Source organism: Bos mutus, chromosome 4 (genome assembly GCF_027580195.1).
Source record: "Bos mutus isolate GX-2022 chromosome 4, NWIPB_WYAK_1.1, whole genome shotgun sequence".
In the NCBI taxonomy this organism is placed as follows: domain Eukaryota; kingdom Metazoa; phylum Chordata; class Mammalia; order Artiodactyla; family Bovidae; genus Bos; species Bos mutus.
In genome coordinates this window covers 29,779,469-29,851,557 of record NC_091620.1, presented here as the reverse complement: position 1 = coordinate 29,851,557, position 72,089 = coordinate 29,779,469, and the positions used below count along the sequence as shown (strand labels likewise).

The following is a 72,089-nucleotide window of genomic DNA, read 5'->3' as shown; positions in this document are numbered from 1 at the left end:
CCAATCCCTCCCAGCATCAGAGTCTTTTCCAATGAGTCAACTCTTTGCATTAGGTGGCCAAAGTACTGAAGTTTCAGCTTTAGCATCATTCCTTCCAAAGAGATCCCAGGGCTGATCTCCTTCAGAATGGACTGGTTGGATCTCCTTGCAATCCAAGGGACTCTCAAGAGTCTTCTCCAACATCACAGGTCAAAAGCATCAATTCTTCGGCACTCAGCCTTCTTCACAGTCCAACTCTCACATCCACACATGAAGAGTTGAAATAATAGGCAGAATTCACTAAGAAAGTGTTTATATGAGATGTCCAGAAGTGGCAAATTTATAGAAACTAAAAGTAAGTTAGTGGTTACCAGGGCCTAGGGGAAGCAGGAAATGGTGAGTGACTATTAGCAAATGAAACAAATGATTTCCTTTTGGAGTGACAAAATGTTTTGGAATTGGATAATGGTAATGGTTGCATAATTTTCTGACTATACTAAAATCCAGGCTTCCCAGGTGGTGCTAGAATCCGCCTGCAATGCAGGAGATGTGGGTTTGATCCCTGGGTAAGAAAGATTCCCCGGGATTGGAAATGGCAACCCTCTCCAGTATTCTTGCCTGGAAAATTCCATGGGCAGAGGAGCCTGGTGGACTCTAGTCCATGGGGCTGCAAAGAGTCAGACACAACTGAGAAACTGAGCACATACTAAAATCCACTAAATTTTATACTTTAAAAAGATGAATTTAATGGTAAGTAAATTATATCTCAGTAAAACTCTAAAAAGGCACTTATGTTTAAGAAACTGGGAATAGAAGAAAAACTTACGAAAAACAGAAGGAAATTGAACATAGTAAAGGATTTTTATCTTGCACATGTAACCAGGTGAAAGTTTCATTGCATTCTTATTAACTCATGCGTTAAAAAAATGGAAAAAAATAATAGAAGTAAAATAGAAGTATATTATATCTATTATTATGAAGCCTTGTTCTAGATATTATAACCAAGATGTATATTGTAAATATTCTGACATGATATATATCATATTTAAATGCTGTGAAAGAGAAGGACATATTATATTCAGTGAAGATGGTTTGATTGTCTAGTGAAAGTGTTCATCTCTCAGTCATATCTGACTCTTTGTGACCCCATGGACTTTATAGCTCAGCAGTATCTTCATCCATGGAATTCTCCAGGCAAGAATACTGGAGTGGGTGGCCATTCCCCTCTCCTCCCTAACCAGGGAATGAACCTGGGTCTCCTGCACTGCAGCAGATTCTTTACCATCTGAGCCACCAGGGAAGCCTATATAGAATACATAAAAATTTTATGAAACAAATAGACTTGAAAGAATTCAAAAAAGAATTCTGGATGAAAAGGATTAACAAAGTCAACAGCTTTCTTATATGTTATCAACAAACAAATATAATGAAATGAAATGCAAAAGAGAACTCAATCAAAATAACAGTCTAAAAAATAAAAATATTTAGAGTTAAATTCATGTGATATTGGCAAAGATGAAGACACCTTATATGGATGTCAGAGATGGGTAATTGTAGGAAATTGAATGAAAACAATTTTGTGTATGCATATATGTACATTTCTCTAAGTAGAGAATCTAAACAGTCCATCAAATTCTCAAATGAGCTAAAGAAACAAAAAAGTTTATATATCATTGTCCATAAAGCAGCAGTATATAGAATAGTGTAGTAAAAATTCATTGATAAATGGGTGGTATAGCTTGATATAAATTGGAAATGACAGATAAATGGAATCATAAAGAAAATTTAAAAAATATATATTTGGTGTATGATAAATAATACATAAATAATTGATAGATGATTAATTTTTAAACAGCATTTGAGAAAAGAGATAATTATTTAGAAAAAAATGTAGTCTTCTTCTTCCCATAAACCAAAATTTCATATTAAGGACTTTATATAAAAATTAAATCTTAAAATATTAGAAGAAAATATAGGTTAATTTTTATGTAGGTGTAGGTCTTTAAGAGAGGCTTACCTGGTGGGTAAGTGGTAAAGAAGACTTGTCATAGAAGACTCGGGTTTGATCTCTGGGTCGGAAAGATCCCCTGGAGAAGGGAATGGCAACCCACTCTAGTATTCTTGCCTGGAGAATTCCATGGACAGAGGAGCCTGGCTGGCTACAGTCCATGGTGTCGCTAAAGAGTTGGACACGACTTAGCAACTAAGCAGCAATGACATAATTGCTTTACTATGTTGTGTTAGTTTCTGCTGTACAATGAAGTGAGTCAGCTATATGTATACATATAGCTGAGTATTCTTTTGCAAACAGGAAAGTTTAAGAACTTTACATAGAGTGAAATAGGCAAATAACAAATCAGGAAAAGCATTGCAATATATTTGACAAGGTTTAATGTTAATACATAAAATTCTCTAACACAAACTTCAAAGAGAGAGATCAAAAGAAAAGTGATCAAAGGGCAAGAAAAAAGCAATTTCTAAGAAGAAATACAAATAACCAGTAGACATATAAAATGTTCAAATGTAATCAAAGAAACTCAAATTTAAATAACAATAATACAGAACTGGCTACTATTGTGAAATTTGATAATTCCCAGGGTTTAAGCTTGAGTTAAGAAATGGGCTTTTCCTTTAATACACTAATAATTAAGGTCTAAATTGCCATTCATGTTCCTGAGTCGCATTTTGCCAATATCTATCAAAAGCCTTAAAAAATGTGCTTAAACTTTGTAAGCACTGGTCTCAGAATATCTTAGGGATATAATTGTAAAAATACTCACAAATGTCTATTTGAGAATTGTTTTGCAGCAGTTTTTATATTGGTGAAAATTTTAAATAGTATTAAATAGGTTAAATGAATTATGGCTGTGGAAATACTGATTTCCAAAGATAGTTACAACAGTATTTTCAGTCCCACATGTTCTTCCTTAACCTTGTCACTCCCCAGTTACCATTTTCCTTCCCCTTGAACCTAGGCAATATTTTATGGCTCCTTCACTGAGTAACAGATGATGAAAGTGAAACTGGATGACTTTTAAAGGCAAAAGACTTTCCACCTGATTCTCTCCTTTGGGATTTTTCTCCCTTGAAACTCAGCTTGGGATGAAGCCCAGACCTCATGGCAAGGTCACCTGTAGGTGTTCCAGGAGAAAGCCCTAGGTAAGATTGCTGCCAACAGCCAGTATCTACTAATCATCTAAGTGAATGAGATTTCAGATGATGCTAGCCTCCAGCCTTTGAGTCACTACAGCTGATTCTAACTAGAGCAGACAAATTGTTGAATACTTCCAAATTGCAGATTTGTGAACAAAATGAATACTGTTGTTTTAAGTCACTACAGTTTGAGGTGGTTTATTATTATACATAGCCGTAGTACCTGGAACAACATTACCTCCAAAACTGAAATATTGTGAGGGCATTTTTAAAGAAAAACGTAGGTGGAAAATATGTATCTTTAAAATTTTACAGACATTTACAAAGTGCAATTGAAAAAAAAGGGTAGATCAAAAGAGTATATATTATTATATAAAGTATATATAGTAATACTATAATAATCTTATTGGAGAAGGACATGGCAACCCACTCCAGTGTTCTTGCCTGGGAAATCCCATAGACAGAGGAGCCTGGCAGGCTACAGTCCATGGGTCACAAAGAATCAAACATGACTGAGCGACTGAACAATAATAATACTATATATCATAGAGTATACATTATATATAATAATTACATTTTGTGTGTGTATACAAAAATTCACATAAATACCCAACAGTCAGCATGTGTATGTATACAAAAAGGCACTTGGGAAAGTATTTAAAAATGTAGACAGCAGTTTTCTTCAAACGTTTGGAGTAAAGTGATGCTTTATACTTAATTTATGTTCTTGCTCATCTTGCTGATTTTCTAATTTTTCAACAAGTGTACATTGATCACTTGTTCAATAAATATTAAACAAATTTGAACTTAAATTAATAAACAGCTGGTAGAGTATGAAATACAGAGGAACCTGGCTCAATAGCTGGTCATAAGAAAAAAACAGGTGTTTTAGCTGATTACAAGTTCAAAATCAGTGAACAGTGTGTTGTAACTACCAAAATGTTAATGCAAACTTGGGTAGCAATTACAAAATTCTAGAATCCAGAGGGGAGAAGGCAATGGCAACCCACTCCAGTACTCTTGCCTGGAAAATCCCATGGACAGAGGAGCCTGGTAGGCTGCAGTCCATGGGGTCGCGAAGAGTCAGACACGACTGAGAGACTTCATTTTCACTTTTCACTTTCGTGCATTGGAGAAGGAAATGGCAACCCACTCCAGTGTTCTTGCCTGGAGAATCCCAGGGACGGGGGAGCCTGGTAGGCTGCCGACTATGGGGTCGCACAGAGTCGGACACGACTGAAGCGACTTAGCAGCAGCAGCAGCAGCAGAATCCAGAGGACTGGAGACACACTGAACAGATTACACTTCGAGGTACCACAGTTTTAAGAAAAACAGCAACTGATCTTTTTCAGAAGAGACTGACCCAGATGGTGGTAAGGTCTGAAGTGGGATTATGTGAGGGACAGTAGAAACAGCAGGGAATCCTATTGTGTTAGGAAAGAGAAAACAGATTTTTGTATGAGAAATGGGGTTAGACTTCATCTGGATAATTTCAGAGAGTAAGAATTAAGCAATAAATGAAAACCCTAAGGAGACAGATGTAGCTCAATTGAAGACACTATTTTCAATTAAATTGAGCTATTCAAAAATTTAAAGGATAGCCAAAGAATGTAATGAGACCAAAACCTTGGTCTCTGGTTTTGAGGTTCCCAGGTATCAGGTTGTTTATAGAACTCTGCTCTTCGTGGAAAGGTCTGGTCGAGTATCATTTGAAGACCTGTCCCTTTCCACATCTGCAGGTTTCTGTTGTAGGATCAGAACCCCGACAATATACTCTGTGGCCAATACTCTATAGTCACTCTTTAGCATACCTTTTTCTAACAGCCTGATTTTCTGAATTCCCAGTCTTTGCTAATTAGCACAGCTGAACTGAGTTTGGCAGTGATTTTTCTCAGAATTAAAGACTCATGTTTTCGTAAGATGATGTGTGTCTTAATTAAGTCTCCTCATTAAAACTCCCTAGCTTTGATTGTTAGTGTCTGTCTCCACACAGCACAAAACAGACATTTGGCTATTTCTTATGTAATTTGATTGGTATAACAACTCGTTGTATTATTCAGCTCCACAAAGCAAAGTTTTAGGTATTTTTTTTTTCCCCGTCTAGATGGGCTGTGTAGCTCTGCTTCTTGTCTACTTCTTTTAAGTGGAGTTCCTGACACACCTGCACACTCTGCTTACCTACAGATTAAAGATTTTATCAAGTTGTTTGAAGAGTAAAGATTATTTCCTGCTTTTTCTACAGCGGTTATGAGGAACTAATTTAAACTGAGCATTTTAAAAGAAAGATAATGTCCTCTTACAAGTTTGTTAAGACCGTGTAGTTTTCCTGTCACCTTGGCCCTGCCATCTCTGATTTTGCAGCATTGATGTATTTCAGGACTTCTGTGTTTACGGTAAAACATCACCCTTCTTTACTTTCTAAAACGTAGGTACAGGTCTCTACACATCTGATATTTGGGTCAAATGCTCTTACACCTCCCTTCGTGCCTCTTCTTTGTTCTTAAAAATAGGAGGAGATTGGAGGGCTTATAAAATTGAGAACATACTCCCAGAAAATATATGGTTTTATTTTCTTGACTCACATCTAGATACAGTCAAATAATTGAACCCAGCATGCAGCTCTGAGTCATAAGGGAATTTTATGATATCTGCAAAACATTTAAATTTGACTTATTAAATTGTACCTAAAATGAATTTAGGCAGTTATTAATAATTCTTAATAATGATAGCACAGAAAATAAACATACAATATCCAGGAGAAAATAAAGATATGTGATAGATAAGTGAGTGAGTGAAGTGAAGTCGCTCAGTCATGTCCGACTCTTAGCAACCCCATGGACTGCAGCCTACCAGGCTTCTCCGTCCATAGGATTTTCCAGGCAAGAGCACTGGAGTGGGGTGCCATTGCCTTCTCCAATGTGACTGAAACCACAAATGTAATATTAAATACACCATTTGGGTTTCTCAGGTGGTGCTAGAGGTAAAGGACCCAGCTGCCAATGCAAGTAGATGTAAGAAATGTGGTTTCAATTGTAGGGTTGGGAAAATCCCTGGAAAGAGGGCATGGCAACCCACTCCAGTATTCTTGTCTGGAGAACCCCATGTCAGGCTGAAGACCATAGGATTGCACAGAGGCAGTCCATAGGATTGCACAGAGTCAGACAGGTCTGAAGCGACTTAGCACGCAGACACATTCCATTTACTGGAAACAATGTCTCTATGGAATACATCTAATAAAACAACTTAAAGTATTTGCTGTGTGAATTTTCACAAGACAAATTCCCAATCAGAAGATATAATAACAGAAGCAAAAAAATAGAGCTATATATATTTAAAAGTCTTTACTAATGATTTGAAAAGCTTTTCAGCAAAAATTTACAGTGCAAGCTATATTCAGATGATCTGCACTGACTGTTTATTGCTAGGTGAGACATAAATCACTTTCAAACAAAATTATTCCTAAGAATAATCCATATATGGCTAAGTTTTACTTGAGTAGTTGTGAAAATTCATGCCCTACTTGGCAAATTGGTGAAATGTCCTTTTTCTTGTATATGAAGACACATTCATATAGTGGTATGTGTTAGAAGATGACTTGCATTGCTTTCTGTTTGCCCGTTTGTATGGAACCCATTCAGTTGGACTTAACAAATAATTTTTACCAATGACTTTTGTTCACTTGGTGGGAAGCCCTTGAATGCCATTATTTTTTATTGATTAAGCACAAAATAAATTTTCTCTTACTGGCAGTTATGGATATGGTAAAAGAAACAATGCTGCTAAGTCGCTTCAGTCGTGTCTGACTCTGTGCGACCCCGTGGACTACAGCCCACCAGGCTCCTCCATCCATGGGATTTTCCAGGCAAGAGTACTGGAGTGGGGTGTCATTGCCTTCTCCCAAAAGAAACAATACTCCCCCTCAAAAAGGGAAACCCCCCCCCACATTTTAGCTTAATAATATTCTCTTAAGTGCAAAGGACTAGAAGATGAGCATAATAATAGAAAATAATGCTGTGTTCATTTTCCTCTGGGAGTAGTTCATATTTACCTGAATTGTGGGTTGGGAGAAGCTCAAGTTTGGAAGCCAAATTTGTAGTTATTTCTGAGTGTATATTGAGAAATCATGACCACGTTTTCAGCTTTCTTGTCACTTCTCTGCTTTTGCTGTGCTCCTCCATCTCACTCCGTGGCAGGTTAAAGTAATGGGTGAATTTTGGGGTTTTGAAATAGGATGACCTTGGTCTCATCCCAGCTCTATCAGCAGCTGTGTGACTTGGATAAGTTACTTAACAGTCTTGCATTCTGGATTCTCTATCTCTGAAGGAGGGATAATATTCCTATCTCATGATTTTGTGAAGATTAAATAGACTAATGCAAGTACAGTGCTTAGTGAGAAGCATTGTGGGGGCTATAGTGTAGGACTCAGTGGTTATAGCATTACTGCTATTATTACTTTAACAATGTTTGGTGTACACAAAAGGAAGAAATGGCAAACCTTACTCTTTGCACTGATTCTGTTCTCCATTAGTTTAGGTGTGATTGAGCAGAATTTTTTTTTTTTTTTTTTTTTTTTTTTTTTATTAATTTTAAAAAATCACATGCTCCCCATCCTGAACCCTCCTCCCTCCCAACCTCCCATACCATCCCCTGGGCCTTCCCAGCGCACCAGCCCCAAGCATCCAGCATCGTGCACTGAACCTGGACTGGCATCTCGTTTCATACATGACATTTCACATGTTTCAATGACATTCTCCCAAATCTTCCCACCCTCTCCCACAGAGTCCATAAGACTGTTCTATACATCAGTGTCTCCTTTGCTGTCTCGTACACAGGGTTATCGTTACCATCTTTCTAAATTCCATATACATGCGTTAGTATACTGTATTTATGTCTTTCCTTCTGGCTTACTTCACTCTGTATAATAGTCTCCAGTTTCATCCACCTCATTAGAACTGATTCAAATGTATTCTTTTTAATGGCTGAGTAATACTCCATTGTGTATATGTACCACAGCTTTCTTATCCATTCATCTGCTGATGGACATCTAGGTTGCTTCCATGTCCTGGCTATTATAAACAGTGCTGCGATGAACATTGGGGTACACGTGTCTCTTTCCCTTCTGGTTTCCTCAGTGTGTATGCCCAGCAGTGGGATTGCTGGATCATAAGGCAGTTCTATTTCCAGTTTTTAAGGAATCTCACACTGTTCTCCATAGTGGCTGTACTAATTTGCATTCCCACCAACAGTGTAAGAGGGTTCCCTTTTCTCCACACCCTCTCCAGCATTTATTATTTGTAGACTTTTGGATCGCAGCCATTCTGACTGGTGTGAAATGGTACCTCATAGTGGTTTTGATTTGCATTTCTCTGATAAAGAGTGATGTTGAACATCTTTTCAAGTGTTTGTTAGCCATCTGTATGTCTTCTTTGGAGAAATGTCTATTTAGATCTTTGGCCCATTTTTTGATTGGGTCATTTATTTTTCTGGAGTTGAGCTGTAGGAGTTGCTTGTATATTTTTGAGATTAGTTGTTTGTCGGTTGCTTCATTTGCTATTATTTTCTCCCATTCTGAAGGCTGTCTTTTCACCTTGCTAATAGTTTCCTTTGATGTGCAGAAGCTTTTAAGTTTAATTAGGTCCCATTTGTTTATTTTTACTTTTATTTCCAATATTCTGGGAGGTGGGTCATAGAGGATCCTGCTGTGATGTATGTCAGAGAGTGTTTTGCCTATGTTCTCCTCTAGGAGTTTTATAGTTTCTGGTCTTATGTTGAGATCTTTAATCCATTTTGAGTTTATTTTTGTATATGGTGTTAGAAAGTGTTCTAGTTTCATTCTTTTACAAGTGGTTGACCAGATTTCCCAGCACCACTTGTTAAAGAGATTGTCTTTAATCCACTGTATATTCTTGCCTCCTTTGTCAAAGATAAGGTGTCCATATGTGCGTGGATTCATCTCTGGGCTTTCTATTTTGTTCCATTGATCTATATTTCTGTCTTTGTGCCAGTACCATACTGTCTTGATAACTGTGGCTTTGTAGTAGAGCCTGAAGTCAGGTAGGTTGATTCCTCCAGTTCCATTTTTCTTTCTCAAGATCGCTTTGGCTATTCGAGGTTTTTTGTATTTCCATACAAATTGTGAAATTATTTGTTCTAGCTCTGTGAAGAATACTGTTGGTAGCTTGATAGGGATTGCATTGAATCTATAAATTGCTTTGGGTAGTATACTCATTTTCACTATATTGATTCTTCCAATCCATGAACATGGTATATTTCTCCATCTATTAGTGTCCTCTTTGATTTCTTTCACCAGTGTTTTATAGTTTTCTATATATAGGTCTTTAGTTTCTTTAGGTAGATATATTCCTAAGTATTTTATTCTTTCCGTTGCAATGGTGAATGGAATTGTTTCCTTAATTTCTCTTTCTGTTTTCTCATTATTAGTGTATAGGAATGCAAGGGATTTCTGTGTGTTGATTTTATATCCTGCAACTTTACTATAATCATTGATTAGTTCTAGTAATTTTCTGGTGGAGTCTTTAGGGTTTTCTATGTAGAGGATCATGTCATCTGCAAATAGTGAGAGTTTTACTTCTTCTTTTCCAATTTGGATTCCTTTTATTTCTTTTTCTGCTCTGATTGCTGTAGCCAAAACTTCCAAAACTATGTTGAATAGTAATGGTGAAAGTGGGCACCCTTGTTTTGTTCCTGACTTTAGAGGAAATGCTTTCAATTTTTCACCATTGAGGATAATGTTTGCTGTGGGTTTGTCATATATAGCTTTTATTATGTTGAGGTATGTTCCTTCTATTCCTGCTTTCTGGAGAGTTTTTATCATAAATGGGTGTTGAATTTTGTCAAAGGCTTTCTCTGCATCTATTGAGATAATCATATGGTTTTGTTTTCAATTTGTTAATGTGGTGTATTACATTGATTGATTTGCGGATATTGAAGAATCCTTGCATCCCTGGGATAAAGCCCACTTGGTCATGGTGTATGATCTTTTAATGTGTTGTTGGATTCTGATTGCTAGAATTTTGTTTAGGATTTTTGCATCTATGTTCATCAGTGATATTGGCCTATAGTTTTTTTTTTTGTGGCATCTTTGTCAGGTTTTGGTATTAGGGTGATGGTGGCCTCATAAAATGAGTTTGGAAGTTTACCTTCCTCTGCAATTTTCTGGAAGAGTTTGAGCAGGATAGGTGTCAGCTCTTCTCTAAATTTTTGGTAGAATTCAGCTGTGAAGCCGTCTGGACCTGGGCTTTTGTTTGCTGGAAGATTTTTGATTACAGTTTCAATTTCCGTGCTTGTGATGGGTCTGTTAAGGTTTTCTATTTCTTCCTGGTCGAGTTTTGGAAAGTTGTACTTTTCTAAGAATTTGTCCATTTCTTCCTCGTTGTCCATTTTATTGGCATATAATTGTTGATAATAGTCTCTTATGATCCTTTGTATTTCTATATTGTCTGTTGTGATCTCTCCACTGTCATTTCTAATTTTATTGATTTGATTTTTCTCCCTTTGTTTCTTGATGAGTCTGGCTAAATTTTCTTTTCTATGTGCTCTGTGGTTGTTATCATTCATTTTTATACATTTCAGTATTCTTTTCAGGAGAGTACTGTACCAGTCTTGACGATTCACTCCATAAAAGTGGCATCTGCCAGCCATATCCCTGAGAAACTATTATAATTTATAGGAACCAGGTGTCTGAAATTTGAGATATATTGTGCTTAAGAAGGATTTCTTAGTGATGCAAAATTTTCTTTTTCTAGTGAAAGTATTTCACAGAAATTGAAATGATATTTTGTCTTGTCTTAGAAAATAACTTATACATTATGATTTCTTTAGTTCCAAGAAAACACAAATGAGTAAGAGTTAAGTGAGAATCTAGGTTCAACTATAAATTTGTCCATAACATCAGCGTTTCTCAAACCTGGTGGCCCATTAAGATATTCTAGGAAGCTTTTCAAAATGAAGACTTCTGGGGACTTCCTTGATAGTCCAGGGGTTCAGACTCTTTGTTTCTAATGCAGGCATGCTGGTTTGATCCCTGGTTGACCCCATGCCACACAGCATGGCTGAAAAAAAAATAAATAAATAAAAACTTTTGTAAAATCTTGGTCCACTGGGAGTTGACTTGGAGGAGGAGGAGGGGATCTGGTTATACTGTGGGCTAGTGGTGATCTTGCACCATAGCCACAAGACATGAGTATACCAGAAGAGGCGTAAAGCTAATAACATGTCAGGTTGTGAGACCTGCACTTCCTTCCTATTGCTCTTAAGTTTTACCATGAGTCCTTCGAATTTCCTTAGATAATATGGCAAGTTCAGTTCAGTTCAGTTCATTTCAGTCGCTCTGTCATATCCGACTTTGCAACCCCATGAATCGCAGCATGCCAGGCCTCCCTGTCCATCACCGACTCCCGGAGTTCACTCAGACTCACGTCCATCGAGTTGGTGATGCCATCCAGCCATCTCATCCTCTGTCGTCCCCTTCTCCTCCTCCCCCTACAGGCAATTAATTATCCTGTTGCAGTCACTAGTGTTTCAGCTACCATCAAAACGTCTGCTCAAGGGTGAGAATCCTTGAGCTGTAAGAGTATTTTGCCTCAGAGGCAATTTGAGTGACCAGGAGACATAGGAGCATGAATGGGCAAATATCTTCTATGTGTGACCTGTATTTTCGGAGATTATGTCTGATTTAAGTGTCTACTTTAAAGATGTCTACTTTATTCTGAGAATATGGGTGGTTAATGGAGGGTTTAAAGGATTATTCTAACACAGAACATCCATCTTATACAACGTCCCAAACTGTCAACATAAGAGTTGACAAATGTGCAAAATGGCCACAATATTTTATAGTAACTGTCACCAAAAGGTGGAGTCTGGTTCCCCACCCATTAAACCTGGGGCTTGTCTTGTGGCCTTCTTTGACACACTGAATGTAGTACAAATGATGAAGTAAGTACAAGTTATAATGGGTTATGAGCCAAGACCTCAAGAGGCCTTGTACCCTCAGCCTTTGTTGCTTGTAGAACCCTGTTGTTAGCATGTGGGTGAGTCAACCTGGTGGATAAGCAGAGATCAGTGGCACATTTGCGTCCGTACCCGGATGAAAAACAGCCAGATATGTGAGTCTAGAGTGATCCAGAGGCCATCTTAGGTCACTGGGCCACCAACTAGCCTTCTTCATTCTGCTTGAATCGAGGGATTAAGCTAAGCAGATCCAGATCACAGAATGAGTCTGACTATAGAATCTTGCTTATTTAACTTATATGCAGAGTACATCATGAGAAACGCTGGACTGGAAGAAACACAAGCTGGAATCAAGATTTCCAGGAGAAATATCAATAACCTCAGATATGCAGATGACACCACCCTTATGGCAGAAAGTGAAGAGGAACTAAAAAGCCTCTTGATGAAAGTGAAAGTGGACAGTGAAAAAGTTGGCTTACAGCTCAACGTTCAGAAAATGAAGATCATGGCATCCGGTCCCATCACTTCATGGGAAATAGATGGGGAAACAATGGAAACAGTGTCAGACTTTATTTTTGGGGGCTCCAAAATCACTTCAGATGGTGACTGCAGCCATGAAATTAAAAGATTCTTACTCCTTGGAAGGAAAGTTATGACCAACCTAGATAGCATATTGAAAAGCAGAAACATTACTTTGCCAACAAAGGTCCATCTAGTCAAGGCTATGGTTTTTCCTGTGGTCATGTATGGATGTGAGAGTTGGACTGTGAAGAAGGCTGAGTGCCGAAGAATTGATGCCTTTGAACTGTGGTGTTGGAGAAGACTCTTGAGAGTCCCTTGGGCTGCAAGGAAATCCAACCAGTCCATTCTGAAGGAGATCAGCCCTGGGATTTCTTTGGAAGGAATGATGCTGAAGCTGAAGCTCCAGTACATTGGCCACCTCATGCGAAGAGTTGACTCACTGGAAAAGACTCTGATACTGGGAGGGATTGGGGGCAGGAGAAGGGGACGACAAAGGATGAGATGGCTGGATGGCATCACTGACTTGATGGACGTGAGTCTGGGTGAACTCCGGGAGTTGGTGATGGACAGGGAGGCCTGGCGTGCTGTGATTCATGGGGTCGCAAAGAGTCGGACACGACTGAGCAACTGAACTGAACTGAACTGATAGAATCATGGGCTAAGTAAATGTTGCTTATATCCAATGGGTATAATGTTATGTAGCAAAACCCAACTAATATACCTGGAACAGTCCTAGTTTAGATCTGTTGTTGTGGTGTAATTATTAGTAAGGCCTTCTCTCATTCTCAAAACTATAGTTGTTCAAGTAGAGGTTGTACAATTAAGTCAAAAGTACTACTGTTGATTTTCCAAACAAATTTTATATTTAAAAATGTATTTTAAAATTAGTTATTTTCTGTTTTAAACTCCTTAAATGAATTTCTGTTGTACTTAGAATAAAATTCAAATTCCTTTCCTGATATATAAAGTCTTAATAATCTGGCCCCACTCCCTTTTCTGTAGACTTATCTCTCTGGTTCCGCAGTCCAGAAAACTGGCCTCCTTCCTGTTCCATAAACAGGTTAAGTTTTTTCTTTGAACCTTTAACTTTATTTTTCCTTCTTTTTCTAATGTCCTCTCTCCTTCTCTATACAAGCAGCTTCTTCTGATCATTAGAGCCCAGCTCAGTGCCACAACCTCTGAGAAGGTGTTCAGAGGTCCCCACTGAAAGAGGCCTCATTTCAGTCTTAAGCACAGCTCACTCTTCATTTCCATTATATATTTTATCATAAAATATAACTTTAAAAATGTTAGTTAACTTGATATTATTAATCTTCCCCATTAACAAGTATACTCCTTCAGATGATTGAATCCTGAAGTTTTAACAGAGTACCTAGCAGAAAGGAGTGAGATAAATATCTGGTGAATAAATGCTGGGTGCCCAACTCAGGACTTGGAATTGACAGTCCTGGATTTGAGTTTCTCCTCTTCTGTTTCTAGGGTGTTTCATTTTGAGTAAGTCACTTACCCTTGTGGCACTTGTTTCACCATTTTGAACATATAGAAACTGGGATATTAAATGTGACAATGAATGTAGAGTGCAGGGTTGACTGGAATGTGTTATTAAATGTCAGCCGTCATTGCTAGCTGTTCTCTCTTCAAATGATATGATCCTTTTTACAGCAAATAGGTATTTATTTAAAATGTATTTTTCAATAGAGATTAAGTGCTTTTCTTAAGGTTCAAGGTCTTTGCTTACCTGTATTTATCTCAAAAGTGAAGAAAGCTCTGCCAACCGCATCCCATTCTATCCTGTGTCCTGTGAATTATTATTTTTTTGTTGACTGATTGAGCTGAAGGCAAAATAAGGGTAGTGGCTCATCGTACTATCAGTCTTGTCTTCTGTCATTTATTTCTCGTCTTTCAGATTACAGCTTTTTTTAAAGCTCATTTTGAAACAGACAAATAGACTAGTTCTCCTTACAAGTGTTTTTCCTGACAACTGAAACAATATTTTAGACCAATATCTCATCATACCACCTCAGCATAGCTTTGAGAATTATGAGATTTGTTACTGATTTGATATTGAATGATTACAAAGCTGGAATTGTGGGGCTAAAAAAGCCAGTGCTGTTTTCAAAGAAATGCCTCTGCATCTCAGAACATGTAGCTAGTGAAATCATTCTATTAATAAAGTGCTAATGCATGGATATATTACATATATTTCACAATAACCTTTTAAAATGAATTAAGTATAAAACAATTCAAATAAGGATAAACAAACTATATTTGTATATTTTTCCCTAAAGATTTATTTGTATCATATATAAAATACATATTTTTTACATCTATAAAGTATCCTAAATACTCTCTGTGAAACAGGACAGACCATGAGCAAGACACTGAAAATTTAGGCCTTGTCTTTCCTCCCTTCATTTGACATCTCTTGCCAAATGGAGTGTAAGTAACTCAAACTGAACATATGTAGTATTTTCCCTCTTTTTATTTTTAAACTGAAAGTGTAACATATGCACATAGCAAACCTTTCAGGTTGTACAAATGTGTTTATGGTAAAACATCAATTCTCCTCTCACTGTAGATCCTTATTCCTCCAGTGCCCCTGAAACTAACCTCTGCTGAATTTCTTCTGCACATCTGTTCTATGCATACATATTTTACATACATGTAGATGATGTTTATCTTAAGCATCTAGAAGAATCTCTTCATGCCCAAATGGTCCTTTCCTTTGGACAACATCCTTAACCTTTGTTATCTCAGATGCCTCACCTGTATAATTAACCCACCTTCAGAGAGTTAATTTGGGATAAATGTTTTTTTTTTTTTTTTATGGAAACCTTGAAAGAGTATCTGGTACAAGGCGAGTACTCTGTATTAGTTATTAATGTCTTCACATTTTTGCCCAAGATCTTGCATTACTGATTGACATAATTGCATTTTAATAAAGGTATGGTATTTAAATGTTGAATCCAAATAGTTTCAACTAAAAATGGTCCTATGCTACAGACTATAAAAATCTCACACAGAGATATATTTTTACCAAATTCAAAGGAGGATTTAAAAGTCCTGTAAACATGAACTTAGAACATACAGCTTATTTTCTACAGAGCACAGCTTGCCGTTCCTTAGATATCTTTTCTCAAATGGTAAATGCTAGAAGAAAATGAAGTAATAGAGATAGGGGCTTTCTGTATTTCTTTGCATTACTCATTTGCTCATTTATTAATTTAAAATGTATTTATTTTACACTTAATTCTATATCAGATACAAACTTAGGTGGAAAATAAGCAGATAAAATAATCACAGTCACTACTATCATGGACTTCATAAGATGATGGAGAAGAATTTATTAGTGAAGTAATTACATACCCGATATTAAAACAAAAGGTAATTTATCTAATAATTTTATTTCCAGTCACTTTGTCATGAAGTTCTGAAGGCAACCAAGAGTTATTTTCTGTTATTGAAAGACTTATAAAATATACCATTCCTATATTCTAAAACACACTGTAGGATGATGGATCCCGATAGTCTCTTTCTCAATCTCTCCTTTTGTTGACAGAACCCTCATTATTCCTGTCCATCTGCAAAGTCAATTGGAATGCTTAGATAAATCTTTGTTTACTTTATTTTGTTTACTTTATAGGGTTTATATTAATTTGTGCTACTGTGTTTTTCATTTTAGAGTATATTAGTAATCATTGCCTGGAAAATCCCATGGACGGAGGAGCCTGGTGGGCTGTAGTCCATAGGGTCGCGAAGAGTCAGACATGACTGAGCGACTTCACTTTCACTTTTCACTTTCATGCATTGGAGAAGGAAATGGCAACCCACTCCAGTGTTCTTGCCTGGAGAATCCCAGGGATGGGGGAGCCTGGTGGGCTGCCGTCTATGGGGTCGCACAGAGTCAGACACGACTGAAGCGACTTAGCAGCAGCAGCAGCAGTAATCATTTAAATTTTATATATATAATAAGATACATTATAGGTGTTAGGATGGTGATATATCTATGAAAATAAAAGCTATCATTATGGTCCTCATGCCTTAATTTATTTGATATGTCTTGTGTTGACGTATGGGCTTGATGTATATTTTGATATTACAAAGGTAAGCTTTTACTGTAAGACAGAATGCTTATAAGACAGAATGTATGTACATCTGTATCATTTTTCTACCTGTGCAAGCATATCTGAAAAATATGTCGTATTGGATTATGGTGTCAAAGATCTCTGTAATGTTGATAGTTATTGCCAAATTTTTGTTCATAAGAATTGCAGCAATATGTATTCCAGTCAGCGATATATGAAGATGTCTGTTTCCTCATAGTCTGTTATTTTGAATTTTCAGTTTTTGAAAATATGATAAGATCAGGTGACTTTTCAAGATAAGTTTATTTTTTTCATTATAGATGAGTTTAAAATCTGTTTATGTGTTTAGCAGCTGCTTGCATTTTCTTTTCTTCTCATAACCTTTGCCATTTTTCATTTTTGTAATTTAGTTTTTGTAACATACATTCTAGCAAGAGTTGTTCTTCATCTGTTTTAGAATCACAGATATATTCCTAGGTTGCCTTTTAAATTCATTTATGGCATTTCTTGACATGAAGTGGTTTTTTTGGTAGTGAAAGTTATCAATCTTTTCTTTGAGAACCCCGGATTTTGAGTGATGGTATGAATATCCTCTCCAACTTTAAGTTATATGTGAATTCTCCATAGTTTCCTCCATTGCTTCTATAGTTTCTTTAAATTGTAAAAAAAGAAAGTTACAATTAAATTTTTGCTTATAATGATTACTTTTGAGGTATGTCAGGAAAGAAACCACTCTAATTTTATTCCGTATTTCTGTGGGAGCAGAGCTGGAGTCTAAGGCCTGTGAAGGAAATTGGGGTCTGGTGGGTGCCAATGTCCTTGCAGAGGATTCTCAACAGGCCACAGCCTTAGAAGAAGGGAAAATTGGAAATAGAAAGGCTGTCATGGAGACTGATGTCAGCTCTGGAACATTTCAGTTTCCAGGAGTGGATAAACACAATCCCATGTTTATACTGCCCCTCAGTTCAGTTCAGTCACTCAGTCGTATCCAACTCTTTGCGACCCCGTGGCCTGAAGCACTCCAGGCTTCCCTGTCCATCACCAACTCTTGGAGCTTGCTCAAACTCATGTCCATTGAGTCGGTGATGCCATCCAACCATCTCATCCTCTGTCATCCCCTTCTCCTCCCAAGCAGAAACTAAAGATAAATCACCTATGGTGAAACCTTATCTCAAATAAATTATTTATACAATAAATTTTGCAAATACAATGTCTGGTAACATAATAAAAAGTATTCAGGATATCATGGTGGACAAGGAGAAGAAACAGGGTGAAAAAAACCCAGCAGAAATAAGCAGTGGAATAAACCCATAGGTCTCCGGATAGTGGAGCCATCAGAGAGTCTCCCCCCGCCTCCAAAAATAAGTTAAAGGAGATAAAATATGAACTTAATTTTGTAGAGAACTGGACACCATAAGAAATAAATTATTTTAAGGCCAACAAATGTAATAACAAGATTTAGAAATAATCAGTAAAGATTTCTCAATATATTAGATATAGATGAGGACAGCATTTGTGAACTAATGGATCAGAAGGCAATGGAAAGCCACTCCAGTACTCTTGCCTAGAAAATCCCATGGACAGAGGAGCCTGGTAGGCTATAGTCCATGGGGTCACTAGGAGTCGGACATGACTGAGCAACTTCACTTTCACTTTTCACTTTCACACAATGGAGAAGGAAATGGCAACCCATTCTAGTGTTCTTGCCTGGAGAATCCCAGGGACAGGGAAGCCTGGTGGGCTTCCGTCTATGGGGTTGCACAGAGTCAGGCACAACTGAAGCGACTTAGCAGCAGCAGCAGCAGCAGCAGATAGGTCAGAAGAACATGCCCAGAAAGAACATGGACAAATCAAAACTGAAAATAAGCAAGAGAATGTAAAGTACACAAGTGAGTCATTCTAATTCAAGTAGGATTGTTGAGAGAAGGAGTAGATAGGGAATATAATACTTAAAAAGATGTAAGAAAATGCCAAGTGCAGCTGAATTAAAAAAAAAAAAAAGATTATCTTGAGAGCAATAGTGATCACTGGCAGGTGATTTCTTGCTAGAAAAGAGAATTGTGGTTTTAAAGGTAATGGAATAGCAACTTCAAAATGCCAACCGGAAATCCTCTATTGAGTGAAAGAATTCACTAAGAATGAAAGTTAAATTAATACATTTTTGGATGAACAAAACTGTGAGTATCTGTCAGTAACATGGCACAAAAAGATGCTAAAGGGTTTTATTCAGGCAGTACGGAAACTTTTCCAAATGGAAACTCAAAGACGCAGGAGGAAATAAAGAGCAATGAAAATAGAAATTGTGTGGTCAAGCCACTTTTATCTCCATTTTTATTTTGGTCTCAATTCTATCAATATAATTAGTTGATCTCAGTCAATCAATCTGACTTTTTGAAAAAATGATTTTTATAACAATTTTTTAAGTAGATACTTAATGTTCATGGAAACAATATTTCTATAATTCTTGTATATTTGTCTGTATAATAAACCCTGGGCTTTTCTTTCTTTGATGATATTTTGGATATTTTTTCACTCTATTCTGTTATTATCTGTTGCTGCAGAGAAATTTGAAGCTTGCTTTGTTCTCCCCCTTCGCCCACTTTCTCCTGCTTGTTTCTGTATCGTCAAGGTTTAATAACTTGACTGGGATATAGCTTATTATTAGTCATTCTGGCTCACTTCTACTGCTATGATACACTCTGCTAGTTTCAGAAAATGAGAGTTTTCTGGAATGGAATATTTAAATATAGATTTTTGTCTTTTTTTTATCTTTGGAGACTCCAGTTATTCTATATTGGCTTGGTTTGTCTGTCTTCTTTTTAAATATAGTCTCTCTGATTCTTCTCAATTTTCCTTAACTCCATTACTTTTAAGTTTGACACAAATTTGTATTTACTCTTTCACTTACTATATTTTCATCAGTTTCTGTTCTTTGTGTTCCTTCAGAACTTCCATCACTTTCTGTTATTTGTGTTCCTTCATTTCTGTGATTGTTTTTATTCCTTCTAACTTCTTTCCCAAGTACTATCAGCTCACACATTATTTCCTCTTTTGTCTCACCATCTTTGTTCTGAGTTCTAAAATTTCTGGTTTGTGACTTCCTTCACGTAAGAGATGGCTTTATTAAGTATTTCTCAAATTGTGACAAAGTAACTTGTACAGCTTTTAACTTGCATGTGGAATTACTTTCTAGTGAATGTTCCTTGTTTGTAAGTTTTGCTGTTATTTCTTCCTTTTTTTTTTTTTTTGTCAACCACTGCTGCTGCTGCTGCTAAGTCGCTTCAGTTGTGTCTGACTCTGTGTGACCCCATAGACGGCAGCCCACCAGGCTTCCCTGTCCCTGGGATTCTCCAGGCAAGAACACTGGAGTGGGTGGCCATTTCCTTCTCCAATGCATGAAAGTGAAAAGTGAAAGTGAAGTCGCTCAGTCGTGTCCGACTCTTAGTGACTCCACGGACTACAGGCTACTGGGCTCCTCCATCCATGGGATTTTCCAGGCAAAAGTACTGGAGTGGGTTGCCATTGCACTACTCCTCCCTGATTTCTGCTCGTTTTGTTGGCTTGTTGTTGTTTTTTATCAGATGAGATCAGATCAGTCGCTCAGTCGTGTCCGACTCTTTGCGACCCCATGAATCACAGCACGCCAGGCCTCCCTGTCCATCACCAACTCCCGGAGTTCACCCAGACTCACGTCCATCGAGTCAGTGATGCCATCCAGCCATCTCATCCTCTGTCATCCCCTTCTCCTCTTGCCCCCAATCCCTCCCAGCATCAGAGTCTTTTCCAATGAGTCAACTCTTCCCATGAGGTGGCCAAAGTACTGGAGTTTCAGCTTTAGCATCGTTCCTTCCAAAGAGATCCCAGGGATGATCTCCTTCAGAATGGACTGGTTGGATCTCCTTGCAATCCAAGGGACTCTCAAGAGTCTTCTCCAACACCACAGTTCAAAAGCATCAATTCTTCAGCGCTCAGCCTTCTTCACAGTCCAACTCTCACATCCACACATGACCACAGGAAAAACCATAGCCTTGACTAGATGAACCTTTGTTGGCAAAGTAATGTCTCTGCTTTTGAATATGCTATCTAGGTTGGTCATAACTTTCCTTCCAAGGAGTAAGCGTCTTTTAATTTCATAGCTGCAGTCACCATCTGCAGTGATTTTGGAGCCCAAAAAATAAAGTCTGACACTGTTTCCACTGTTTCCCCATCTATTTCCCATGAAGTGATGGGACCAGATGCCATGATCTTCGTTTTCTGAATGTTGAGCTTTAAGCCAACTTTTTCACTCTCCACTTTCACTTTCATCAAGAGGCTTTTTAGTTCCTCTTCACTTTCTGCCATAAGGGTGGTATCATCTGCATATCTGAGGTTATTGACATTTCTCCCGTAAATCTTGATTCCAGCTTGTGTTTCTTCCAGTTCAGTGTTTCTCATGATGTACTCTGCATATAAGTTAAATAAGCAGGGTGACAATATACAGCCTTGAAGTACTCCTTTTCCTATTTGGAACCAGTCTGTTCCATGTCCAGTTCTAACTGTTGCTTCCTGACCTGCATATAGGTTTCTCAAGAGGCAGATCAGGTGGTCTGGTATTCCCATCTCTTTCAGAATTTTCCACAGTTTATTGTGATCCACACAGTCAAAGGCTTTGGCATAGTCAATAAAGCAGAAAGAGATGTTTCTCTGGAAGCCTCTTGCTTTTTCGATGATCCAGCAGATGTTGGCAATTTGATCTCTGGTTCCTTTGCCTTTTCTAAAACCAGCTTGAACATCAGGAAGTTCACGGTTCACATATTGCTGAAGCCTGGCTTGGAGAATTTTGAGCATTACTTTACTAGCCTGTGAGATGAGTGCAGTTGTGCGGTAGTTTGAGCATTCTTTGGCATTGCCTTTCTTTGGGATTGGAATGAAAACTGACCTTTTCCAGTCCTGTGGCCACTGCTGAGTTTTCCAAATTTGCTGGCATATTGAATGCAGCACTTTCACAGCATCATCTTTCAGGATTTGGAATAGCTCAACTGGAATTCTATCACCTCCACTAGCTTTGTTCATAGTGATGCTTCCTAAGGCCCACTTGACTTCACAATCCAGGATGTCTGGCTCTAGGTGAGTGATCACACCATCGTGATTATCTGGGTCATGAAGATCTTTTTTGTACAGTTCTTCTGTGTATTCTTGCCACCTCTTCTTAATATCTTCTGCTTCTGTTAGGTCCATACCATTTCTGTCCTTTATCGAGCCCATCTTTGCATGAAATATTCCTTTGGTATCTCTGATTTTCTTGAAGAGATTTCTAGTCTTTCCCATTCTGTTGTTTTCCTCTATTTCTTTGCATTGATCGCCGAAGAAGGCTTTCTTATCTCTTCTTGCTATTCTTTGGAACTCTGCATTCTGATGCTTATATCTTTCCTTTTCTCCTTTGCCTTTTGCTTCTCTTCTTTTCACAGCTATTTGTAAGGCCTCCCCAGACAGCCATTTTGCTTTTTTGCATTTCTTTTCCATGGGGATGGTCTTGATCCCTGTCTCCTGTACAATGTCACGAACCTCAGTCCATAGTTCATCAGGAACTCTGTCTATCAGATCTAGTCCCTTAAATCTATTTCTCACTTCCACTGTATAATCATAAGGGATTTGATTTAGGTCATACCTGAATGTTATAGTGCTGTCCAAAATCCACATATATGTCTGAGTCAAAGCTTCACTATGTGAATTTTTGTGTATGCTCTATTTTAGTTTAGCTATTGTTTCCATCCATGTATTTTCAATGTTGTCATTGTGGTGTTAGGCTTTGCACTGAGCTTTGGGGATGTAACAGTGAACAGTAAAGGCAGGTCTTCTGCTTTTATATATTTTATAAGATTAGCACAGGAAGAAAAATAATTGAATTCAATACAGTGCATGCTAAGTATGTACTATGAGAGGAGAAATACAGGATACTATGGAAACATATTAAGAACATTAAACATTTAGATTCTTCTAATATGTTCTAGTGTGGACTTCCATGGTGGCTCAGATGGTAAAGAATATGCCTGCAATGTGGGAGACCCACTTTCAATCCCTGGGTTGGGAAGATGCCCTAGGGAAGGAAATGGCAACCCACTCCAGTGTCATTGCCTGGAGAATTCCATGGTCAGAGGGGCTTAGCGGGCTACAGTTCATGGCGTCACAAAGAGTTGGACACGACTGAGTAAATAACACTTTCACTTTCAATGTGTCCTAGCACAAGTCCTATAGTTTGGGGAGTGTTGAGGATTCTAATATTTGGAAGAATCATGAGAAGATGCCTAGAAGGAGGAACATCTAAATTGAGATTCAGCTCAAACTAAATGTGTTCTAATTCCAGCTGAAGTAACTGTTCATGATAGTATATACAGGCTAAAGAAAGTGCAAAAGAACATAGTATTGGTGGAGGAATGAGTTTTGTTGCTCTGTTACCGTTTTGTGAATCCATCAGCCGAGTGAATCTGTGAAGCTTTTATTTTAGAAGCACTATTTAGATTTTTGTTAACCCCTTGTAGAACTGACTTCAGAAGCAGGAAGAAGTGGGAAATGCTTTTAAAAAATATTCTCTCTGTGAAAAATGGTAGATCAAATAGATCAAATTTAGAGTTAGAGGGTAAAATATAATACTTTGGCTGATGTTCCTTCAGAATTTGGAAAATTGTTTGGAAAACCCTTTTTGGTTAATATTCTTCCTCTTATTCTTAGTAACTATCCTGCTGTGATCATTTCTCAACAGGATTCTTCCAGTCTTTGTCTGCCCAGCACCTGCCTCAGTTGAACTTTGTAAGTTTAAAATGACTCTAGGCTAATGTGAAAACTGCTGCTGAGGCAATATTTTAGGCCCTCTTTTGAAGATTCTTGCAGGTTCACAATATAGGCTGGTCTTAATCTTTCTTTTCTTTTAACAGTTATCACTTCCATAAGACTGTCTTAATTTTCCCAATATTTCTCCTCTGCATTAAAAAAATCCTGTAAGGAAAGACAAAATTTTTGTCCAAGAGGCGCTAGCTAATTGCAACAATTATAGTATCCATGTGGCACGTTTCCAGCTTGTCAGCTGCCATACAGCATTTAAGCCAGCTTGCTAGATCCTTTAATTTGTTTCTGTGTTTAAAGAAAGTACACAAACATTAACGAACCTATCATATTTATGCCACAAATGTCAAGTCTTGTTATAATTAAATCCTCTGAGTATTTCCTTTTATGTAAGAAAAGGAAAACATATTTGGGCAACTGTAAATGTGTGTTTTTATCTTTAGAGTAGAAACTACAGCTTATTTACTTAATTGGTTTGGCAAGAAAAAGACTGTTAGGAGGAAAGCAACAACTAAGGTCTTTTTCATCATGTATTCCCAAATATGAGCATTGGATCCTTTGTGTAACAGAGGACACACACCTGCAGAGACTAGAAATTTGAAAATTATAATGAACTAAAAGAAATGGTGTGAATCCTTCTTACAGTGAAGTCAGAATAAGAGAATAATCTGAAAAATATGAGTTAAGCTGTTTTTTTTTTAAACTGTGATTCTTTTTTTTTTTTTTTTTTAGTATTTTAAATGAATAAAGGAAAGCGAAAGAAGGTAATATTTTATTCCTGGAACTAGAAGTTCCAAAACCCTCTAGGGTCAAACTAGGGAAAGACAGAGGCATAAAAGGTGGGGGGGCTGTCAAATAAATGTACTTACTTGATTCTGCCAGGTTAACTTTCTCTTTTTGAGTTGATAGGTATTTAAAGCTCTTTCTTTCATGTGCTCTTTCATAGGTTTCTGTGATGAAGAGGTGTAATTTTCTCTGGATTCAACCTTTCCTCTTACTACCTCCTAGTTTTCTGGAGATGTACTTTTCCTAGACTTTTTTTGTTTATGTTGCAAAGCATGGTGCTAAAGAAGGTCTTGAACTTGGCTGTCTGAGTTCAAATCCTTGTTATACCACTTACTAGCCATGTGACTTTGGGCAGGTTACTTAATATCTCTTGCTTCAGTTTTGTCATCTGGAAGAGGTATGATAATAAATAGAACTAACATCATAGAGCTCCTGAGAGGAAATTACATCTATATACCTACCTACTTGCCTGCCTATCTAGCCCTCTATTTATCTATCCACTAATCCCATGGTAAACATAATGTGAACTGAAGTGAAGTCACTCAGTCGTGTCCTACTCTTTGCAACTCCATGGACTGTAGCCCCCCAGGCTTCTCCCTCCATGGGATTCTCCAGGCAAGAGTACTGGAGTGGATTGCCATTTCCTTCTCCAGGGGATCTAGTGTTCTTATTATTGTTTTCAATGTGAGAAAATTTATGGTGGGTTCTGTCTACTTTCTCTCACATGTTCCTCTATTGATCCACAGAAAAAACTCATGCCTTCTTACCAGGAGCAAACTCTAGACGTGTAAGTGATGTCTAACATGACAGTAACTTCTGCTATGCTCATTTTACTCATTTGGCACAGCCATCTGATCTCTATGCCTTTTAGACTTTCTGGTCAACTATGCCACCTCTAACCTCAGGAGACACATGCTGTTTTCTGGGTAGTCCTGTAGAAGACCCAATAACTAGGTTTAAGATTAGAAAATGGAAGCTAGTGGAAGATGCCATAAGTTGCAAATATTAGAAATGAAAAAGAGAAATCTATTATTTGCAAATGGCATGATTTTATACATAAATCCAGAACAAAATGTTGAATTGGGAAATATATTTACTATTTGTTGCCTTATTCTACTGCCTTATAAACCATCCAGTGCTACGTTGAATAGATATAATGATCATGAACATTCTTGTTCCGTGCTATGTTTCCACCTAGAACTTTTTTTTAAAAAATTTTATTTATTTTATTTTATTTATTTATTCTTTTAATGACACAAATTTATTTACAAAAAAAAAAACAGACTTACAGATATAAAAAAAAACAAATGTACAGTTACCAAAAGGGAAATATGGGGGAGAGGAATAAATCAAGAATTTGGGATTAACATACACACACTAAGATATGAGTCAGATAACAAGAACTCACTGTAGAGCACAGGGAACCTTTCACAGTATTCTGTGATAACCTATATGGGGAAACAATTAGAAAAATAATACATTATGTATATGTATAACTGAATCACTTTATTGTACACTGAAACTAACAACATTGAAAATCAACTATATTCCAATAAAGTTTTTAGAAACTCTTGATCCTGATGACATGAAAGAAAAAAAAAAAAATTCTCACAGAAGAGTCCCATTTATCTCTAGTGTATCCTATCTTGTTCACATTTCAACAAAAAAAGTATAGGACACGTTAAAGGCAAGAAATATTATCTGGGGAGACAAATAATCATCAGAACCCGATTCAGATGCATAGAATTAACAAATGGAATTTAATTTTTAAAAAATTCAAATTTATTTATTTTAAATGGAGGCTAATTACTTTACAATATTGTATTGGTTTTGCCATACATCAACATGAATCTGCCACAGATGTACATGTGCTCCCCATCCTGAACCCCCCTCCCACCTCCCTCCCTGTACCATTCCTCTGGGTCATCCCAGTGCACCAGCCCCAAGCATCCTATATCCTGCATCGAACCTGGACTGGCGATTCATTTCTTATATGATATTATACATGTTTCAATGCCATTCTCCAAAATCATCCCACCCTCTCCCTCTCCCACAGAGTCCAAAAGACTGTTCTATACATCTGTGTCTCTTCTGCTATCTCATATACAGGGTTATTGTTACCATCTTTCTAAATTCCATATATATGTGTTAGTATACTGTATTGATGTTTTTCTTTCTGGCTTACTTCACTCTGTATAATAGGCTCCAGTTTCATCCACATCATTAGAACTGATTCAAATGTATTCTTTTTAATGGCTGAGTAATACTCCATTGTGTATATGTACCACAGCTTTCTTATCCATTCATCTGCTGATGGACATCTAGGTTGCTTCCATGTCCTGGCTATTAGAAACAGTGTTGTGATGAACATTGGGGTACACATGTCTCTTTCAATTCTGGTTTCCTCGGTGTGTATGCCCAGCGGTGGGATTGCTATGGATTCATCTACTTTAACAGGTGGAAAGCCTATTGATATTTTATTTGTTTGTTTATTTTTTAAAATTTATTTATTTTAATTGGAGGCTAATTACAATATTTATTGGTTTTGCCATACATCAACATGAATCCGACACAGGTGTACATGTGCTCCCCATCCTAAACCCCCCTCCCACCTCCCTCCCTGTACCATCCCTCTGGGTCATCCCAGTGCACCAGCCCCAAGCATCCTGTATCCTGCATTGAACCTGGACTGGCGATTCGTTTCTTATATGATATTATACATGTTTCAATGCCATTCTCCCAAATCATCCCACCTTTTCCCTCTCCCACAGAGTCCAAAAGACTGTTCTATACATCTGTGTCTCTTTTGCTGTCTCGCATACAGGGTTATCATTACCATCTTTCTAAATTCCATATATATGCATTAGTATACTGTATTGATGTTTTTCTTTCTGGCTTACTTCACTCTGTTTAATAGGCTCCAATTTCATCCACCTGATATTTTAAAAGTTGAGTTTTGAAACAAATTTGTCCAGTCACTTCCTCTAAATTTTTAAATTTATTGACATAAAGTTGTTCTTACTATTTTTTTAAATGTTTGTGGGGTATGTAATATTGCCCATTTTCTTTTGTGATGTTGTATTCTATGTATTCCTCTCTCTTTTTTTTTTTTTTCCTTGAGTAATGTTTCTGGAGGTTCATCATTTTGTTAGTCTTTTGAAAGGACAGTTTTAATGTTCTTGACTTTCTCTGTTATGTGTTTATTTTCTATTTAATTGATTTCTTTTTCAGTTTTATCTAGTTTTTATTGGTGAATTTTAGTATGTCATTCCTTTTCTTGGTCCTTGATGTAATTCTACTATTCAGCCTTTCTTATTTTCTAATATTTTCAAGTAGGGCTACATAATTCCTCCTAAGCACTGCCTTCTGTATTTCCCACACGTTTTGGTATTCCATGTTTTAAATACTTTCTAATTACTATTCTGACTAATTCTTTGGTTTTGTAGGTGCTTAGAAATGTGGTACTTAAGTATCTGAAATTTGGTAATTTTTGATATATATATTTTTGATCATTTCTGACTAACTCCACTATAATTAAAGAAAATATTCTGTATGTTATACAGTGAGTCCCCCTACCAATGAACCTTTAGGTTGGGAAACTTTCAAAGATGTGAACGTGCACTGGCATATCCAATCACATAAGTTGGTTCATGTGTCTGGCATACATTGTCATGTCCATGCATTCTCTATAATTGTGCTTTTGTGTACTTTACTTTATAATACTGTATAGTACAGTAGTACAGTATATTTATTTCAAGCCCAAAATGTCCAGAAGCAAATGTGAGAGCAGTGGTCATGAAGCTGGTACTGCTAAGAAGCACCAAGTGATAACAATGAAAACAAGAGTAAAAATGATTGAGTTGAGTGATGGGAATAGATGGTAGATGTCACTCATAAAATGAGTTGTTCAACCATCAACATGATTCTAAAGAACAAGACAAAATCATTGACTGTGTAAAGTGTGCTGTGCCAGTGATGTCAACAATAATATAGAAGGAGCATGGAAAAATGGTGGAGAAGATAGAGAAATTTCTCAGCGTGTGGATGCAGAATCAGCATCAATGTTGAGTCCTGCTCAACCTAATGCTGATTTAAGATAAAGATAAAAGCTTGTATGAAGACTTGAAAAAGAAACACAGTGAAGAATCAGAGGGTGCATCTTTTAATGTCAGCCATGACTGGTTTCATTAGTTCAAGGCTAGAGTCAAACTTCACAACATAAAAGTAAGTAGCGAGACAGTGAGTGCAGATATGGTAGATGCCTGAGAATTTCCTGAAAGTCTTTGAGAAAGTATTGATGAAGACGTGTATTTACCCGAACAGCTTTTTAATGTGGATGAGCCAGGACTATACTGGAAGAGGATGCCAGACTGAAGTTATATCAGTGAGGAGGAAAAGTTAATGACAGACTATAAGGTAGCAAAGGATAAGCTAACGCTGTTGTTTGGTGGCAGTCCTCAGCAATATGAAACTGAAGCCTCTCTTAGTTTATCACTTAGAGAACCCCAGAACATAGAAAAGGGCTCGCTTCATATTACGTGGAAGAGTAACCCCAAATCCTGGGTCACACAGGTCATTTTCCAAGACTTGTTTTTCCACCACTTTATCTCAGAGGTAGAGAAACTGCTTGGGGGAGGACATCTGATTCAACATTCTTTTGCTGCTTGTCAGTGCTCCAGGCCAACCCCTATTCATGGACAGCTTTCACCCCATCGTCAGAGGAGTTCATCTTCCACCAAATACTACATCACTCATCAAACCTACAGACCAGGGAGTTGTAGCAACTTTCAAGAAATATTTACATCACACTTTTCAGCAGGCAGTAAAGGTGAGTGACAAATCAGGAAGAACCTTGTTGCAATTTTGGAAGGACTATAATGTGGATTGGGGGCAAGAGGAGAAGGGGACGACAGAGGATGAGATGGCTGGATGGCATCACTGACTCGATGGACATGAGTCTCAGTGAACTCCGGGAGTTGGTGATGGACAGGGAGGCCTGGCGTGCTGTGATTCATGGGGTCGCAAAGAGTCAGACACGACTGAGCGACTGATCTGATCTGATTTGATAATATCTACAAGGGCATAAAAACCATTGACTTTGCTTAGCATGAGGTTACAGCCATTACCCTGAAAAAAAGTCTTCAGTAACTTTGTGACCCTCAGCGAAAAACTGGAGCTAGAACTGCAAGAAGATGGCTTTTTTGAACTCCTTGCTGTGCAATAGGAAGAGCTTGCCAATGAAGAAGACCTGATGGAGTTGAGAAAGAGAAAGAATGAAGAGAGACAAGAGGAAGAAGGAGTAATTGAAGAACCAAAGGGATTCATGATGCAGGAAATGGCAAGCGCAATTTTTTTATCTGAGGAGGCAATATTATTTTTTGAGGAACAGGACCTGAACGCAGAATGGCACACAAAGGTTGCAACAACACTTCAGAATGTGGCAATACAGTGCTATCATATAATCTATGATAAGAAAAACAACAACAACAACAACAACAACAACAAAGAGCTACTATCCAGACATTTCTGGATCGCTTTTCCAGAGGGTAGATAGAATTGAATCCAGAATTGAAGGAACTAGAACCTGTGCTATCAATGTCAGGCATGAGTGAAATTGCAGATTGCCCTCCTTCTCCTATTGCTGATGATCCTTCAGCTCTACCATTTCCTACCTTCTCTCCTTCCTCCTGGACTTCACTGGTGGCTCAGACAGTAAAGCATCTGCTTACAATGCTGGAGACCTGGGTTGGGAAGATCTCCTGAAGAAGGAAATGCCAACCCACTCCAGTATTCTTGCCTGGAAAATCCCATGGACAGAGGAACCTGGTAGGCTACAGTCCATGGGGTTGCAAAGAGTCAGACCTGACTGAGCGACTTCCCTTTCCTTTCTTTCTTTTCTCACTCCTCCAGTCAGTAACTCTTCTTGCCTGTTCACTTGATGCCAGCCTCTGTATGCCAGCTGTTGTACTGTACTACTGTACTTTTCAAGGTGCTATACTGTAAGATTAAAAATGTTTTCTTTATTTTGTGTTTGTTTTTTATGTTTTTTTTTTATGTGAAAAATACTATAAAACCTATTACAGTACCATACTGTATAGCTGATTGTGTTAGTCAGGTACCTAGGCTAACTTTGTTGGACTTACAGACTCATTGGACCTATGAATGTGCTCTCAGACGGAATTTGTTCATATATAGGGGACTGACTTGTATGTTAGTTTCATCATTATAAATCTGTAGAGACTGGTTTGTGACCCATAGATGACCTTTTATATAAAGTATTTCTATTAGGCAGAAGGCAATGGCACCCCACTCCAGTACTCTTGCCTGGAAAATCCCAGGGACAGGGGAGCCTGGTGGGCTGCCGTCTCTGGGGTCACACAGAGTCAGACATGACTGAAGCATCTTAGCAGCAGCAGTAGGCAGAAATAGAGTGTACTGTTTTATTGTTAGGGACAGTGTTCCACATCTGTTAATTATGTTTTCTGTTAACTATGTTTTTTGTCAATTATGTTTTTCTGTTGGTTGTTTGCTTTTCTTTTCTATTAATTACAAGAAGAATTTATATTAATGTTTTTTCAGTATTTTTGGAATTTGTCTATTTTTCCTTTCAATTCTGTAAGAGTTTTCTTCGTCTCTTTTGGTGCTGTAGTATTAAGTCCACACAAATTTAAGATTGTTATATATTTCAATTGAATTTATCTTTTTCTTGTTGTTGTGATAATTAATTTTACATATTAACCTGACTAGGCCATGGGTGTCCAGTTATTTGGTACAATAATCTGGGTGTGTTTGTGAGAATGTCTTTGAATGAGATTAACATTTGAATTGGTAGACTGAGTGAAGCAGATTGCTCTCCTCAGTGTGGGTGAACCCCAACTGACTAGCTAAAGGTCTCAATAGAACAGAAAGTCTGACTCTTCCCAGAGTAATAGAGAACTCCTTCTGCCTAGTTGCCTTGCAGGTCTAGGGATTTATTATCCTCCATAATTGCATGAGCCAAGTCTCTCTATTTCTGTGGTGGTGATGGTCTGACTCTTGTGACCCCATGAACCTGCCAGGCTCCTCTGTTTATGGGATTCTCCAGGCAAGGATACTGGAGTAAGTTGCTATTTCCTTCTCAAGGGGATCTTCCTGACCCAGCAATTGAACCCAAATCTTCTGCATTGCAGGCAGATTCTTTTCCCACGGAGCTACGACGAAGCCCTATATCTATATATCTCTATATTATATCCTGTTGGTTGTTTCTCTGGAGAACCCTAATACAATTATTACAAGATATTTCTCTCTATGTATAGTTTTTCATGGCATGCTTTTTCATCTTTTTTCTTTCAAACTTTCTATGTCTTTTAATATTTAAATCATATCCATTGTAAGCGGTGTATAGTTTGATTTTTTTCTATTCAGTCTGACAATTTAAAAAAAATTTGGAGTAGTTAATCCATTTAAATTTCAAATAATAAATATAAGTAATGATACATGTGGAATTTAAATTTATTATCTTTATATATTCAGGGTTTTTTTGTTTGTTTATTTTCCCCCTCCACTCTTATTTTCTTTTAGAATAATTGTATAATTTTAAAGTATTTTCTTTATTCTCTTAGCTTTTTAATTATATACGTATATTTATTATTGAAGTGATATCCATAGAGCAGGATCCATAGGGCAGGAGTCCCCAGCCTTTGGGATCTGATGCCTGATCATCTCAAGTAGAGCTGATAAAATAATAACAGAAATAAAGTACACGATGAATATAATATGCTTGAATCATCCTGAAACCGTTACCTTCTCTCCAGTTCATGGAAAAATTGTCTTTCAGAAAACTAGTCTCTGGTGGCAAGAAGGTTGGGGATTGCTGCACCAGAGGTTTCAATGGTCTACTTTTTATTAATATTTTTTATTAATTCCTGGACTTTATACATTTTAAGTTCATTTGCCTACCTCCTAAACTTTTTTCTATTGTTATATATTTTAATGATATATACAAAAACAAGTACAGGTACATATATATGTGTGTTTGTATGCTTATATGCATACAAGTACATATATGTGTATACACACACACATATACACACACTTCAAACAGCACTAGATATTATTATTTAGAACAGTCAATATTTATTTAGATTTACCCTCAGGTCAATACTTTAAAAAACTTACCCATCCTTTGCTTTACTATGCTTCTGCTTTGTGAAGTTCTGCTTCCTAAAGAACAATTTTGTTATATCTTTTAGTGCAGTTGCCCTTGAAATGACTTTTCTTATATGTTATTTATCTGAACATTTCTTCATCTCACCACCTTTCTAAGGATGTGTTCACTGACGGAAGGTGTCTAGGTTGGCATTTATTTTTTTCAGTACTTTAAACTGTCATTTCATTGTCTTCTGACTTGCATCATGTCTGCTCAGCAAGCTGTCAGTCTTATTGTCTGTCACTTCTTTGAAGGTAATGTTTCCTTTTCTGTTTTCTGTCCCTCTACCTTCTTTTAAGTTTTTTTTTCTTTTTCCTTTCCTTTTTCAGTGACTGTACAGCTCAGGTGCCTATCTTCTTTGATCTCAGAGCTTTTTAATATGTTTTATGCTTGATGTTGCCAGCTAGTTTTTATCCATTTTGGAATATTCTCTGTCCAATATATGTGCAAATATTCTTTCATTCCATTGATTCTTGTACTCCAATTTCAGGCATGTTAGATAATTTTAGTATTCCCATATGACTTTCCTTCTCTTTTATATATTTTTAATTCTTTTACTAACTTTATTTTTCTGCTCCTTTGTTTCCAAGTTAATAGTCTTCTGCAGTATCTTATCATCCAGTAAGCATATCTATTAAATTCACAATTTAACTTATTGTAAGTTTATTTTTATAGAATTTCCACTTGACTATTTTTAATGGGTTTCATTTTGCTAGTAAAATTTTTTATCTTATTTGTTTTCTTGGACACATTTATCATTGTTACTTTAAAGTCCCTGTTTGATTGCTATAATATATAAATGGTCTACCTGTGGATCTTTTTCTGTCATGTGGATTTTGGTCTTGCTGTTTTGGTCATTTAGTGAATACCACAGATCTTTAGGAAAAGTTATAGAGAAAAGTTAGACAGTTATAGAAGGACTATATGATATTTCTTTCTCCAAAGAGAATTTAATTTCCTTTTGTTAGCAAAGAAACCACCTTTAGCCATGCATGTATTTAAACTGTTTCAGAATTTTTGAGTCCTGTTCTATTTCCAGTTTGTCTTTACACTACTGTGAAAACCTTTGGGAACCTCAGCAGAAAGCCTTAAGTATTTTTCCTATCCCTCCTCTTTGAAGGAGCTTACCTGAGAGTTGCATAATCACACTTTTAATAGAAACAATGTTATAAAAGCCTATTCAGATTGCATTTTAGGTTCAATGCCCTACATAGTTTCAGTTCAGTTCAGTCACTCAGTCGTGTCCGACTCTTTTCGACCCCATGAATTGCAGCACGCCAGGCCTCCCTGTCCATCACCAACTCCCGGAGTTCACTTAGACTCATGTCCATCGAGTCAGTGATGTCATCCAGCCATCTCATCCTCTATCGTCCCCTTCTCCTCCTGCCCCCAATCCCTCCCAGCATCTGAGTCTTTTCCAGAGTCTTTTTCAATGAGTCAACTCTTCGCATGAGGTGGCCAAAGTACTGGAGTTTCAGCTTTAGCGTCATTCCTTCCAGAGAACACCCAGGACTGATCTCCTTTAGAATGGACTGGTTGGATCTCCTTGCACATAGTTTAGAGTGAAGCTTTTCCACTCTGGAATGGTTATAGTTCAAAAGTCTAGAAAGTTTACACAAAGTTGAGTCACATGATTTACGAACTGATTTAAATTTATGACCCAATAAATACTATTGATATGTGACCACTTGAGAACAAAATGTTTGAAAAGTGATCAACATCACAAATTTATTAAAGTTTTTTTTTTTTTAAAGCTGCTCTTATCTTCTCTAATTAATGATGGATTTATTAGGTAAGAGAATACTGGAGAGCAATTTGTTATATATTATGGATTCAGTATGTTTTCGATGAAATGCCATATATCATAGTTCCGAAAACATCAATTTTAGAATACTAGGATTTATATGGTATTTATTTAAAAAGCAAGCAAGTTTAGAAGAAAGAGTGTTTAGATGTAAAAGTTACTCTACACTGTTAGGCAGATATAACTCCCATCTTCTGTGCTTCTTGTCACATTACATGCACCTTTATTATGACATCAGTATAGTGAATTATAGTTATTTGTCACTTTGCCTCCTTTCTAGACTGCAAGATCTTTCATGTCAGAGAGCCATATATTTTCATTTCTAGATCCTCAGTGTCTAACAAAATACCTGACATACATAAGGAATTCTTCTTCTTCTTCTTTTTTTAAATTTTATTTTATTTTTAAACTTTACAATATTGTATTAGTTTTGCCCAACATCAAAATGAATCCGCCACAGGTATACCCGTGTCCCCATCCTGAACCCTCCTCCCTCCCCCCTCCCCATACCTTCCCTCTGGGCCGTCCCAGTGCACCAGCCCCAAGCATCTAGCACTATCGGCTAGAAATGGTAATTTTCATAATTAGTAAAATATTTTAAATTTTAAACTGAGTCAAAAATCCTTAAAGGTTTTCAAGGTATGTAAGTTTCCAAGTGTGAAAGGTGGGAAACATTTTTTTCCCCTCTGAGAAAATAAACATTGTGTATGAAAAGATCTGATTTCAAAAAATGTTTTCCTCAGCTAAAGAAAATTACTAGGACAGAAGTCACTGTGGACAAGAAAGGGTCTTCACTTTCCTCATTTGTAAAATAGGTGATGGACAGGAGTCAGTGCTTCTAAAGTATTTTATTTTGCTTTGAAAATACTTCTTTAAGATTACCTTTCCCTGCTGTAGAGCTGGAGTCCTCACAATCTGTCTGCCCTGCTCATTATGAGGGCTCTCTGCTAAGATTAGAAGATTGGAAAGGTAAGGACTTACCTAGGAGTTGTGCCATTGTAAATCTAACCATAGGAGATGTACTATTACTTGCTTAAAAGAAAAACAAATATTCATTTGAAACAAGATATCATTGGCTTCTTAGTATAGGTATTCCTAAAGTTAAAAGTTTTGTTATACAGCAATTAATTGAGCCAGAGGATTTATGTTGAATAATTTACCTAATAAGACCTGTCAATGTAATTTGGTATTAATTGCCAAGTTACTTCAAATATAATAGCTTCAGTTTTATGACTAACTTCACTGCCAGCTGATAACAGTTTAGTGTGTATTTTAGGAAATAGTAGCACTCCTTCTGAGAATATAAATATGAAGAAAGTAGAGCAGGAAGCATTAGCTAAGGTGAAAGTGAAAGTGAAGTAGTTCAGTCGTGTCCGACTCTTCGCAACCCCGTGGACTGTAGCCTACCAGGCTCGTCCCTCCATGGGATTCTCCAGGCAAGAATACTGGAGTGGGTTGCCATTTCCTTCTCCAGGGGATCTTCCCAACCCAAGGATCAAACCCAGGTCTTCTGCATTACAGGCAGAAGCTTTAACCTCTGAGCCACCAGGGAAGCCCTAGCTAAGGTGAATGTATAATAAAACCTTGTTATGGGAGAATCCTATAAAGAACTAACATATAAAGAAAACTTTTTTCTAAAAGTAAATATGTTGTGCTGAGAAATCAATCACACAAAAACAGCTAGCTGTAGGGATGTTACTAGTCATTATGCATCAGAAAAATGAATTTGAGGTGTTCCGATTTTTTGTTGACTTGTTAAAATTTTTTCCTAAAACTAATTATTAAAGTTCTGCCTGTCTTGAAACAGTAAAAATAAAACGGTACAGGTGTTGCTTTGTTTCAGTTTTTTATAACTATGAATTTTCACTGATAAGTACTGATTTTTTCTTCTACCTTCTTAGTACAAAGTAGGAAGATGCATAAAATAGCAGTTAAAATATGGAAAATAAAGTGTGGCTATTTATTTATCAAGTTAAAAGTTGTCCAAAACCAACATAAGAAGTCACAATAAAAATTCAGTGTGAAATTGAGATTAAATGTTTGCAGATACATTTCCAGAATGGTGGAGGGGGAGAGAGATCCTTATCAAACTACTGCTTGAGGATTGTCACCAAAAAGCTACTAACTTGTACCTAGGATCCTGATTACTATAGAAGAATCAAAGTAGAAACTTTTAGAAAAATTAATTCATGGACCAGAAATAACAAAGAAGAATTTATGTTCATCTCAATTAATTTTACACAGGCACTGAAACTTGACTAGAATTTTGTAAAACATTGAATCAAAGTTAGCTGTTTCTGGTTTTTCCCGTTACAGAGATGAGAATGAAACAGCCATTGGAGTCTCTTTTCTGCATATTTGATTTTCATCCAAAGATTGAGGTGAAGGGACAAAGTAATTAGAAAGGCTTCTTCTAAGCACTAGTTAACAAAGCCACAACTATACAATAATAGGGACTTTGAAGCAGACTTAGGAAGTAAAAGTAAGAAAAGTGGTGGGGAAGGAAAGTGGGAGGGAAAAATGAACACATTGTTAAAAAGTGTAAGTATTAAGAGTCTTCTGAAACATGTGTATATTAATAAGTAGCTTTGTGCCCATTTGAGAAACGTAAAATATTTATTATTAAATTATTAAATTGTGTTTCTTATTAAACATATCTTAGATGTCCCCCTAAGTGTCCCTTGAGAAGGAAGTGGCAATCCACTCCAGTATTCTTGCCTGGAGAATCCCGTGGACAGAGGAGTTTACGGGGCTACATCATGGGGTTGCAAAAAGTTGGACACAACTGAGTGACTACACTTATTACTTACTTAGGTGTCCTCCAGAATTTTAGGATATTTATTTTCTTTTCAACCTCAGCCACAACTGTTGTGTCTTCTCTTACCCACTGCTAGAGCTCCAAAATGTCACGACGTAGGGCATCCTTAAAGAAATCAACACACTTGACTGTTTACAAAGCATGCGTCTGTGGGAAGCTAATGTATATTGGTACTCATTACATACCAGCTACTTATGTTATTTCTTTTAATTCTTATGTTTTGCAACTAAAGAAATCAAGCCTGAAAATGTAATTCAAATTCAACTCCGACTCTGAGGTTTATGATATTTCTATTGCTGTCTATTCTGATGTTTACTTTATAGTTAATTATAAATGGATAATATTTAAAAACAAGAAATAAATAAAAAACTAATTTGAAATTTTGCTCAGGTGGTTGATGAAGTAAAGGGTACAATAATAGGAGAGGATAAACAGAGGATACTTCAGGTTATACTAGAAGTGATGATTGGATATTCTTGAATCAGGATTGGCAATGATGGTTGTATTGAGCTGAATACAGAAGTGTTCTTTTTTTTTTAACTTTATGCTTTTTATTACTCTCTACATATTAACTGTAAAACTTGTATTTTAGAAATACCATGGCAAGTGTTTATAATAATAGAGGACAAGGCATAGTCTACATAGGAACATTGATGTTCGTACCTAGGAAGTAAATGTACTTTTACTTTTAGACTGGTCAGTTTGCTCTTTTAGGCCTTTAACTTTGAAGGACACATGACTGCAACAATCAAAGTGAATTAGGAAAAGGATGAGAAAAAAAGAAATGTCTTAATTAAAGTCTTTTGCATGGGTGGCTTAGATATAAAAAGAATTTCTTCAAATAATTTCCTAAGTGTCACTCAGAAGCCTCCCTGCTATCTGTAATATAATGTGCTGGAGTCCTTGGAATAAAATTATAGAGTAATTTAAAATATATATTATACATTTGAAATGATTGTAAATCATTCTATAGTTTGTAGCATGTTAATGGGATGAAATAGAGATAAAAGGCAGTCCACGTTCATATTTTCAAGATAAATGTACTTTAGAAGTCAACTGAACTCCTTGTTCATGTTCTAAATATAGCCCTTGTGATAATACCTAAGATATAAGCAGCCACTGATTTTTGATTCACACTTAAGTGGAGGTAGAGAGGCACCAGCCATTCCACATCCCCCAGCGTGGGAAGCATCAGAGCTGTAAAACACACCACTGCCAGGAAGACAGGCAGTTCTATTTTCTGGTTGAAACGACTGCTCAAAAAATAAACTTTCAGTTAAATGTTCTTTTACTCTTTTTTCCTCCTCTTCCTTTTGTTGTTCTTTTGCGGATGGGAGAAGAGTAGCCACAACCTCTTTGCTTCTTAAAGCCTTCCTCTGGCTTTGCTCGGAAACTTGGAGATGGAATTTGTCTATTGCGCCATAGTGACAGGATCGGACATCTCTATGACGAATTACACTTTGAACTTCAAGGCAAACTCATAGGGATTATAGAGTGTCAACACTTGCTTATGTGTTGACTGATCATCTGCATAAGATATTAGCTCTGTGGGAAACACAAAGACAGGAAGATTTCCTTCCAGTAAATCTGGCTGTCTTTTGTTGATGCATTGGCACTAAATCCCCCTCGCTGAGGCGTCGGTTTTTACAGTCTCAAATCTATTTGGGGTTTTTCTTAAAAATCAGTTAAAAACTCCAAAGCATTTTGGCAATCTCGGCAATACCGACTCCTCGGAAAGCAGCTGCGATTGCTCCTTCCAGTCCTTTGTCAGCATCTCTAGGCTGCACTGCCTGCTGGGATACCGGAGGACTCAAATACCTAGAAGGTTCTTAGAAGCACTTTACAAATGATGTTAGGACAGAGTTATGGTGTAGAAGATCATGGCATCTTGTCCCATCACTTCACGGGAAATAGTTGGGGAAACAGTGGAAACAGTGTCAGATTTTATTTTTTGGGCTCCAAAATCACTGCAGATGGTGACTGCAGCCATGAAATTAAGACTCTTACTCCTTGGAAGGAAAGTTATGACCAACCTAGACAGCATATTGAAAAGCAGAGACATTACTTTGCCAACAAAGGTCCGTCTAGTCAAGGCTATGGTTTTTCCAGTGATCATGTATGAATGTGAGAGCTGGACTATAAAGAAATCTGAGCACCAAAGAATTGATGCTTTTGAACTGTGGTATTAGAGAAGACTCTTGAGAGTCCCTTGGACTGCAAGGAGATCCAACCAGTTCATCCTAAAGGGAATTAGTTCTGAATATTCATTGGAAGGACTGATGCTGAAGCTGAAACTTCAATACTTTGACCAGCTGATGAGAAAAACTGAGTCATTGGAAAAGACCCTGATTCTGGGAAAGACTGAAGGCAGGAAGAGAAGGGGATGACAGAGGATGAGATGGTTGGATGGCTTCACTGACTCGATGGACGTGAGTCTGAGTGAACTCCGGGAGTTGGTGATGGACAGGGAGGCCTGGCGTGCTGTGATTCATGGGGTCGCAAAGAGTTGGACACGACTGAGTGACTGAACTGACTGACTGACTGACCCACTTAAACTGAAACAGTTCCTCATCTTGGCCTCAGTTAGAAATTCTAAGAATCAAAGAACATTGTGCCTCTTCTTGTTTTGCCTTTACATTGTACAAAACAAAGTATAAGTAATAGATATTAAATCAGTATTTTCTTAATTAAACTCATAACTATAGCAACTGTATTCCTCTGAATATAATGATTGTGCCTATTCTAATTCTGCAATAACACAGAACTATTTAAATATGATGTATCAAACCCATTTAAGGAATTAACTAGTAATTTCAGTAATCTTTTTTAAAATGGATAAAGCAGGTAATATTAGTTTGAATTCCATCTTATTTTACTTTCTTCACGTTCAGATGTTCTACATTATTTTGCCAAACATAAAAAGTGAATTTTTAACATTTTAGCATCTTTGAAATTGAGATGTAACTTTTAGTTGATGTGATAAAATATCATTATCACTGTCATGATTAACTGGCATTTTTTCAGTAGTACATAGAAAATTGGTGCATTTTCCAATTAAGGGCATCTTAGATTTAGTAAGATTAGATATAAGGTGTAGCGCTCATAAAGACAGTGTCTCCCTATAAAATGTCTAAATGTTCAGTAATATTTTAGGTGAAAATCTTTAGGCATTATTCCTCTTAGGGGAACACATTTATTTAATAAGCTTCTAAAATGAAACAACAGCAAAAAAGATCAAGTCAAGTAAAATATCTTAAGAACTCCAAATAATGATTTTCTGAAAGTAGACTTTCAATCACAGTGGTAGGTAGTGGCAGAAGTAGTTTTGGTCAGGCTCTATTTCTGACACTGTTGAAATCTGTTCTGCTTGTTTTAGTCTAAAATGTTACACTCACTAGTTATGCAACCAAAGCCAAAGATTTTAATCTCAGTTTCTTCACTGTGAAGTGGAGATATATAATCCACCTCATCAAACTATAAAGGGAACCACATGAGTTGGAAAATAAAGAGAAGTAGCACAGTTCCCCATGCATTAATGGTAGTTATTCCTTAGTTCAATTCAGTTCAGTTCAGTTGCTCAGTTGTGTCCGACTTTCCGACCACATGGACTGCAGCATGCCAGGCTTCTCTTTCCATCACCATCTCCCAGAACTTGCTCAAACTCATGTCCACAGAGTCAGTGAAGCCATCCAACCATCTCATCCTCTGTCATCCCCTTCTCCTCCTGCCTTCAATCTTTCCAAGAATCAGGGTCTTTTCCAATGACTCAGTTCTTCTCATCAGCTGGTCAAAGTACTGAAGTTTCAGCTTCAGCATCAGTCCTTCCAATGAATATTCAGAACTAATTCCCTTTGGGTTGAACTGGTTGGATCTTCTTGCAGTCCAAGGGACTCTCAAGAGTCTTCTCCAACACCACAGTTCAAAAACATCAATTCTTTGGTGCTCAGCTTTCTTTACAGTCCAATTCTCACATCCATACATGCTGCTGCTGCTGCTAAGTCACATCAGTCATGTCCGACTCTAAATGACCCCATAGACGGCAGCCCACCAGGCTCCTGTCCCTGGGATTCTCCAGGCAAGAATACTGGAGTTGGTTGCCATTTCCGTCTCCAACATGACTACTGGAAAAACCATAGCTTTGACAAGATGGACCTTTGTCAGCAAAGTAATGACTCTGCTTTTTAACATACTGTCTATGTTGGTCATAGCTTTTCTTCCAAGGAGCAAGAGTCTTTTAATTTCATGGCTGCAGTCACCATCTGCAATGATTTTGGAGCCCCAAAAATAAAGTCTCTCACGGTTTCCATTGTTTCTTAATCTATTTGTCATGAAGTGATGGGACCGGATGCCATGATCTTAGTTTTCTGAATGTTGAGCTTTAAGCCAACTTTTCACTCTCCTCTTTCACTTTCATCTAGAGGCTCTTTAGTTCCTCTTTACTTTCTGCCATAAGGATGGTGTCATCTGTATATCTGAGGTTATTGATATTTCTCCTGGCAGTCTTGATTCCAGCTTGTGCTTCATCCAGCCTGGCATTTCATATGATGTACTCTGCATATAAGTTAAATAAGCAGGGTGACAACATACAGGCTTGAGGTACTCCTTTCCCAGTTTGGAACCAGCCTGTTGTTCCATGTCCAGTTCTAACTGTTGCTTCTTGACCTGATACAGATTTCTCAGGAGGCAGGTAAGGTGGTCTGATATTCCCGTTTCTTAAAAATTTTTCCACATTTTGTTGTGATCCACAAAGTCAAAGGCTTTGGGGTAGTTAAATAATGCAGAAGTAGATGTTTTTCTGGAACTCTCTTGCTTTTTCGATGATCCAGTGGATGTTGGCAATTTGATCTCTAGTGCCTCTGCCTTTTCTAAATCCAGCTTAAACATCTGGAAGTTCACAGACTGTTGAAGCCTAATTGGGGAATTTTAAGGATTACTTTGGTAGCCTGTGAGATGAGTACAATTGTGTGGTAGTTTGAACATTCTTCGGCATTGCCTTTCCTTGGATTGTAATGAAACTGACCTTTTCCAGTCCTGTGACCTCTGCTGAGTTTTCCAAATTTGCTGGCATATTGAGTGCAGCACCTTCACAGCATCCTCTTTTAGGATTTGAAATAGCTCAAATGGAATTCCATCACCTCCACTAGCTTTGTTCGTAATGATGCTTTCTAAGGCCACTTGACTTCGCATTCCAGGATGTTTGGCTCTATGTGAGTGATCACACATTCATGGTTGTCTGGGTCATGAAGATCTTTTTTGTGTAGTTCTTCTGTGTATCCTTGCCACCTATTCTTTAATATCTTCTGCTTCTGTTGGATCCATACCACATCTGTCCTTTCTTGTGCCCATCTTTGCATGAAATAGTCCCTTGGTATCTCTAATTTTCTTGAAGAGATCTCTAGTTCTTCCCATTCTATTGTTTTTCTCTATTTCTTTGCATTGAGAAGTGAGGAAGGATTTCTTATCTCTCTTTGCAATTCTTTGGAACTCTGCATTCAGATAGGTATATCTTTCCTTTTCTCCTTTGCCTTTAGCTTCTTTATTCCTACAATGGTCTTAAATTAACTGCATTTAGAACACTGAAATTCATTGCATATAATAGAAAGTATTCCTGATTATTGGTTTACTCTGACAGCAGACTAGATTGATAAAGTGCATGTGAAATAGAGGCTGTTAAACCTGATTTTTGAGGATGGATGTCCTCTGTTCATTTTAGTAAATGATTAGTAGGACACAGCAGGATGAAGGATGAAAACAAAAACACCTCTTTTAATGAAATGATTACATTCATCAATCAAAGGACCATGCCTAAGTCTCCAAAACAGAAGGTATGAGTGTCATATTGGGAACACCTCGCCATGAGATGGGCAGTGCAGTTAAATACCAAAATACTTTCACAACACTTAACACCAGATGGTAATAGTATAATCCCTGCATAGCCATACAGGTAACTGCTTAGGGATTCAATCTCATCATTTCCTCGAACTGTCTAAGAGTTTGAAATACCTACCAGTAGACTCACTTAAGTTTAAACACATGGTCTCTAGAAGGACACTACACAAATGCACAACTGTCACTCAGTAGGGGGCAGATATTTTATTGATTCATTAGCATATATTAGTGTGTCAGATAATAATAATCAGATCTGATGATAATAACCAGATAATAATCTTTACTTCCTTGTTGGGTAGACAAGGAAGTAAAGACTGAGCCAAATAAGTTGAGTGGAGATGAGTGAAGCGTAGATATTCTCAGGAGAAGGGCAGACTCTAACAGCAGGGAAACAAAGAAATAATCTGTCCAGATGGAAGGGTCTAAGGAGCTTTGTTATTGTGAAAAGAATAATATACAATTACAGTTCTGAAAAACAAGGAGTATGCTGATATTTCATTGCTGTGTCTCCAGTTACAGAATGTTGCACAGAATAAGCCCTTGATAAATATTTTTTGAGCGAAATAAATGAATGAACAAGACATTTTAAAATGAAATATATTTTTAATGTCTATATATTGCTGAAATGTCGTAGACTGTAAAGTGAATTTCGTCTTTACATGCTTGTGTAAGGAAAGAGCATTGCTGAACTTTGACGAATCATGTTGTATCAGACTTTGCTTGGTATTCAAGAAACGTAAGCTGATCTATAATGCATCTAAAGCTACACAGTAAAGAAAAGACTTAAGGTGTCAGGCTTCTAAGTGTGTGGACTGTGCCTCTTTTCATCTTGGTAGTTCCAGTGGTTATCATAGTGCATGAAATATGATAGGTGTTCAATGAATGTTGGCTAAATTAATAGGATTCTATTATACACAGTTAATCATCCAAAAGCTTTTGTGCATATTTTGTCTAATAATCCAGAAAATTGACTGTATAGTTACCATGCAGACAGAGTCAATGGCACGCCTCTCTCATCCATTGATGGGGTATAATTTGGCTCCTTTAATTGTGTTTATGTTTTACTGTGTTGTATTTTCTTTGTGAGAATATTTGTTCTTCTGCCAAATTTTTGCTTAGCCACATTTACATGTGTACTGAAAAATTAATATATTTCAGTGGCCTTATGTTTCTGTTGAACAGCCACGAGATGTTTTATTTGCAGCATCTGTGTATTTTAAAATATCATTCTGCCTAAGAGATACCAATTTTTCATGTAAATAAAGATGTAAAATGATATTAAAACATTGATAAAATAGAAGTGAAATTGTAGTTTTCTCAAAATAGGGACTCCAGTCCCTTTCTGAAAATTATTACTTAGTTTTACAGTGAGAGAGGACCAGATAGGTAAATTGGAATGTGCTAGCTTCCCTGGTGGCTCATCTGGTAAAGAATCTGCCTGCAATGCAGGAAACCTGGGTTCAATCCCTGGGTTGGGAAGATTCCCTGGAGAAGGGAACAGCTACCCATTCCACTATTATGGCCTGGAGAATTCAGTCCATGGGGTTGCAAAGAGTCAGACATGACTGGACAACTTTCACTTTCAGATGACTGCAGTCTTTGAACTTACGTATACGTTATTTCCACTTTTGCTTTGAGGCTGTGACTCCTACGAGGGTGGGGCTAACTGAAATCGGGCAAAAGTACTCACGCTTCAGAAAAACTCCCCAACACCACACCACATTGCTTTAACCTGTGAATTTCCACTTACTTGTCAGAGTTTTTGCAGAAATTCCTGGGTGATTTTGATGATCTTCTTGTGGATGAGCAGAAGAAGGAAGATGTGTGTATGATGATGTATTATTCCTGTTTTCCCAAATTACAAATCCACCACCCACAACCCTATTCTGACTGTAAAGATATCATTCTGAGTGAAAGAATGCATTTCTAAAAATTAATTTTTATTGGAGTATATTTGCTTTACTCCAGTATAAAGTATATTTGATTTATATTTGTTGTGTTAGATTCTTGCTGTACAGCAGAGTGAATCAGCTGTACGTGTATATATATACACTCTTTTTTAGACCTCTTTCCTTCCCATTTAGGTCACCACAGAACATTGAGTAGAGTTCTCTGTGCTGTTGAGTAGATTCTCTTTAGTTATCTGTTTTATACATAGCAGTTGTATATGTCAGTTCCAAGTGAAAAGATACTTTAGAAAGAAAAAAAATCCTGTTGGTTCAGAAATAACACTGCTCATTTCCTTCTCCATCTGAGGACTACTGCTCAAATGTTGTTCCACATTTGTAAGACTTCAGGAAGGTTCTCTGTAGATGATTTAGCATGTGCTAATTTGGGGATATTTGTCCATTACTTAAATGTTGAGAAAGACTCTAACCATGGTTAGTGTGATGATTTTCTACCTCATATTCATATAAACAGAAAAAAAACAAAACAAGTTTATGTTCTTGGGAAGGAAATAACATATGAAATGATTTCATCCTAGATTGTATAAATGTCTTAGGTATAGTATGTATAACAGATATAATCTTAAAGTACCATGGGATGTGACAGCAAATCAGTGAGAGGTTTTATTGTTTGCTTTTCGGAGGTTTATTTATTTATTTTTTTCTTCTTTATGCTATCTCTGTTGCTCTGGATACTTAGGGGTATGAAATCACTTTACCCTGTCTTTAACAGTTTTCAATCTGAGAAATCTTACAGAAACACCACTTTCACTTTACGGATGAGGAAACTGAGGCTCAGAGCTCTTTCATACTCTAATTCCCATTTCGAGTTGCTTATACTAGAGTCTGACATTGTCTATAATTTTCACTTTGCACTTAATGTGCCCAGGCATGAACAGCTATATCTTTAATAAAATAGAGTGATTTGGCTCCTTTTTTCTTTGCTTGCCATATTTAAGTCTTCAGTTCAGTTCAGTCTCTCAGTCATGTCTGACTCTTTGCAACCCCGTGGACTGCCCCACAAGGCTCCTCTGTCCATGAGATTTCCCAGTCAAGAGTACTGGAGTGGGTTGCCATGTCCTTCTCTAGGGGATCTTTGCGGCCCAGGGGTCAAGCCTGCATCTCCTGCATTGGCAGGCAAATTCTTTACCACTGAGCCACGAGGAAGGCCCCATTTGCTAAATAGGTCAACCAGTTATGAGTAAATTAATGATTTGATGCCATAGGTTTCAATCTTGTTTACTTTTATGATAGTCTAAGATAAGAAAATATCTATGTAGACATTGCAGAATTTTGAATTTACAGATACTTCCTTGTCACTGAAACTGTTTAACTATGCAAATGCTCTTTCATTTAACATGTATTTTCTAAGTGTTCACTCCATCCTTAACCTCAGACCAGGTATTGCTAGATTAGCAAGGACAGCCTGTGAAGCATGTTATCTTCTTCACTGCCTCCAAGTGAAATCTATAATAAAACTAAAGCCATACTTGAGTTATTTCAGAGAAAAACTTTCAGTGCCATATTTTCAGGCAACTTAGCAGGTCAGATGCCTTTGGGTTCTTTGCATGACTGAGTTAAAGCCCTAGAATGTATATAAAAGCGTACTGAATTGTGTTTGCAATTTCAGTGAACAGCCACAGGTAAAACCAGACTTTGTTCAGGTTTCAAGTGTAACCACTGAAGTGGTCGCTTGTGATGAAATTGCGACTCTGTTGAAATGCATCATTGAAGATGACGAGCTGCTGGTATGGCATTTCCAGGTTACAGTTTGGTTTTAATATTTGTCCACATGAAGACTCTTCCTGTATGTATATCGCACTCAAATGCAAAATTAATCTAGGAAATAAGATTGAATTGTTTTGAAGCAGAAACTAACCACTAATAAACAAAACTTCTATGAGAAAACAAATCCCAAGCCATTCTTTATTGGTAGAAAATTTCCCTTAAAAAACCAAAGCTTATAAGTTTATTATACTGATAAGCTAACTCTGTTTAAATGGTCAATAAGAAACTTTTAAAAAATTAGCCGCTGAAAAGTATTAACAATGTCAATAAAAGTGAAAAAAATTTAAGGCATAAATTTCTTAATTACTGCTGAAATCCAAATTAACATGAAATTATTTAAGTCTAAGTAACATTTGCTGATATATCATCTGGGATACATTTTCCCCTGGCTATGTTTCCTACCACAGCTGGATGAATAGTCAATGATTATTATTCAGTATCACACATATCATAGAAACTGTCAGAACATGCAATTAGTCAGAAATGATAAAATGGAAGTAAAAGAGTTAGGAATAATGAATTGGCAATATACGTTATCACTGTGTGATACATACATTTCTTAAAATGTATCATAGCCTGCTGGTTATTACATGTAATCATGACTGCTAAAAGCAGATGACTTCTGATTTAGGGACCAAAATGTTTAACTTTTCCTTTGAAAGTGAACCACATTTCTTTGATTATCTTGGCCTTCACTGTACCATAAACCAATATAGAATTCTCTGTTAGGAAATCTGCTCTAAATCTGGGACCATTGTCTGAAGGCATTTATTACAGAAAATTGTACAAATGCTTCAGCTCTAATATGATTTTGCAGTGTGAATCCCATGAACAGTAAGTCTCCAGAGAAAAGTAAAATGTTTTCAGTAGCTGAGCTCTAAGGTTAGAGTTTAAGACACAATTGATTGCAAAACTTTAACTTTTGATTATAACTTTTAACCTTTCAGCACACAGTTTAAGCGGTCAAAGAATGCTAAATATAAAGCCTTACTTTTTTAGTTTCTTCAAATAAACAAGAGTAGCAACAAACAATGACCTTAAATGTCCCTGTTATCACCAACATACCTTTTCATATTTTTCCATTTTGTGAAGTCATGCATGTATAGATATATAGCTGGTAATTTAGACTGTGCTGCTCCTAAAAATAGGCCACTGCAATTCTTATTTTGAAAAATGCTCAAGCTTACCAGGCATAACAATTTAAATCATGAATTAGTTAGAAGTCATGATCTGCTATGCTCCATTTCGCCTCTGAATACTGAAATCACACTTGAGAGGTAACTACAATACAGTGATGGATGAAGTATTTGGGAAATTTCTGTGATCCAGAGCTTCTGGGGTACGAAAGAATATTTTACAGGTGTGTAGCCAAAGAAGAGTGGTGTAACATAATATTTCTCAAGCTATAGTTCATATTACATTGACTAGAGGAAGAGAATTGCTCATTTATAAATTCCTGAAGATGGTGACATCTGACATAGATCTGAAATGGGAGACTGAATTTAATATCCATAATTGAGTGTCAACATTCATGCTTCTTTCCTGTGCTTAGCAATATTGTACTGACATTACAGAAGAGTGGTACAGAACTTGCTGTTATGTGGCAGATTTTTAAATGAGCATATTTCAAAGTTCCCTATGAAATAATAAATTAGAAATTGGCTTTGGATTTGGCTTGGTTGGCAGCTATTACTTGGTACATAGATCTCATGAGACAGTATAATGCTGTTAGATAAGAGCTGCTCAGAATTCTTTGTAGCATTACATGGTCATATTAAAGATAATTCTTAGGTTTTCCATCTGAATCAAAATTTTTTTGAGGGTTGGCTTTCACATTTATGATATAAGGCCAGAGCCTCACAGTACTGCTGTGGAGAATGTAGAATTCAGTATAAAGTAGATGTGTTTTTGACCCTATCTCAGGGGATTTATTACTGGAAATACCAAAAAGATCTCACTGTACCAAGGCTTCATTTATAATAGAGTCCCATGGCATGGATCCTGGGGATTACATTACTGTATAGTTCTGGGTCTCTATGACAAAGAAAAGCAATTATGTATAAAAGAAAAACAACTTTTTTTTTCCCTTATAGTTTACTTTATTTTTTTTAATTTTATTTTTTAACTTTACAATATTGTATTGGTTTTGCCATGTATCGAAATGAATCCGCCACAGGCATACATGTGTTCCGCATCCTGAACCCTCCTTCGTCCTCCCTCCCCATACCAGCCCTCTGGGTCGTCCCAGTGCACCAGCCCCAAGCATCCAGTATCGTGCATCGAACCTGGATGGTGACTCGTTTCATATATGATATTATACATATAAAAACATCTTTTTAAAACACAGATGTTTGATTATTTGTAATAATGTCATAGGAATGTTAATAGAGTTAAGATATCCTAAGCATTGTGCTTGATAAATATCTGTCACATTTTAACAACTTTGATGCTGTTACACATTAATTCTGTTTCTGAGAGAGACAGGGCAGTGGTGTTATAAAAGCTTCCCAATTATTTGCCATGCTTCGGTCTCAAAGGGTTTAGCCTTCTATTCCAAAAATCTTCATGATATATACTCACTATTCATTGCACAGTTGTAGTCAAGAATCCGAGTTCTCCTTGAATTTTTATTCACTTATATTTAATTTTAATTTTAGGCTCTGATACCTCTTATCTTCATCCACTGGGGTATGAGTGATAATTTCTTTGATATCACCTGGCACTATTTCATTCACTCATTGTGGGATAATCCTCAAATTCTTTGAGCCTGAGTTTCTTTATTTGAAATGTTAAAATAATAATAACCAGTTTTGTTCTCAAAATAGAATGCATTATGGCAAATACAATTTCTTAGTACATAGTAGGTGCTGTTTTGTTCCAGAATCAGTTACCTCCGTATCATCCTCATTCTTTTATAGAATTCAGTTATGTTTCCTTTCAAATTTACTTTTTGTGATTCATGATTCCCACTTCATTATATGAAAATTTCCACATATTCTTGATTTTAACTACCTTTTCTCCTGTCTTCAAAGTTTATATTGTCTTTCTTCAGGCACGGCACCAGAACAACTGTACCCAAGAGTTCAGACTTTTTATCAACTCTTGTAATTAGCTTCCATTTTTAAGTATCCCAGAAGGAAAGTGAAGTCTTGTTGAAATTGGAAGGGATGAAGAATTACTCATTAGACTTATGGCTCCTCTTGCCATGGAAGTCTTGGAGTCTGATGAGAACAATGTCTGTGGGAGTTCATGAATATTACCTTCTTAATCATTAGCCCTTTGTTGTGGCAGGTAAGCAAAAAGGGGTGACAAAAAGGTACAATGGACCAAATACCTCAGTGGACTTAGGCATTCTTCATGACCTTAGTGTCAGTTTGACTTAACAACATAGTATCAACATTATTTTCATTAATGTGGTTAGAATTTTATTTAAAAACATGGTACATATTTTTAAATTCCTTTATAGTGTTTCTTAAATCATTCCTTTTTTCCCCATCTCCATTGCCATTACCTTATGGTATTATACCTGAATTATAAAAATATTTTTCTAACTAGCTTCCATTTCTTTATTCTTACCCTTCTTTCCTGATTCTGTATATACTAGGGCTTCCCTTGTGGCTCAGCTGGTAAAGAATCCGCCTGCAGTGCAAGAGACCTGGGTTCAATCCCTGGGTTGGGAAGACCCCTTGGAGAAGGGAAAGGCTACCCACTCCAGTGTTATGGCGTGGAGAATTCCATGGACTGTATAGACCATGGGGATCACAAAGAGTCTGACACAACTGAATGGCTTTCACGTTCACTTTTCACACTAACATTTATATAATATATGCTTTTTCATTATTCTGTCTTCATGCTCACACATCCTTGAATTGCAGCAGAGTTCTCAAGAATTTCTATCCAAATGGCAGATGGGAGAGGACTGGAAGATCCTGGGGGCAAAGAATTTATCAATTCTCCTCCAATCTTGCCTTGCAGTTTTAAAATGCAAATTAACTTTTCATTCTTAATCACATGCTATTGATACCAATCAGAGTTCTTGGTCTTTCCCAAGTAACAGAAATTGACTAGAGGTCAGATAAGAATTTCAGGCAACGCTTTATTGGGGCTCCTGCCCTGGCTGTAGGAGGAAGTGAAACAAGTAACTTGTTCCTTTGTTCACAGCTCCCCCTACACCCTCCTGTTCCATTCTTTATATGAAGTGAGGGTAGAATAGGGGTACATCCTGGGGTGGGGGCAGAGGAATGGCTTAGGTGGTTTGCCCACCCCTCTGCGTTGTTGAGTGCAGGCATGCACAGTACTCTGCTTTTGCCACCCACTTTTCTTTTGTTACTGGCTCTTCAGAAATGGCAGCTGAGTTTTTTGTTATTGTTGTCTTCACATCTTTTGGTTCAGAATTTGCCCCAGCTGTACATGTGCAGTTATTTTTGGCCCCATGCAGCTTCTTTGTATTTTGTTGCTCTGGGAGAGGTGTGCCCGGGGGGAAGTTCTGCAGCACTGCTTCAAAGGGTCTTAGGTCCCAGGCCTGTCTCACTATCAACATTTGTTTTCATGTTATTAAAAATACTTCCTGGTTAAAGAGCCCAGTATTTCATTCCAAATCTTGAGGTGATTTTGATGTTCAGGAAGATTTGCCATATGCCTCCAAGTTTCCCTGGCTGTACCACGTTTTCATGGAGATAAGAGTACTCTGATTTGAAAAGTCAGACTGAGTTCAAATTCTTTTGCTGGAATTTCATGATACTCCACATATAGCTTTAATAGACTTTTATAAACTATCTTCTGTTAATTCTCTACGTGAATCCTACATACCAGCCAGACTGCTGAACTTATTCACATACAGGCTCATCTCTCTTCTCCTGCTTTCTTATCTTTGTTCATGACTTAGCAGTGGCTTCCTTCCTGCTGTCATGTCTGCCTATAAAATGCTAATTAATTTTCAATATCACATTTATACTCTTTTCTTTAAGTATCTTTAAGCTGGAGTTATTTCCCATGACTGATTTCTTATAAGCCTCTAGTGAGTCGCACTATGATGTTTAAATTCTTATCCTTTGTTTTGAGCAGAACCCTGTTCCCATATCCTTCTTCCTCTTTCAAAAATGTGGTTTTAGTGGTAACGAAGACTCTCTCCTTGACCAAACTTTAGTCAGGGTCCTCAGAGCCCACTTTTTAACTAGTCCTTGTCCTTGGGCCCTTTGTATAGCCTGCCTAGTTCAGTTGTAGCAAGAATCCTGCTAAGTCTTCTTATTAAGAGTCCTTCCACCCTTGATATCTGATCACCCTGGCCTGTCTTCATCAAGAACCCTGTTAAGGGGGTTTAACAAGAATTCCTCCCCACCTTGATGTCTTCTCTTTGTAACTTTCATCCAATAACCACTTATTCTGCTCATCGACTATACATTTCCAGTTGTCTTTTCTGTATGAGGAGTTTGGGCTGATCTCTCTTCTCTGTTATGATAGTCTTGATATTGTTGTTGTTTAGTCGCTAAATCATGTCTGACTGTTTGTGACTCCATGAACTGTAGCCTGCCAGGCCTGTCTGTCCATGGGATTTCCCAGGCAAGAATACTGGAATGGGTTGCTATTTCCTTCTCCAGGGGATCCTCCTATAGAACCTGGGTCTCCTGCTTTGGCAGGCAAATTCTTTTGGCAGGCTGAGCCACCAGGGACCCCAGATAGTCTTGATATCTTGATATTTATCACAATAGTCCCAAAAGAAAAGTCTAACTTACTATTTTAACAGGTGTCAAATATTATTTTTTAGCAGTGGAGAGTGCCAGTCATGTTAACTTATATCCTGGGCTGTAGAGTGTGGGTGCAACACAAGCTCAACCAGTCAAAATTTTTTGAACTGTAGTCTTTTTAATGGAGTTACATGGGTATGAGCCCTAAGTTGCTATGGACCATCCCCTGCTTCCACCATATAGAAAACTTGACATTAGAAAATGATGTCACATGGACAGAAACAGAGCCCAGATCTGTCTGCTTCTACATCCTTCTTTTCAGTCATCTTTAAGATCAGCCTGAGTTTTGCTCTGCCCAGTTGTGTAAGCAAATAATTCCCCCCGACCCCTGGCCGTAGTTTTTTGTTTGTTTTTTGTTTAAGCATATTCAACAAGGTTGCGTTCAGTTTCTTGAAGTCTTAAGTCAAAATATCCTGCTGATGTATTCACTTATACAGTGCTTTTCATCTACCCTGCTATGTTACTGATTTGTGACTTAGTTCCACAGTACACTTTATACTTAAGTGTAACTACACAAAATACAGGCTCTTAATAACTGTTTATTGATTTATGTCGTTTTATATGTGCTTGAAAATTAAAGAATTTTAGCAATTATAATTTTTAAAAGTTCTGTTCTAAATAAGTTACTATTTAGAATACAGAAAATAAGGATTAATATAAAATTACATTTACATGTAATTTTAATATCCAGAGATGACCCGTGAGTAACTGATGTACCCCATTCATTGTTTTCCATGAATCATGTACATATTACTTTGTTCATTTTCTTTTCTTTTTTTTTTCCTAAGCAATATGTTGTGACCATCATTCTGTCAATAGTATCTTTCTATCATGTTAAGGCATTGCAGTTAATATAAATAATCCTCTTAAGATGTCTTAAGATGTCTAATTTGTTTCTAAATATTCCCAATGTATAATACAAACAAACCAAATGAAACTAAAATTTTTTGTGTGTGTGTTTTTGTTTCGGCTGCTCTGCACACATGCAGGAGCTTAGTTCCCTGATCAGGGATTGAACCATTGGCCCCTGCGCTGGAAGCATGGAGTCCTAACCACTGGACTGCAAGGGAATTCCCAAAACTAAAATTTTTAAATTTTCTTTTTTACATGTTTCTCACACATTTCCTTATTATCTGAGGTTATATACATTAAAATGAACTTTTGGTGCATATTGACAAATATCTTCAGAAATACGGTATGCATTTATACTCCTAAAATTATGAATTTGCAATTTTAATTTTTTATCAAATTTTAGTTAAAAACATATTTTTTAGCTTACAATTCATTGTATATAAGGATAAAATTTTTTTTTGGTTTATTTACTAAGCTTATTCTTTGTTAAGTTTCTATTTCCTCACTTATAAAATTTTATTAATCTCATTTTTCTGTGTTCTCACTGCCTTTTTAAAAATTACTCCTTAAATTATAATATTTTAAGGAGGTTAGCATTTGTCATTGATAACAATTATAATGATTATATTTTAGAGTTATTGGCCCTTTTTATTTCATACATGCTAAGAGTTTTGTTCAATTTTATGTTTGCATTTTAATTTTTAATTTTTGTTAAGGTATATTTAGACAAGCAGTCCATTTTTGATGTGTTGCATTTCTATTAATGCTAGCCAGTTCCTATGTTTTGGATCTTATATGTGTAGAATTGTGTGTGTGTGTGTGTGTATGTGTATGTATATGTATTTATTATATTCCATTGTGCAGTAGAATACATAATTCTAATTTTTTGATTATCCAAGTACATTTTTATTTTTATATAGACATGTATTTATATTACATATAAAATAAATTTATAAAATGACACGTTATGTATAAAAGACACTCATATATAACTTCATTGTACAGTTTGTATTGATTTTATGCCATGTGTAGCCATTTGACAATAATTTTAAACTTCTTGGAAAAGGTTAAAAGTCAAGGTTAACAAGTAGCAAGTTAGAATAACACTAAAATGTTAAGAAAGCCCTAGTAGAATGCAATTCTAGACATTTGTTACAATAGATCAATTTTTCATTAAATTCTTTAAATGATTTCAATACTATTTTGGTGTGAAACCAACTACCTTTATAATACTTACCAGAAGATGGCGCTATATCAATAAACAAATCTTTTATTTTATGGAATGTAGATAAATATTATCCAAGTATTTAAAACCAATTCCTAGGGCTTGGCAAATAACTCTCTGATGATGTGCTCACCTTATCTTTAATGCCTATGTAGTAAAATAAGTTTGCTATGCATCCGGGTGGGAAAGGCTTAAAAATGTTTTACACAGTACCACATTTTTTTTTTTCTCATGCTTTCTCTCTTCTTGCTTTTCACATTATAAAAGCATCTTGAGTATGAAACTGCTAATTAGTGGGTTTTTAAACTAAATATATATAACATATCTTGAATCATTTGAAAGTTATGTGCTGACAAACGCACACACACACACACAGACACACTCTACTGTGCTGAGACTGAAAAAACAGAATAATAGAAACCAAAGGCAAGGTTTAAAACTGTGATAATTGCCTGAGACTAACCACAAAATAATAGCTTCTGTACTTAAATTACGTACATTTAGCAGTAGTCCAGTAAAATTCAAGTTGGGGGCATGTTTATGTTGCATTTAGTTTATAGCAAGGCAGCATCATTCATCAGAGGTTTTAACAGAGCAAGGATCCCTTTGCCATGCTTTCATTTAATGTATTTAATGTATTTATGGGTGTATTTTTAAAACGTAGCTAATATAGTATAAACTGAAATGCTGCAATGTGTGCTAATAGCAGAAATTTTATTCAGCATAAAAAATGAACCTTAATAAACCCCTTCCTTTTGTATTGCTCCTGGCTCCAGAATTTTCTAATGAGTAGCAACAGGAGCTCAGCAACCACTAAGAGGTGTCTTAACCTGACAATAATTTTGTCTAATAAGTAGAGAGACCAGAGTATTCAGCAAAAGTTCCATTGAGATATCCAGAATTACCTTATTAATTCTTACTAATGACTGAGAAACAAATGGTATGCCTTGGAACTGTCCGCAAGGCACTAGTGCAGGAGGAAGAACCATGGAGATTATATAAAACTTTACTAATGAGCAGAAATAGTATTGGTACATGTTTTGCTTTTGGTATGATTCATGTAGTGCCTTCTGAATCCATATAAAAACATGATTCACAACATCTCACTCTTTTGTTTGGAATGTGTAGCTCAATAGTTATCTACCTTATTTAATGAGTTCCTTCTTTGGGCAGAGAGAGGGTCTTCACAGTATTCAGAACTGAAGGGTACATTAAAGAAATAGAAAGCCATGCTTTTTGGAAATAGTTGTTCGATTAGGGGGATGAAATAAACATATGCTTGCAGAAAAATAGCAGCAAGGTATTTTTATGCATTAAGTCATATAGTATAAAATGATGTTAGGATTCCTTTGTGCTTATTTGATTTTGTATCAGAGCTTTTAGTGGAATGTGGGTAAAAAAGCCTCAGTACGTTGTTTAACATTCATCACAGTCTTATCATGTAGATTTTATTATCTTCTCTTTTTTGATGAATGAGAAAACTAAGTTTTGCAGAGGTTGACTAATTTAGCCACTCACTGAGCTAATAAGCCATGGGACAGGATGTGGTCTCATCTGTTCTGTCTCAAGGACTGAACTCTTTCTAACATGCCAGGCAGGGCTCTGAAACCCTTTCTGTGCACGCCTGAACCAGTTTAGGCTCACACTCATTTTGTCTGCCTCCTAATGTGAAATCTTAGGTTGCCTGTCTTTACTCTTTTCAAATAAAAATCCCTGCAGAAGATTTTTCATAGTCAGAGTTGAGATTGACTTCTGTGATTCATTTGTCACTGTGAAAAGAGATTATAGCTGAAAGAAAAGTGACTCATGTGACGGCTCATGTTCACTGCTGCATGACTGGCAGCTTCTAGAACATAAAAGCTGGTTGGTTTTTCCTTTCCTTTGAGGACTAAGCAGTGTAAGGTCATTTCATTCAGTAAAGCTGATGACACTTTTTCTTTAAGTTGGATACCCGAATTCTTCCAGGTTCAGTCTACAGTGATATTTCCATGTTCATAAAATTTCAAAACCATCTCTTCCAAGGGAGAGTGCATTTTCTTTTTTCAACAATTTACATTGTTCGTGTCCCTTCTAATGATTTCCACAAAATTATCTTATGCATTTATATTTTAGACCTTTACAAAAGTTGTTCTCTGAAAACGGAGAAACTAGGTATTCCTTCACTTGATTTGTCATAGTCTGTGTAAATCTATTGACCAGATTAGTTCTTAGTTATCCTCAGATTGTATATATGCTTTGAATTTCTTTAGAATTTATTATTTTGCTAATTATAAAAAGGATGTGTTTGAGAAAATAATGTGTTTACTAGAAAGTGTTTTGCCTTGTTTGCACTTGTCTGGATTACTGATTTTGATTCTCTGCTTCTGTTAAAAGGAGCCAAAAGGTGTTTAGAATAATAATTCATTGTTACCGTAGAAATTATAAGTCACTGATAAAACTGTGTATTAATCAAGTTCTAGTGAATGAATGCGGAGAAGGCAATGGCACCCCACTCCAGTACTCTTGCCTGGAAAATCCCATGGACGGAGGAGCCTGGTAGGCTGCAGTCCATGGGGTCGCTAGGAGTCGGACATGACTGAGCGACTTCACTTTCACTTTTCACTTTCATGCATTGGAGAAGGAAATGGCAACCCACTCCAGTACTCTTGCCTGGAGAATCCCAGGGATGGGGGAGCCTGGTGGGCTTCCATCTAAGGGGTTGCACAGAGTCGGACACGACTGAAGCGACTCAGCAGCAGCAGCAGCAGTAAATGAATGCAGAGGCCTTGTGACTTATGAATAAATCTATACTGGAAGACAATATCACAAGAGCATTGATATACACTTTGGAGTCAGACAAACCCGAGCAGAAATCATAGTGAAAGCTTAGGTTAGTTACTTAAATTCTTTCAGCTTTGATTTCTTCTGATAAATTTCTTCAAAAATTTCTCATAAGAATTAAATGAAATTACATTTGTATAGGTGCATAAATAGTATATATTTATATGTACACATAAAGTTTAGCACACTATCTGGCAGTTAGTAAGTGCTCCAGTGGTAACTAAATTGCTATGCTTTGCTTTTTTCTTTTCCTATGTTTATTTTTAAGTCTTTATTCACAAGCAAACATTTTTTTTTAATCAAAGATATGTTCAATTTCTTCCATATGCAGGGAATTACCAAGAATCTACTGCCCCAATAATGCCTGCTAACAAACAAGTAAAATCCTCAGTGATATACTACATACACATTTATTTTTGCTTATAAGTTCATGGTTTGCTGTTTCTGCAGATCTGGACCAGACTGGGCCAATCTCTACTGTGTCTGTGGAGTGGGAGAAGGTAATATCTCCCCCAAGCTCACCTCTTCCCTTTGTAGTTCTTTCCTCTGGTCAAATAATTAAAATGACATAAGATAGATTAACAGGAGTAAATAAAATTTTTTATGTGCCTGTGGGGAATTCACATAAGCATGAAGGATGCCAAAGACAGACAATTTTGGATTAAGTAGAATGAGTTAGGGGCTTGGGACTTCAAAAAGGAATAAGGAAATTTACAGGAAGATGAAAAAAGTTAATGTTTGATAAACAAGTGTTTGCCTGGTCACCAAGAGACACTGGGACCCAGAAAGGGCTTTGACTGTGGGGGCTTTGCTAAATTCCTCCTTATCTACCACACCTGCTGCTGCTGCTGCTGCTAAGTTGCTTCAGTCGTGTCCGACTCTGCAGCCCCATAGACGGCAGCCCACCAGGCTCCCCCGTCCCTGGGATTCTCCAGGCAAGAGCATTGGAGTGGGTTGCCATTTCCTTCTCCAATGCATGAAAGTGAAAAGTGAAAGTGAAGTCGTTCAGTCGTGTCCGACTCTTCGTGACCCCATGGACTGTAGCCTACCAGGCTCCTCTGTCCATGGGATTTTCCAGGCAAGTGTACTGGAGTGGGGTGCCACTTCTTTACTGCAGTTATCTGTGGTGATAACTCCTTGGAACACACCTTCTATCTTGAATTCTTATAGTCAGTAGGGGGAAGTTCAAGGGTTATGCTGAGTCTTTGGGGCCTTACTTGTTTTCGGCTCGAAACAATCTGAACACCAGAGTGACACCTCTTAGGGCAGCTTGTTCTGAACCCCATCGGTGGACAGCTGTAGATCAGCTGGGGGTTGGCTCATCTATGATCTCAGCTGGCCATCTGCTCTCTGGTCCCCATGATCTCTCGTCCTCCAGCAGACCAGCCAAGACTGGTTCCTTTCCAGGAAGCAGCATGAGGAAGTGTTCAAGGTTATTGAATCCCCCACATGGAACTGGCACTTTGTCACTTCTATTTTATTCTTGTGGCCAGAGTCTATACCTTCTGAAGGAAGGAGCTGCACAGTCATGAGGAAAAGAATGTGGATGTAGGAAAAGGTGGTGAATTGGGACCTTTTTACAATTAATCATCAGTAAAGATGGACTAAGAAAAAGAGACTTGTTCAAAAAAGACACTAATCTGTTTTTGACCGTTTTTGTATCTGTTTCTTTCAGGTGCTCATGATTTTTTCCTTCATAGCTAATATCAGTGCACATGACTATTTATTAATAGTAATAATAGCTAATCAGTATTAACTATATACTATGTGCTAGGCCCATTGTTACTGTACATTCCTTTTCTTATTTAAATTTTATAATTACCCTTCAAAGTAGATATTGTTATCATCATCATCTCTATTTTAGAAAATAATGAGTCTTAGAGAAATAAGTAATTTATTCATGGTCAGGATACTGTTTAGCAGCAGAGCCAGAATTTGAATCCAAGACAGTTGGAGTTCAGAATCTGTTATGCAATATTGCCTTTCTACTCTCTTCCATTAATACTGTTTACTGATTTTTGCATGTGTCAGCCAAAACAAAGAAGGGAAGGAAGAAAAGAAAAAAGGAAGGAAGGAAGGGAGGAAGGATGGGAGGGAGGTAGTAGAGGAGGAAGAGAAGAAGGAGGGAAGGAGGAAGGGAAGGAAGAACACTAATATTTTTAGGGGATTTTTACTTAATACAAATGAACAATTTAATACAGATTAAATACAAATAAATTAATTCATGCCTGAAACTATGGTTTTGAGACATAGTTATTTTATATATATTTATTGTAAGAAGTAAGCCATAAAATACCTTGGAGTCCATTTTCCACCTGCAGTGTACCTAAACTTAGACTTTCAGAGTCTATAGTCTAATTGGAAGCCATGCTTCCATAGCAGAGCCAATTAACTAACTTTCTATTCAGCTTGTTGCTAAAATGTCAGGACTAAAATACTATTCCTTTAAAGGCATGCTATAATAAATGGGGTCCATTTAAACAAGACACTCTAGGCTGTATTCCTAATTAGAAGAGTGAAATGATTGTTGTCCTCAAAATCATAACATGTTCTCAGTATTTTCCCATTTTATTAGATGTTCTGATGTTTAATATCACCTGAGTCACTGAGACTTTTTTTTTGAAAGTTTTTCTAGTCCATGAAATAACCTTCACACAGAATAAAAATAATTGGCTTGGATGCATATGAAATATATAAATTGACAGGGTAAATGTTAACCTAGGTCCTTTAGAAACCTCAGAATCATCCTTGGTTTCTTTCTTACTTTTACTTCCATCACTCCCACCTCTGCCCACTCCCTCTGTGCTGATTTCTCAGTATGTGATTGCTAATCTATGTATTAAATCCCTTTCTTTTCCCCTATTTTACATGATCCTTGCCAGTGTTTTGATCCTGACTCATTATCTTTCTTTTAGAATGAGACACAACCTTCTAACAGATTTTCTTGTTATTTAGTGCCTGGACATGGAACTACTGACTGGTTCCAAATTGGGAAAGGAGTACCTCAAGGCTGTGTATTGTCACCCTCCTTATTTATGTTATATGCAGAGTACTTCATGGCAAATAGATGGGGAAACAATGGAAACAGTGACAGACTTTATTTCTTTTGTCTCCAAAATCACTGCTGGAATTGGGCTTTCCTGGTGGCTCAGACGGTAAAGAACTCGCCAGCAATGTGGGAGACCTGGGTTTGATCTCTGGGTGGGAAGATCCCCTGGAAAAGGGAATGGCAACTCACTTCAGTTTCTGGCCTGGAGAATTCTGTGGACAGAGGATCCTGGCAGGCTACAGTCCATGGGGTCGCAAAGAGTCAGGTACAACTGAGTAACTTTCATTTTCCATTTTGAAATCACTGCAGATGGTGACTGCAGCTATGAAATTAAAAGACACTTGGTCCTTGGAAGAAAATCTATGACAAACCTTGACAGTGTATTAAAAAGTGGAGACATTACTTTGCTGACAAAGGTCCGTATAGTCAAAGCTATGGTTTTTCCAGTAGTCATGTATAGATGTGACAATTGGACCATAAAGTGGGCTGAGCACCAAAGAACTGATGCTTTTGAACTGTGGTGTTGGAGAAGACTCTTGAGAGTCCCTTGGACTGCAAGGTGATCGAACCAGTCAATCCTAAAGGAAATCAGTCCTGAATATTCATTGGAAGGACTTATGCTGAAGCTGAAGCTCCAATACTTGGCCACCTAATATGAAGAGCTGACTCACTGGAAAAGACCCTGTTGCTGGGTAAGATTGAAGGCAGGAGGAGATGGGGATGACAGAGGATGAGATGGTTGAATGGCATCACCGACTCAGTTGATATGAATTGTGCAAGTTCCAGAAGATAGTGAAGGACAAGGAAGTCTGGTGTGCTGCAGTCCATGGGGTGGCAGAGAGCTGGACATGACTGAGCGACTGATCAACAACAAAGGTTAAATATGAAGCAACATGGAATTTGTTAAACAAATACTCCTACAACAATACAATGAACAACCATTCAGACTTACGCTTAGAATATTTAATGGCATGGGGGAAATAATCATAACATTATGAATGTAATAGAACAAATTCGAGAACTTTAAACAACTGTGTTTTTGTAAAACTTCACTTATATATGTACAGGATGTTGAATCCTGGAAGCCTATACGCAAACATTTTCTTAGCATTTATCTTTGAGGGTGAGATTATTAAGGATATTTATTTTCCTCTTTGTGTTTTAGTATTTTAAAATAGTTTTAATGATTACTTTTGCAATCCAAAGAAAACAGGTACATTTTACTAAAGTTTTGACTGATATTTTATATTTGCTCTTATTAATGAATAGGAAAAAATTTTTTCTTGTTTGTGCTTATCTAGGGATGATTTTTATGGTGGATTATATTATTTTAAAATATATATATGTATGTTACTACTGATTGTGTATACATTGAAGTTCAAGCATTAACACACAGCATTTATTTACATAATAGCATTAGGATGGAAGTTCTCCACAGAGGACACCAGGATATCATGAGGAAAGAAACGTTACAAAGCAAGTTCTAATCAGGCTGCTGAGGGCTTCTTAGTAACCTCCCACGTCTCCCATCAATATCTGAAAAGTCGATCTTACTCTCAGATTTCTTCCCAGTCTTCAAGTTAAGACTAGCTTTAAACTGGATGAGTTTGGAGGTTTTAGAGGATTACCTTATCAGGATACATTTATCCAAGTGGTGATATTTGAAAGTTTACAGAAGTATGCCAGTAAATTTACAATAGTAAAACTCAATAGAAATACTTGATATTTATTAACTTCATGAAAGAGAGGTTCTTTAATCACTGTGTTTATGCTGTTAATATATACACACAGGAAAAGTTTCCAGGACAATTCCAGTCATTCCCAGTACTTTGCATGCAACAGCATCTTCCATGCCTCCAGGGAAGTTGTATGATTTTGTCAGGTTATAATTGTAGTTTCATCTATAGATGTATCAGGCCTTAAAACAAGCTCCAGTCTGATCTTGCAGGAGTGCACACTCGTAGCATTGCTTTGGTGGCTCACAATGTGAGACTTGGAGGCAGCAAGAGAGAGCACTGCTGCTGGGCATGCTGCTCAGCATTATTGACTTTTCAAGAGACAATTAAAGTTTTTAGACAGCTATCAGATATGCAAAGTCGTGGAAGCTGCAGCTATTAATGATGCCTTGATATTAAAATATTTTCAAATAGATTTGGAGTCAAGCCTGCATTTCTTTGTGAGTCTATCTGATTTAAGTTACTCTTTTGAGTAAGATTTTTTTAAAATAGCGAAATTGAATTAACAGAAGCAAACTTTTAAGCAAATTAAACCCACATATAATTGAACTCATGTTCATTATCATCATTGAAGTCGAAATTGTAACTTGTTGCTTTTCTTAAGTAACTGTATTAATTTCTAGTATCATCTCCTCATCCCTGGTTAGCTTGCCACAACAAAGCAATCATGCATACAGTTATGCTAAACACAGAGAATATTGGGTTGGTTCACTTCATTTTTAAAAAATTTTCAAGTGCTAAAACATAAGAAAATAAAATATGTTATATTCTAACTATATCAAGGAATATAGTCTAGTTTTTCTGTAATTTTTTATTTTGAAACTCATCATTAAACTCATTAAATAGGAAAATAATTATAGGTATTTAGTTTAAAAATAGATTTGGGCTTCCCAGGTTGCACAGTGATAAAGAACCTCCCTGACAGTGCAGGAGATGCAGGAGACACAGGTTCGATCCCATAGAGGAGCAAATGGCAACCCACTCTAATTTCTTTCTGGGAAAATCTCATGGACAGAGAAGCCTAGTGGGCTACAGTCTGTGGGGTTGCAAAGAGTTGGACACGATTGAAGTGACTTAGCATGCATGAAAAACAGATTTTACAATAAAAATTTTTCTAAATATAGACCTGTAAAAATTATAATGAACTTGTGTGTGTGTGTTTTCAGTCATGTCCAACACGTTGCCATTTCCAGGGTATCTTCCTGACCCAGGGATCAAACCCATGTCTCCTGTATTGGCAGGCAGATTCTTTGCCACCTGGGAAGCCCTGTGATAGCTCTCTTGATAATCTGATCCACCAAAGACCTAACACTATGAAATTTAAATCAGTGCTTACTGTTTCAGTATTAGAAAACTAATCAAAAGAAAACAACATCAATTCTTATGCAGACCACAAGGTGAGATTTGGCAATCTTTCCAAAACTTCTCAAGACTGGCTATTCTATTGCTTATAAAAGGAAATCTTGAACTTCCAGTTTCCTCCGTCTCCAGATGAGTGGCTATTTAATGGAATTAAAAATTGTGGAGGATTCTAATCAAATAATATGAATTGCTAAGAATTTTAAAATGGGAATGAAAAGTCTTATCATATTCATTTTCCTTTTTATTATATTAGTTTTTAATACTTAGCATCCTCCTAGCAACAAGAACAAATATCTTGTTGAATCAAGTAGTAGTTCAGTTCAGATCAGTCGCTCAGTTGTGTCTGACTCTTTGCGACTCTATGAATCACAGCACGCCAGGCCTCCCTGTCCATCACCAACTCCCGGAGTTCACTCAAACTCATGTCCATTGAGTCAGTGATGTCATCCAGCCATCTCATCCTCTGTCGTCCCCTTCTCCTCCTGCCCCCAATCCCTCCCAGCACCAGAGTCTTTTCCAATGAGTCAACTCTTCGCATGAGGTGGCCAAAGTACTGGAGTTTCAGCTTTAGCATCATTTTTTCCAAAGAACACCCAGGATTGATCTCTTTTAGAATGGACTGGTTGGATCTCCTTGCAGCCCAAGGGACTCTCAAGAGTCTTCTCTAACACCACAGTTCAAAAGCATCAATTCTTCGGTGCCCAGCTTTCTTCACAGTCCAACTCTCACATCCATACATGACCACTGGAAAAACCATAGCCTTGACTAGACCGACCTTTGTTGGCAAAGTAATGTCTCTGCTTTTGAATATGCCATCTAGGTTGGTCATAACTTTCCTTCCAAGGAGTAAGCATCTTTTAATTTCATGGCACAATCACCATCTACAGTGATTTTGGAGCCAAAAAAAATAAAGTCTGACATGGTTTCCACTGTTTTCCCATCTATTTCCCATGAAGTGATGGGACCGGATGCCATGATCTTTGTTTTCTGAATGTTGAGCTTTAAGTCAACTTTTTCACTCTCCTCTTTCACTCTCATCAAGAGGCTTTTGAGTTCCTCTTCACTTTCTGCTATAAGGATGGTGTCATTTGCATATCTAAGGTTATTGGTATTTCTCCCGGCAATCTTGATTCCAGCTTGTGCTTCTTCCAGTCCAGCGTTTCTCATGATGTATTCTGCATATAAGTTAAATAAGCAGGGTGACAGTATATAGCCTTGACGTACTCCTTTTCCTATTTGGAACCAGTCTGTTGTTCCATGTCCAGTTCTAACTGTTGCTTCCTGACCTGCATATAGGTTTCTCAAGAGGCAGGTCAGGTGGTCTGGTATTCCCATCTCTTTCAGAATTTTCCAGTTTATCGTGATCCACACAGTCAAAGGCTTTGGCATAGTCAATAAAGCAGAAAGAGATGTTTTTCTGGAACTCTCTTGCTTTTTCCATGATCCAGCGGATGTTAGCAATTTGATCTCTGGTTCCTCTGCCTTTTCTAAAACCAGCTTGAGCGTCTGGAAGTTCACGGTTCACGTATTGCTGAAGCCTGGCTTGGAGAATTTTGAGTATTACTTTACTAGCGTGTGAGATGAGAACGATTGTGCAGTAGTTTGAGCATTCTTTGGCATTGCCTTTCTTTGGAATTGGAATGAAAACTGACCTTTTCCAGTCCTGTGGCCAATGCTGAGTTTTCCAAATTTGCTGGCATATTGAGTGCAGCACTTTCACAGCATCATCTTTCAGGTTTGAAATAGATCAACTGGAATTCCATCACCTCCACTAGCTTTGTTCGTAGTGATGCTTCCTATGGCCCACTTGACTTCACATTCCAGGATGTATGGCTCTAGGTGAGTGATCACACCATTGCGATTATCTTGGGTGTGAAGATCTTTTTTGTACAGTTCTTCTGTGTATTCTTGCCACCTCTTCTTAATATCTTCTGCTTCTGTTAGGTCCATACCATTTCTGTCCTTTATTGAGCCCATCTTTGCATCAAATATTCCCTTGTTATCTCTAATTTTCATGAAGAGATCTCTAGTCTTTCCCATTCTGTTGTTTTCCTCTATTTCTTTGCATTGATTGCTGAGGAAGGCTTTCTTATCTCTTCTTGTTATTCTTTGGAACTCTGCATTCAAATGCTTATTTTTCTCCTTTGCTTTTCGCTTCTCTTCTTTTCAGAGCTATTTATAAGGCCTCCCCAGGCAGCCATATTGCTTTTTTGCACTTCTTTTCCACTGGGATGTCTTGATTCCTGTCTCCTGTACAACATCTAGTAGAGTGGACCTTAAAAAGTCCTCTAAGGCAGGGAGCCCTCTCCATCATTTCAGAGTTCTCTCCACCAGATTAGATGGTCAATGTTCTCCTTTACTGCTCATGCTTGCTGCACAGAGCTCTCAGCTCAGGTCACATTTCAATATGCTTTAAAAGGCACAGTCCTACTCTTTCACCTGTCATTTAATTAAAATTTAATCTAATGAGCTAGCCATATCTATAGGACCTAATAAATTGCCCATATAAAAAGGAAAAACCTAGATAATATTTCTCATTTTATCTGGGAACAATTGGGCAAAATTCTTATTTCATTTATATAATAATCAATGATTATAACTTTGGAAATTTCAATTCAAGTGGTAGACCAAGAGCAAAGATATTTCATACATTTGTTCACTGAACACATATATGCATGTATAAGATATACATATATAGATTTTGTACCTATTGGATGTCAGGTGTGTTGTTACACACTGTTTCTGTGTAAAAACACACTACTGCCTGTAGGAAGCTCATTTCTGGGGGTGAGAGAGGCATCCATTAAATAATATAAAAATGAATATATAATATGCAGCTGCGATAAGTGCGATAAAGGGAAGCTTAGTGGCCCTATGAAAGGAGAGTAAACTTAATTGGGGGCTATGATGCCCAAACTGACTGAGAAAAAGAATATATAGATGTTAATTAGACAAAGAGGCAGGGTGAATATGCTTTAGGCAAAGGCAACAGAAAGGGCAAAGCTTCCTTGAGGATTATATGTCTTCACAAGTCACCTCCACTTCCTGCTTTCTGAGAGCTGAAGGCAGGGACTAGTGGTGATCCCTTCCCTTTACATCACAGGGCACAAGCTCTCAGCTTGGTCCCTGAGTCTTTGCTATAAGACTGAGGGCCTTGATGGATATCACAAAATAAAGCAATCAAACAAAATCAGCCAAATTATTTATTAAGTAAAGAAATAAAAATGCAACTTGCTAGTTTCTTTAGGTAAAGATCTTAAAAATTTAAATCCCTGTAATATGATGATGATTATTTCTAATGATTTAACAATAAACCAATTACATGTTGCACTATAAAAGACTTAAACTTCTGAAGCAAAGATCCATTTAACCTATATGGAATTTAGATTTTTATCAATATTTATCATGATTAGTATACAATTTGGATGCTTAATATTGTTTTGACATTTTCACATATCAATTTCTCTGAATAAACAAACACATTTTGTATAGAGAGCATAAACAAAAGTTATAGGTTTCATGGCCACAGTAATTAATTCTCTGGCAATGTAGTTTGCTTTATCTGTCAAATATAATAACTTTTCTCTTCTGAAATGCTGTTACAATCCAGACAAATAGTAGATCTTTATAGTAGTTATTCTTTCCTGTCATATCTGCAGTACAGCTCTGTGTCACAACTGCAGTAAGATTCCCCCAGAGTCCAGTAAGGAAATAATGTACTTTAGAGTTTGCAGAATGGGTAGGTTTTGGAAAAGAGGAATCAGTACTGATTTTTTAGGCAAGTTAAGGAGGATAAGGGAAAGGAATGAAAAATAATGTATCTACTGTGGGAATCACTCTGGTGGACAGGTAGATGAATATACATGGATATATATAGACACACACACACACACTATATATATATATATATATATATATATATATATAGCTTTATATATGTATATAATTATAGTGAGAAATAACATAGAAGATTGATACTACCTATGCTCTCACTACTTAAGATGAACTCATTATCAAGGTCTAAAGATAAATCTGATAACTACAGATTTTTGTACCCCAATATATAGTATTTAAGAACATGAGAATATCTGTTCCTTTTAGGAGAATCCTCATACCCGACTAGGTGTATAGTTTAGTTGTGTGGTCCGAATAAGATAGTCACATAACAGTCCAGATCAAACAATGTTTCAAAAATTTTTATCTAGTTATTTTAGCTTTTTTGCAATATAATCGACATACACTACTGTATAAGTGAAAGGTGTACAGCATAATGGCTTGATTTACATAACATCATGAAATGATTACCAGAATAAGTGTGGTGAATATTCATCATTTTATATAGACACAACATTAAAGAAATTGGAACAAAAAGTATTTCTCCTTGTGATGAGCACTGTTAGGATTCACTCTCTTAACGACTTTCATATATAACATATAACAATGTTAATTTTGTTAATCATGTACATTATATCCTTAGTACTTACCTATCTTATAGCTGGAAGTTTGTATCTTTTGACTGCCTTCATCTAATTCTCCCTGCCAAAATATATTCTTCCATTCAGTAGGTGTTTTTTTCATTTTGATGATAGTTTCCTTCACTGTGCAAAAGCCTTTTGTTTGATATAGTTCCATTTATTTATTTTGCTTTGTTTCCCTCATGTGAGGAGACATATCCAAAAAAATATTGCTGAGACCAATGTCAAAGACTGTATTAGTTATGTTTTCTTCTAGAAGTTTCATGATTTTGAGTGTTACATTTTTTAATCCATTTTGAATCTATTTTTGTACACAATATGAGGAAGTAGTTTAATTTTGGGGCTTCCCAGGTGGCACTAGTGGTAAAGAACCCCCCTGCCAGTGCAGGAGATGCAGAAGATATGGGTTCAATCCCTGGGTCAGGAAGATGCCCTGGAAGAGGGCACAGTAACCTACTCCAGTACTCTTGTCAGGAGAATCCGGTTGACAGAGGAGCCTGGCAGGCTGCAGTCCTTAGGGTCACAAAGAGTCAGACATGACTGAAGTGACTTAGCATGCAGTCCAATTTTATTCTTTTGCCTGTAGCTGGCAGAAGTTTTCCAAACACCATTTGCTAAAGAGATTATCTTTCCCTTATTGTATATCTTTGCCTCCTTTGTCATAGGTTTATTGCCCATGCAAATATGGGTTTATTTCTGGGCTCTCTATTCTATTCAGTTGATCTATGTGTCTTTTTTGTGCCAGTACCGTATTGTTTTGATTACAGCAGCTTTATAGTATAGTTTGCAAGCAGGGAATGTGATGCCTCTAGCTTTGTTTTTCTCTCAAGATTGTTTTAGCTATGCAGGGTCTTTTTCATTTCCATACAAATTTTAGAATTATTCTAGTGCTATGAAAAACACCACTGGTATTTTTGACCAAGATTGCATGAAATTTGTAGATTGCCTTGGGTAGTATGGTCATTTTAACAATATTAATCCTTCCAACTCATGAGTATGGTATATCTTTCCATTTGTTTGTGTCATCTTCAATTTCTTTCATTAGCATCTTGTAACAGGTACAAGTCTTTAACCTCCTTAGTTAAAATTATTCCTAGATATTTTATTTTTCCTGCACATATATAAAAGGGATTGTTTTTTGAGTTACTCTTTCTAATAGTTTGTTGTCTGGTCAAACAGCTTTAAAGAACACCATGTATGTTAATCACATCCAAGGCCATATGGGGATTGACAAGCTCAGTTCAATTCTTTTTGATGTCTACTCATTAAGAGTTAAAAAAAAGTCTTAGGATTAGAGTAAATTGTTTTTGGCAGTGAGTCATGAATTTAGATGTCTTTAGAGGCTTGACAAATAATATAAAGTGCAGAAGTAGTACAGAGCAGTAGTTGTCAAAATGCAGACCTGAGACCAGTGGCATTAGCAACACAAGGGAAATTTTAAATAATGCATATTATATGGCCCCACTGAAGATGCCGTTCAGAGACTTGGGATGAGACCATCAATATGTGTTTTAACAAGCTCTACAGGTGATTGTAATTTATGCTCAAATTTGTGAACAACCAGTGTAGAATAATGGGAAATTATGGACTTCAGTGAACTAGAGTATGTCCTAAAGCATTCAAATTCAATGTCAACAAACTGAGCTGACCAAAACAAAACATAAACATCACATGTGAGGGAAGAATTTAAACCATGGTAAATCAGTTTATGTCTTCAGATTCAGAGGAATTTTGACACTTTAATTTCTAGAATGCTCAAAACTTTAATTGGTCATAATTGAACTATTTAGAAAACATTTCTCTGTGGTTATCTATTTTGCTGTCCCTGACTGTATATCCTCTAAACAGCAGTCTTAACCATCGAAAACATTTAGAGTCAATGGGACCTTCTCATAAAAGGAGAATGGTGGACCATGGTGCACCAATGATACATCTTTCTAGAATACAGAAATCTGTCTCCATTGGTTTTCTTTCTTTTTTTTTTTTTTTTTACTTTACAATATTGTATTGGTTTTGCCATACATCTTTTTGAACTGAAAATATGTTAAGCTCACAAAAGGCTTTCTGAACATCTAATCCATGTTAATTTTGTAGATAACAAAATAAGGTTGAGAGGCTGAGCAATGTGCTGAAGGTTGAACAGTGAATAAATTTAGTAGTGGTTATATTGTGGTAGAGGTTATGAGAATGAGTCAAGTGCATGTATACCACATTTAAAAAGATGTATTCTTTTTGGAATAAATACTCACATTTATAAATTCTAAATAATATGTAAGAGACAAAAAATTTTAAGAATTTATCTGTGAAATTATAATCAAGATCAGTGTGAAAATGATTCAATATTCACTTCATGATGTTTTCTAAGGATTCCTATTTTAATTAATACATTTAAATAATTGTAGCATGCAACACAACAAAAGAACTCAATTTCATTTACTCTGATTCTTTTTTTCATGGACCAGAGGCAAGAGTGTCATATATACTTGGAGCTCCATTCACTAAGTGAAAGATTTATAACAGAAAGGTTCTTGTTTGCCAAGTTCCTATTGTATCCTACCTTCTAGAATTCTTGGCACAGTTTCAGTACTCAATAAATATTTGTTGAATAGATGAAAGTGAAGACAAGTTATTTAATTTTCCTGCCTATTCATATCCCTTTTTCTTAAATACTCCCATAGCTGTAACTGTGTACAGTGGTACCTGTATTGACTGCCACCCTTTCGCCATGGCTAATGGGATGTGTAACTGATGGGTCCAGGGTAAATTTGTCCAAGTATTTCTTTGCCCTAGAAATATAGATTGGGGCATGGAGATAAAACATGGAGACTTCATGAAACTGTGTTCTTCATTTGATCTGGGTGATACTATGTGGGCTATTTTCTGTAAACTTTTTCAATGGGTAAGTAATGATTATCTACTATTTACTGTCTCATAGGTGAGAGGAATGCCTCAGTCAATAAAGCATGCTTTAATGTTTACACTTATGGGGATGTATAGATTATTAAAATAATTACGTAAATAATAGTTATGAAGTTAGTGTTAAGGAGAAAAACAAAGCAGGGCAAAATGACAGATAACAAGTGAAAGTGAAAGTTGCTCAGTCCTGTAACCCCATGGACTATAGCCTGCCAGGCTTCTCTGTCCATGGGGATTCTCCAGGCCAGAATAGCGGAGGGGTTAGCTGTTCCCTTCGCCAGGGGATCTTCCTAACCCAGGGATCCAACCCAGGTCTCCCACAATACAAGCAGGTTCTTTACCAGCTGAACCACCAGGGAAACCCAATATATAGCAGACAGAGGTATTATTTTACATAGGGTAGTACTAGACTAACTCTCTGAGTTGATTACATTTGAAAAGAGACCTGTATAATGTGAGGAAAAAATTATATGGATCACTTGGAGAATAATGATCCAGGCAAAGAAAACAGCAAGCATAAAAGCTCAAAAGCAAGAGATCAGTTTGGCTAGAGTACAGTGAGTGAGGTAGGTGATGATAAGAGATGTGACTGGAAATACAGTTACAAGCCAAATTCTTTGGAATTGGAGGGCCAAAGAAAGGACAGAATTTTTTCAAATGGTGCTGTTAAACCTTTTAAAGAGTTTTAAGAAAGAGAGTGATATATATATATATAGATAGATAGATATAGATATATAGATCTCTCTCTCTCTCTCTCTCTCTCTCTCTCTCTCTCTCTCTCTCTCTATATATATATAATAACATTATGGGTGACAAAGTGTGGAGACTGAGAAACAAATTAAAGTGTTATACTGGTCAAGGAGTAAGGTAGTATTGGTGGGTGTGCTGATGCTTAGATTCAAGATATGTATATATATATATATATATATATATATATATAAAATTTTTATGTATGTATTTATTGGCTGTGTTGGGTCTTCATTGCTGTGCAGGCTTATCTCTAGTTGGCAGCGAGTGATGGCTGGTCTCTAGTTGCATTGTATGGGCTTCTTATTGCAGTGGCTTCTCTTGTTGTGGAGCCTGGGCTCCAGGGCATGTGGCCTTCATTAGTTGCAGCTCCAGGGTTCTAGAGTACATGCTCAGTAGTTGTGGCCTGCAGGCTT

At 36.9% G+C, this 72,089-nt stretch overlaps 1 pseudogene; it reads right to left on the bottom strand.

Moving 5' to 3' along the window:
• Nucleotides 1-37,931: 37,931 nt before the first annotated feature.
• On the bottom strand, nucleotides 37,932-70,737 carry LOC138987567 (motile sperm domain-containing protein 1 pseudogene; annotated as a pseudogene).
• Nucleotides 70,738-72,089: the final 1,352 nt, after the last annotated feature.